Here is a 72,089-nt window from a genome sequence, read left to right as displayed (position 1 = left end):
ACTCCTCCACCGATATACACGAGATTATATTTGCATGTAAATAATTTTTTTTCCTGATCAATTTGTTAGGGGCGGTGACTATCCTCCTCCCTCTCATCCAAATGTTCTTAAAGTTATGCATAAACTCTCCCTCTTAAGGGTTCTTGAGGTATGTGTGAGTTTTTATCCATTTCCCGTACATTGGATTTTTGGTGCCAGAGTTCATTTTCCACAATTAGCTCCAGATTTTGTAACAATTTTCAGTTTCCCTCATGTCCTATTCTTCTTACGATTTTTACAAATCTGCAAACATGTTTGCGTAGCTTGTAATTTCTATTATGTAATTTACGGATATCAAGAACGATACAGGCGCCAGATCTGATCCTTGCGGGACTCCGCTAAACACTATCCATCCTGGTATCTTATCTTTCACTATTGTTTTCATGTACCGAGCCCCCGGGAAATCTTTTACCATTCAAACAGCTTACCTCTAAATCCTTCAATGTGCGCTAATTTCCTCGAAAGTCGATTGTGAGGTACCTTGTCAAACGCCTTCTCTAAATCCAAATATACACAGTCCACCCAACCCTTCTACAGCACTTCAACCAATCTTGAGTAAAAGCTCAGCATTTTTGATAAGCATGATCTTTCAATTCTAGAACGGAATTGGTTATTTTCTTAAAACATTTTCTCTTCAAAATATCTAACCCATCTACCATACAATGTTCTCACTTAGATACTCTGCTGGGCAGGGGTACATGTCTTTAGTCCAGTGGTTTCTTTTTTATTTCCTTTTTTATGAGTTGGCATAGTTCTAGCACTTCTCTAATCCTGTGGTGTATATCTTTCTCCAATTATCACACAATTAGGATACAAATCCTGACCGTCAATTAGTCTCTCCATTCCTTAAGTACCCAATTTGAGATTCAATCAGTCCCCTAAACTTTTCTCAAGTCTACTGTTTCCAATAGATTATGCACCTCGTTTACTTCCATTTTTTATATAATCCAACATTACTTCCTACTAATCTCTCCTCCTCGAAATAGTTATCTTTTGTAAAAACCGACTGGACACTTTGTTCATTATTTCAGTCTGTGTTGGTGCCTTTTCATAAACATTTTCATCTTATGTCAACTTGTAATGCCTTCTGTCTTTCAATTCGCCGCTGACAAAGCTATAGAACAGTTTAGTCTCACCTTGGCATTTATCAGTAATACAGTCCTTTACGGATTCTCGAATTATCATTCCTAGCTCGCCTGTACGCTTCCGTAACTATTTTGTCCACTCTCATCTACTTTCTCCACGCCATATGCCTAGTTTCCTAATTTCATTTCTCATTTTTTGTTTAATCCAACCCCTTAACCGATTTTGCTCTCAATTAAACCTCAGCACACAATTTAAATGAGGTACGTAAAGATTTTCCAATTCTTTCCAGCTTAGTTACTATTTATGGATTCTTCCAAACTTATCTCTATTTAGAAAAAAAAAAAAAAAAAGAGAAAATTGTCTTCCCAAAATTGGATCTGCATTTTCTGTAGGGTTCATATCCCGGGTTTGTACCTCCTGCCAATTGAGATCCCAGTACAATGTAATAGTTCTTACCCATGAAGTTCGTGTACCTCAATGATTCAATAACATCAGGTTCCTTAATTCTTGTCGGGTCCTGCTTTCCTGGAGTGTCTTCCCCTCTTACTCGCGTCAAGTCCTTTACCCACGGGGTCATTGTCTCCCATTGCAATACTTAACAAAGTATTACCCCCAGACATCCTCCCCACTACCTGCCTCCCATTTCTCCCAGTATATTTCTTTGAAATTAAGGTCACCCATCGTGTGTGTGTGTGTGTATGTGTGTGTGTGTGTGTGTGTGTGTGTGTGTGTGTGTGTGTGTGTTTGTATGAGTATGTGTGTGTGTGTGTGTGTGTGTATGTGTGTGTGTATGGGTATGTGTGTGTGTATATGTGTGTGTGTGTATGTGTTTATGTATGTGTGTGTGTGTGTGTGTGTGTGTGTGTGTGTGCGCGCGTGCGTATGTGTATATGTATTTGTGTGTGTGTGTGTGTGTGTGTGTGTGTGTGTGTGTGTGTGTGTGTGTGTGTGTGTGTGTGTGTGTGTGTGTAGGCGCGCACGTAATGGCGAACATGTTTGTATAGATATATGTGCACATACAACTGGATACATCATTCCTACCAAAACATTGTGTGAAAACCAGAGTACCTCAAATGACAACACAACACATATGTTTACTAGCTAATAGCTCCGTGTACTTATGCGTGCGAACATTATTTTAATTTCATATTTTGCGTCCGTCTTTCCTAACATTTCTCCCCGCCTCCGGGCGTCTCACCTGCCCCCTCCCCCACCCACCACCTCCTCCTCCTGTGACCCAGATCACACGTGTGAGAAGGGGGCACCGACACCGATGAGCCTCATGACCTGCGCGCGAGGGCGTACCTGGCGCGCCGTGGCACCGAGAGCGCGCGCGCGGCGGCGGGAGATGAGGTGGCGGCGGCGGCGGCGGGGGACAAACGACTCATCCGGAGGTCGAGCGGTTGGAGGGTGGGAGCGTGGGCATCGGGAGTGCAGGCAGCGGTGGACAGAGAAACCCAGAGGGGGAGTTTGAGGTTGGGAAGAAGAAGAAGAAGAAGAAGATGAAGAAGAAGAGGAAGAAGGAGAAGAAGAAGATTAAGAAGAAGAAGAAGAAGAAGATTAAGAAGAAGAAGAAGAAGAAGAAGAAGAAGAAGAAGAAGAAGAAGAAGAAGAAGAAGAAGAAGAAGAAGAAGAAGAAGAAGAAGAAGAAAAAGAAGAAGAAGAAGAAGAAGAAGAAGAAGAAGAAGAAGAAGAAGAAAAAGAAGAAGAAGAAGAAGAAGAAGAAGAAGAGGAGGAGCGGCCGAAAGAAGAAGAAGAAGAAGAAGAGGAGGAGGAGCGGCCGAAGAAAAGTTGAGAGAATTTCGAAACGATGGGAGAATGAAGAAGCTGCTGAAATACCAGGGAGGGATGAAAGAGTGGGCCATTTCAGAGCAATGGGAAGAAACAGAATGAAGGGGGAGAGGAAGGAGCCAAAGAAGAAAATGGAAAAGAGAAAATTTATCAAGTAAAGGAATGCAGTGGAATAGGATTTCGAAGGGAGAGGGGCTCTGCAGCCACAGCCTCCCCCCCAAGACGAGATGAGGAAAAGCAAAAAGATAAAAAAAAGAGGAAAGAAATAAAGGGAGGGAACAAAAGAAGGAAGGGGCAAGGAACGGCGATCAGAAAAAGACAAAGAAAAGATGGGAGGAGGGGGAATTGTATTTCGTCGCATCCAGTAATTCACCATTGCTTCTTTCCTCGAGGACGACACAGCACCGAGGAGGTGAAGCTGTTGAGTGTGGTGAAGGAGAGATTTCAAGATGGGCAGCACAGAGAAGGAGAGGCAGAATCTGAAATTAATTGGCATTTTTCTATCCAACCATTAAAAAAAAATCCTACTTGACCCCGGTCCGTAGGGGTGTCACTAAAACCACTAAAGTGTTGCTTTTGCAGTCTCGGAGGACGAAAAGGAAGATCAAAGTGAAATGTCAATTGTGGTGGTGGGGGAGGAGGGTGGGGGTGGGGGGGAGCGGTCGAGCTGCTGCTGCTGCTGCTGACGTTAATTAATAATGATGGTGAAGGGTGGGCGGGCAACAAGAGGAGCAGAAACGGAGAGGAGAGGAGAGGAGAGGAGAGGAGAGGAGAGAAGATGGCAAGTGGTAGAAGAGAGGGAGAGGGAGGAGGAGAAGAAGGATGAGGAAGGGGAGGAGGAGGAGGAGAAGGAAGAGGAGGAGGAGGAGGGTTGAAGGAGTTCACAGGAGAAGGAGGAAGGGAAGAAAAGGCGAATCATTCTCAGAGACATGAGACTTGGAGAAGGAAAGGAAGGAGGGAAGGAGGAGGAGGAGGAGGAGGGAGGCTGGGAAGAGTATCAGCATGTGGGAAGGTTACAAGTTACGGGAAGTAGGGCAAGGAGTGGAAAGGAGGGGAAGGGGAGGGGGGGGCGAGTAGGGGGTGGAGGAGGAGGAGGAGGAGGAGGAGGAGGAAGAGGGGCTGCCTCGGGAATGGAGGTGATCGAAGAAGAATGCATTGGCACAGCGAAGAATAACGAAAGTATTATACAACAGATAGATGGGAAAAGAAGGGGAAGCAATGGATTGGAGATGGAGGGAGAGGAGATGCAGATGTATATACAGTATACAGAGAAGTTTGAAATGAAAAAGTGGACTGATGCTGGGGAGAAGCGTGAGGGTTGAAAAGAAGGTTGAGAGGTTGGGGTGGGGGTGGGGTGGGGGTGGGGGGGTTGGCGAGGGTCACTATACCCTCCAGAGGTAAGCAAAGAGTGTCACGAGGAATGTAAGACGAGAAGAAAAAGAAAAAGTTACCGAGGAAGTACACACGAAGACTGGGCAGGGCAAGTAGGCCATCAGGCTTTAAGCTTAGGCCAGATGAGTTTAGGCGCAAAAGGTGGAATAGTGAAGACAGGAAAGAAACAGAGAGGCGAGCATGCGCGCAAACAGGTCGGCACCCTCGTTCGGAGGCATTCCAGGATGCGCGGTCTGGAAAAAGAAAAAGAAGAAGAAGAAAAAATGGACATGAAACCGAGAATCACGGCACTGGGATCATCATGTTCGGAGACAGTTTGGATCTCGGAGGAAACACAAACTTGCCCATTGGCTCTCCGCTCGTACACGAGATACAAGTGTCCATCTGAGGGTGGGAAATCCATCGCTCTTGCTGACGACTGTTGCAGGATGAACATTGTGATGAAAGAGTCATGAACCCTGACAATGAACGTTGTTGCTGGCCGTGCTAGCTTAAAAATGTTAATAGTAAAAAAGATGAACAAATACGGTTATTCCTCCCATCTAAAAAATGAACTGCAACGGGATGCAGTGGGAAGGAGACAGCCACGTTGCCATAAGTGTGGTCGACTCACACCTGCTGCATTGTCAGTCGTTTCTGAAGGAGATATTTTTCGTAGCAGAGAGGAAAGAGACGTGTAAGCACCCTGGCATGCGTGCGGACACTTCGCTAAGGGTGCTTTAGGGTGCGACACACCGCATCCAACTTCGGTATGCAGTGGTGAACCTAGGAGACAGCCACGTTGGCATAAGTGTGGTCGACTCACATCTGCTGCATTGTCAGTCGTTTCTGAAGGAGATATTTTTCGTAGCAGAGAGGAAGGAGACGTGCAAGCACCCTGGCATGCGTGCGGACACTTCGCCAAGGGTGCTTTAGGGTGCGACACACCGCATCCAACTTCGAGTACCATAAAAAAAAAAAAAAAAATCAACCCCGAGGATTCGGTTGGCCACCGGACACCAGACCTATCGCAACGCGCGTCCAACCTTGGTCAACGCTACTTCGGTCGAAACGTCCTAACGGCGCCACTGACAAGGTGACATGCTGACGATAAAACAGCAACACCTGCCTCGGCCCTGCTGCTGCTGTCGTCGACGCGTTCTTCAGGTCCTCGAAGCCCCATGCAGCAGCAGCACCATTTCATTAGTCATGCAAGTGACCGTGAACTCTTGGGCTCTAATAGTGATTAGTAGAAATCTAGAAACTATGAAAATATAGCAGCCACGCATGTTGCTGATTCCTAAGCATGGGAATATGCATTACAACGAAATAGCAAGAAAAGGGCGAGTGAAACTAACAGCATTATTTCTAGTTATCTAATGGAAGCGAATGAATATATTTCACTGTCTCGCTTTAGTCGACTTTACGTCGATCCTTGCTCCCAACCGCCCCCTACGTATTCTCGCAGCATCTGACAGTACTCATCTGCTGTAGTATATACAGTATCTTCTGAGGAGTGGTCTTGTGGTCTTGTACTTCTAAGATTTGTTTAAGAACCATTCATGGCGATTCATCTTCAGTCTGCCAGGGGTGATGTTCCTCAAGGCTGCAGTACAGATGGGGAAGAGTGAGTGCGGCAGTGCGATGTCACGGCGTTTGGCCTCTCCCACCGACTGGGGTTGTTTGACTGGTTACGGCGCTGAACAAAGACAAGCAAAAGGGGGAAGCGGTCACCCAGGTCAAAGGCATGCGTGCTGAAGATATAGCCTCATATACACACACACACACACACACACATGCACATTCACACACACCCAGCTGCCACTACGGTGGTCCGAGTTCGAATCCTGCCCAGGGCTGAAATAATTTCAATATTGCTGCGCTGTGGGTTGTTACTTCAACTTTCGTGGGCGGGGAATTGGGTGTGTGTGTGTGTGCGTGTAAGGTCACAGCATTACCCATAGATCGGAAATAGCTGTCGATCACGAGTCCAACACGTGATCCAAGACCATGGTGAATCACACACACACACACACACACACACAAAAGCTAGGTAAGATAATTGGAGGTGAGGTTATTGACGGATTTTTGAAGACGGATGTCCGGGAGGTGCTTCTATTCGACGGCCGTCTCTCTGGAAGGAGATGAGCAGCCACAACCACCACAACAACAACAATCAAACAAGCAGGCAAGCAGACAAGCAGACACTCATCGTGGGGACCTCACCCCGGTTGTTTCAATTGCATGCGGGTGGAGTGATGAGAGAAGTGAATGGAAGAAGAGTTTGTGTTTTAGGGGAGTGGGACTACAGAAAAGTGGTCGAGAATGCATTCCAACTAACATTGTTTTGATCGTAGAGACAGAAGAGGGCTTGCAGAGGGCGGCGGGTAAATCTGGGAAGAAGAAAACTCAAATTTACTGTATCAAAGAGTAAGGTAATGCTGTGGCATCCAAAAATGAAGGTTTGCAACTTTGATACAGTTCCGTTAGGGGAAGAAGGTACGAAAAGAAAGTTGTAAATATCTGGGAATTGATACAGATGACAATGGAAGAACGGGGGGAAAGATTGAAGAAAAGGGAGGTCCTGAGAGCCAGTGGAAGCGATGACAAAAATGTGTGAAACAGTAGTTGTGTCAACTGCTGTGCATGAGAACTAGACACGGGGTGGTAATGATGCAAGATAATCTTGTGGAGGCAGTGCAAGGTACTGGGTTGCAGGATAGAGAGAGAATAACAGAGAGAGAGAGAGAGAGAGAGAGTGAGAGACAATAGTTTCAGATGAATTTTTTTGGGTCTGGTCTAGAAACTAGGTGCCGGCACCACGGCCTTCTGTCATATTGAGGTAAAGATAGGGAGATGATTCTCTTCGACGTCTATCTCATAGGCCTGCAATGTAGATACTCAATGTTGGTTTTTATCGACTCGGCTATAAATAATAATAATAATAATAATATTGATAATAATAAGATGAATAAATAAATGAATAAAAATAAAATAAAATGTAATAATATTGATAATGAAAATAATAACGTTTTGTTCACGAAAGACAAGAAATAAAACACCTCGCAATTGAGCTCGATGGCTATCCTTTATTTCCATCATAAAAGACTCCCGTCCAGCAACTAGATTTATGCAAGTAATAAATGTACTAGAACCCTATTTCATTTCGTATCTTCACATACTCCACGTCAAAATTAATTTCCGATTCATATCACTGTCTACGATACATATGACATTCACCACAGCAGGTTGGTTGACTAAAAGACTTTCTCCATAATTTGTGGCCTTATTTCCATCTGTTTCGATTCACAAAACACAATTCTAGTCCTTCACCCTGCACAGATAATCAATAAATACTTTATGTCAAATGTTTACGTTTTGCAAGAGATCAGAAAACCCAACCGAATGCACATCATACTTCTGCCAACTCGAACATTCGTCTACAACTATAGGCATTTGTATTCAGGTTACCAGAATTTCTTCAAAATAAATTTTTCCACCGTGCCTTTATCGTAAATTTACTCAAACAGGGACCCCTTCTAAATTATCACACTTACAAATTAGTTTCTGTGGTGAATAAGGCATGTAGATTCATTCCTCCAATTACTTATATATATATATATATATATAATATATATACATATATATATATATATATATATATATACATATTTCTCAACCACAATTCACTTTTATTCTAAGCCATCAACATCGAGAAACTCGAGGAGGCATACATACAGAAATTGAAACGTGGTACAGCCAAGGACTTCGAACCTGACCTAGCACGTGACAAGTGATAGTGACTTAACCACAAGTTCGAGTCCTTGGCTGTACCACGTTTCAATTTCTGCATGTATGCCTCCTTATTCAGATGTGAAGTCCAACGTAAGTAATTGGTACTACAAGGATACCACTGAATCGCGTTAACAGTTACTCAGCAAATGCTCTAAGGGGGAAGGGGATCAATCGCTTTCGGCTCTTCACACTTATAACCCTACTTATACAAACAGAACTGAATTTTTCAACTCAAAAGTGATTGAACATTGTATTAAGGAAAGGTCACTAGCAGTGTTAATGTTAATTCTTCAAACCACAACTTCGCAGTCTTATGGCAACAATGTGGCTGGAAAAGGAGACCCGGTCTTTTCCTTTTCGTAGAGTGAAATATTGCCGATCTGCCTATGAACCGCGAAATCAAAACCAGTGTTGCACCAGACATCGTTCTATTCAGTCCAAGCTGCAAGGACCTCGTATCTGAGTTGTCCTGATTTATTTATTTTATCTAATTTATTTATTCATTCGATATTATTTTTTCAGCCGAGATAAATCTTTTTTTTTATCTATTGTTAATGCCAATTATTCCTCCTTTCTACCTTGTCTGCAAAAATATATATGCACACACACACATATATTCATACTATATATATATATATAACATCCGCTTTGCGTGCGACAATAAATGGCTCGCTTCTCATGCCTATCTACTAGAATGGCCCGCTTCGTATACTATTTCAGGCTGTGCGTGACAATACGTGTGCACCATATTGTTCACACCAAGGCAATTAGCGCTGAGAAAGAATCAGGAATTTTGTCAACCGCATAATTCAAGTCGATGGGAGAAGGTCTTGGCCCAGTAATTACCAAGTAAATCAATCAGTCGCATTTGGACCAAGTTACAAACCTTTCCTGGGCGTAAGCGCATCACCACGCGGATAAAGTACTCGTATGTTTGCTTACTTCATATGAGAACGGTGATGTGGGGTACAATATGGATACACATTCAGCGAGGCGATAGCACTGGCGTACTTTCTAGTAAGGGATGAGTATTCTTGATTCATCTGTTTATTAAGCTGGCACGATGATTTAATTTATCAATCTTTTCTGCCCGCAAGAGTACCCACAAGAGGTGTTTCACGTACTTACTGCGAAAACTACGACGGAAGGGGAAAACAAACTACCCAATTATATATATAACGTGGAGGACCCCAGTTCGATCCAGCAGAGGTGAAAAAGGCTTTCCAATTGTTGCCTGCATTGGGTGTGGTTTATTTGTCCGAACCCCACTAGTACGGAGCTATCCAACCCAACTCTGCACTGGTCAACATCAGATGGTGTCGATTGATATCAGCTACGAATACTGGCACCTGTTCAGAAGGCTCACGCTAATTATACTAATTGCAGAGTACATCCACGGCCACGGCCATTCCAATTTAACATTTCCCGGATACACTACCGTGCCAATCCGGAATAGGCCACAGTGGCCAAGGTACACTAGGGCTGTGATGTACCCTCGTTGATGGGTCATTGGCCCTGCAGAGGACCCACAATATATATATATGTATATATATATACAATATATATATATGTATATACAGTATATATATATATATATATATATATATATATATACACACACGCATCTTAATTTGCGCATGTTTATTTCTTAAAAATTATGAATTTCTGGTCAAAATCAATTACATGCGCAGTTACAGAATTACGTGAAAAAAAAAGGGGTAGTCACGCCATGGTGAAATTTGTTAATAAATACTTCATTCTATTTCCATCTACAGTTGCACGCAACGTCGTTTTCCTGATTTCCAATAATTTACTTTATTTTCTTATGCCTAATATTGGCGAATTTCACTGTGACCTGAATTACCTAGGATTGTTTCAATTTGGATGTTGACATTTATGACGCTAAAATTAAGATTTTCGCTTAAATATAGGTTACGATACGTTCGCTCTGAAACTAACCCATTATTTATCTTGGAAAAATATTTTAATTGAAGTGACCTATTAATTACATGTGGTCTCCAGCAAGGTAAAATTTGCTAGAATATTGATAAATGTTCATTTCATAAGAACGTGTACAGTATGTGTGCGCGCGCGGGTGTACACACATGTAATGATTATTATATATATATATATATATATACGCATATATATATACATTATATACATATATTTATATATATATATATACATATATATATACACGTAACAGTATATGTGTGTGTGTGTGTGTGATTTCTGGTATGACTAGAGGAAATCTTAGCCCCCCCCAATGTTTTTTATATATCATTAATACTATTATTTTACTTGATGCTCAAGACAGACACATTAGTCATAATTCTGACATAAGTGCATTATCAATAAAAAAAAATCCAAAACTTCTATCTTGTCACATGAAAAGTGTTAACATACATAAATCTGACTAGCCCACCTAAATAATCTGTCATAATAACAGCCCTCATACTGTATATGTATGGTTGGAAAAAAAAATACAAAGCATTGAAAGAGATGACTAATGGTAAGGCACCTGGGTTAGATGGTTATGTGGAGTGTGTAATGTATACAGAAGTTTTTTGGGGAATAGCTGATGAGATTTTTTAATGTGTACCCATGTAAAGGAAGTATACTGGTGGACTGGAGCACTCAAAAGTTTTCTACAAGTAATTAAAGTTGAGTGATGGTAGGGATGCTGAAAGTAGTTTGAGAAGTTGGAGCTGTGCCAGGGATGTGCAATGTCACTATGGTTCTTCAGTGTCTATATGGAGGAGTGACACGAGGTAAAATGAGGGTGATTGGCAGGGGTTTGGAGTTGGGAGTGAGAATAGAGAGAAGTGGGAAGCAAGTCAATTGTTGTTTGGATGTTTAATTTCATTGTTAATTTTTTTTTATTCAAGGTTGTCTGGGGTGAGCAATGTTACTGATTTCTAGGGTGAGGTTTCCATTCTATTATTTCTAAGCCACTGTTCTTGTTTGTCTAAGTTACCTTGGGTGTTCTTAGCTGATATTTTTGTAGTTGCTTTGCTGAGTTATCATTAAGTGATCTATGAGAGTGCTTTGGTGTTGAGTTCTAGATTTGGTGTTGGGAGACTACTTGTGAAGAAGTTAAATGGTATAGCCGAGATGCGTGTTATGGACACTGTTCTCTTAGCAGCTGACAATAGGCCTGGAGTCCTATTTATCTCTCAAGACAAGAGACATAACCCTACTGGATAAGATGTCCAAGTGCACTTATCAAATGTGTACTTTTTGTCATTAGCTGTAAGGGAGGGAACAAGAAGAGAGCTATTGCTGGATGTCTACTTTTACATCTATTCTAAGTGTTCCTCAAACTAGTAAATGTTGTGTGATAATGACAAATATCTTAAGATTTGTTCCAAAGAGACTGTCAGTCCTACAGGACTTCACCTCTGGGTGGAGGGATGGGTGATGACAAGTTAGGATTTTGTCAGCGATTGCAAGCCCTTTTTTCCCTGGGTACAACATTGCAATGAAAGGGTGGAGTCAGAGATGGGGAGGGATTTAAGGAGAGTAACAGAATTGAGGGATAATAGAAGATAAAAGTAATCAACATTCTTTTTGAGTGTGAATTATTTTCCAATTTTCAAAGAACTGTGCATGACTGGTCCATAGGGATGTTACTGGTCCCCAAAATGCTGACTGCATAAAACTTGTACAGTCAATACCCATTCTTATGGGACATGGTGATGGATTCTGGAGGTAAGTGGTAAGGAGATTATCTTCTCCAATGCTTATCCCAAAAGACCACCACATAATGGTGCCTAATGGAAGTCCCTATAGAACATGGTATGGTACAAATGAGTACTTTCCCCAGATGAATGATATATGCATCTTCAAGCATTCTGCAAGGAACTGGAAAAGTTGCTACAGTAAAACAGGTTTGATGACATGCAATGGGGAAGAAAGAAAGAAAGAAAGAAAGAAAGAAAAAAAAAGAAAAAAAAGAAAAGGAACGTCAACATCCTATTTATGGATTGTAAAGACATTCTGCATTTCTTTTTTTTTGGGGGGGAGATGGGTTGGGGAAGGTAGGTTAGGGGGAATGTAATAATCTTTTTTCAGTGACAGGGAGACATGATTTATATTCAAAATTTTGTTTTTGTGATCTCTAAATTGAATATGCATTCAATGGAAACATCTACAATTATTTCAAACACCCAGTCTAAAGCCTTAAAAGCTTTGTATATACTGTACTCTTACTTTTGTGGCTTAATTGCCACACACCATTAAGAATTAACATCTGCTTCTGAATGCAAAAGGGCACAAACAATATCACATCAAAATGAAATACCATCAAACCTATCATCAGACAGGGCCACATTGATTCTCTCCATGATATCTTAACAGCAAAAATCTAGTGCTGGCCAAAACATCAAACCATAGATTTTCCATTTAACTATCAGGCTTTGAGCAAGACCATTCCACCAGTACATTGTTCATATATTCAAGTGAACATATCTTCAAAAGGTTTAATGGATAAAAATAGTCAGAACAGTACTAGCAGCCATTGACATGAAGCTTTTGAGACATAAGCATGGTACATAGCCTCCCAAAAGAACCCAAATACAAAACTACATAATACCGTAATCAAAGAAAGAAGCATTCATCTTAAATTGTCCCGTTCTAACCCTACCCAGACAACACATTTCTTCTTCAAGTAATATCTGGGCCCATATTCCTCTTTCTAGTTAAAATTTCAATTACTTCATTTCACATGCAATAATTTACTTTCATTCCATTTCCTCATAATTGTGACAAAATCAAATGCATGCTTATATAAAAGGTCATCAAGAGTGTGGGACCCATAGGGCTTGTAACACTTAGTTACTTTCATTTATATTTTTTGCGAGATACTAACAAACATTTGGAGCTCTTTACACCCCTAACTGCTATTACTGTACTTTTTTTTAAGTCAGTAAATTGGTGAAGAAAATATACTAGTAGTCCCTACTGGATATACAAACATGTGAAAGCAAAGCATGTGCTTTGTTGAATTGTGTTTACTAGATTTTCTAAATCTTCCATTTGACTTTTATTTTGCTAACAATCTTGGCTGTGATATACAAAAAATGGAATCATATCCAATATTGTAGTCATGAAAGCTGAACCCATATTTGTTTACAAGAACATCACACTGGGTATGTGTAGGTCTGTGGAAATCCAATAAAAATGTATTTGTTTATGAATAATTCCTTGAGTAAATTTTACCTTTTATTGTTCTACAATACTCAAAATGTCACTGTGCTTGTTCTGGAGTTCATGAATTTGTATTACATTGTGGCAGGATTGATTGATTGACACTGTGGTAGGAAAGGCTTTTCCTATCTGTCAAGATACATTTTTTGCAGTAAAGGTGTTCTACTGCAATATATTTTTTCTTTAAAGTGCAGCACCTCTTCCCATGAAGGTTACCAGCCAATCCATTTACTAGGTTACACCCCAAAATCCTGGGAAAGGGATTGGGCCTCGATTCCTTGCCTCCTATGCACATAGTAAATACAAGAGTGGAGGAAAAAAAGGGAAGATAAGGATTGTAAGTGGAAATATCATGTGTAAGAAGGGGTGGTGAAACTGGAGGATGATACAAGTGTTTTAGTTTATTTATCCTTCTCATTATTATTTTTTTTTTTTGGGGGGGGGAGCAGGTAAACAAGCCAAAGTATTTTACCCTTTGCTTCCATAGACTGGAGAGACCTGCTGGTGCATTGCCCTTGCCAAAATTGGACTGACAATATACAGGTACCTTGCCCTGGTTTTGTGCCACCACAATGTGGTAGGATGGGAATGTGCCTAAAATTGTAAACCCCACCCCCCCAAAAAAAAAAAATATATATATTATATATATATATATGTTTAATTAATAATTATCATCTATTGACCCAGATCTCTCTTGCAGGAGATCCATGGCTCCCAGGTATCTGCCACCAGACTGGCCCGTAAGTCAATCAAGGAAGAAATACAGTGTTGTATAGGTATGGCAAGGATGGGGGCAGTGTAAGATAAAGTGTTCTGTCTTTTGTATGATGCATATATCTGTGGTACTTTGTTTCTAAGGCCAAGCATATTCTAAGTTGGCATCATTTTAGCGCTGGATAATGACCTGACAGTAGTAATGCTAGTGTGGTTCTTGCTTCTCTGGGGTGGGATTTTTCTGTAGGGACTTCTGAATGTTATATTTTAGTGCTCTTTTCCTGCAAATTTCACACATAGATTTGAATTTATTTATAGATTTAACCAGGGCTTGATATCCAATTCCATGACCTTGTGACTCTCATCCCAGACCTTGAGAGCTCTCAATTTCATCTATTCCTTTTAATGACTTACTCTATCAACTTACACCTTTTTCCTTCAGTGATGGCATACCCAATGCTTTCAATTTTTCTTCATACATTTTATCTGCAAGGCTGGGAATTCATTTGGTTGCTACCCTTTGTATTATCTCAATCTTTCATTTTATAAAGAGACCTTGTGCAAAGTATCAATCTTACCCAGGGCTTCTTCCCCCTTGTAAGGGGGGTAGCAAAGTCAAAGGGACACCCATTTCCATTCATTCCAATCCCATCCACCATCCTTGTTACCCTCTCATCTTAGCTCCTCTTGGATGAAGGGGCATCCCTGTCTCCTGCCCACTGCCCAGGCCAGAGGCAATGAAGCAAGACACAGTGCATCCACAGCAAGGGCACTTCATTTAATCAGTGACCGCCTTCTCTGTCCCCTCATGTGGAAAATGGAGAAATCTCTTTGGACTGCGTCGACATATAAAGTATACAAACACAAAATACACGTTATACAAACAACTCATAAGAACTACACTTGACTATGCCTACACAGCAATCAAGAAAACAAGACATCTTCTAAACACACAACTTTAAGAATATTAACTAGATTACATACCAAAAACACACCAATAGAGCAAGTGCACAAAAACAAAAATCCTCCCAATAAAACTACACCCAAAAATGATGGCCATAAAGTTCCTTGCAAAAGCCCTCAAACGCATTCAGCCTCCTTATCATATTACACAAATACAACTAACAGAAAAAAAGGCAACCCAAGCACCATACTGCTCAAATTTCCGTACCTGGTACTTTACTGTGCAATACATCCACACAAACACACACAACCACAAAATAAGCACTCCAAGATACCAGCCCATCAGAGAAATCCCTCCCATGACAAGTAAGCATCAAAGTAGACTGTGTTAAGGCCATCACCTAGCAATGAAACAGCAACATAACATAGGACTAGTCAAGGACTCAAATTGCCCCAGATGTAAATTCCACACAGAAGACTGAGAACACCACATCTTACACTGCCTGACTCTTCCCTGATTTTGGAGGACCATCCATGAATTGCCCCAGCCATGCAACTTTCTGTGACCTTTTCCTGGTACTTTCACTGAGGGTTTTACATACGAGTTTGTATTCTTCATCTTTGTATTGTAGTTTAAAAAACTTCAATAAATGAAACATTGTATAATCAATAAAGGTTTTGTCCTCAAATGGTGTTTATTCTGCCAAAAAAATGAACAAAAAAGAATGGTCATGGTAACAAGACATTAACAAGACATTTGATAAAGTTCCTACACATATTACCAAAAATAATCATTGACAAATATTCGCAACAATGAATAGAAATGACCAACAAATTTCTTAATTGGCAGACACTGAAGAGTAACCCAAAATAACTAAATATTTGGAACTAAAGTCTGTGCACTGGAGTCTCCCTAGGTGCCATATTCTCACATATATGACTCAACCTCTTTACAAGTGATATTCAAACCCCTGACCCAAAACATAACACCAAAGCACTCACCTACACAGATGACCTGATGATAACCCTGGATGAATCAGTGGCTAAGAACACCCAAGCTTACACAAACTAGAACAATGGCTTAGAAATAATAGAACAGACCACCCCAGAAATCATCTATAGTATTACTTGCTCCATACAACCATAACTGAATCAAAGAAACTTTCAATAGCAACATCAAATGGCCAAACCCTTCCACTGGAAAAGAACCCAATTCTAAACCTCGGTTTAGATAATCACATGACCTTTGGCTTGCAGATAAAATATCTGACAGTGAAAATTGACAAAATATACTAAAATCAATTGCAAGAACAGGCACTGGACAGTCAAGGAATCTCTAATCACAGTCTACAAACAGTTCTTAAGAACCGCACTTGACTTATGCTTCCATAGCATGGATCCCAACAATACAAAATAAAAGCATTGAGATTAATAACAGGATGCACCAAAACCACTCAAACAGTACACCTGATCATAGAAACCAAAATCCTCCCCATACAATGCCACATGAATATCATAGGAACACAGTTACATGCAAGAACCCTCAACCCTACTCACCATTACAAGCACAACCAACTGAACACAACAAAAAACTACTCCAGCAATATACTACTCAAACATCTGCAACCTGTACCACTCAAAAACACATTCTTGTTAACCTCTTCAATACAAGTAAAATTCTCGTGCACAGCATTGGATGCCTGAGGTATGATGATTGATGCATCACAATACTCATATTATAAAATATAAAGTCACTGCTGTATCACTCATTCTCTTTCACTGAGTAATAATAAACACAGAAAATGTGATCAAGCCAGTTCACAGAATTCTGGGGGCACTCAGCTACAAAATAAATATAATCAAGACACCGACACCGTCATCCTCATATCCCACTTACACCTCATGACGCCTACGTAGCCATCATCGTATGGAAGAGGTTAAGATCACAAAAGCAGCTCTTCAAAAATGACCACCAAAATCCTCACATCAAACACCCCTGGGTATCAGCCCTACAGGAAAATACATACAGTACATACATATACCAAAGGCTTTCCCCCCCCCCCTTATAAGGGAGGTAGCCAAAAAATAAAGGCATAAAAACCACTCCCACCCATTCCATCCCTATCACACTCCACTCCCCTCCACCCTCTCATCTTGGCACCTCCTGAATGACGGGTCATCCCAGCATCTTGTCCACTGCCCTGCGTCAGAAGCAGTGTCACAAGACACAGCACATCCACAGCAAGGTCGCTTCATTAAATCAGCGACCTCCCTTCCAAATAAAGTAAGAACTACACTAGCTCACTTGTGTTCGTGTTAACATCCGGCACTAAACCCACCCTAGACATACCCAGACAACACAGTACTTCTTCTTATAGTGAAACATGGGCCAATCCAATGGCTGTTGCTGGTTACCTAAGAGCTATGGGTCTACTGCAAGGGAGACCTGGGGCAAAGGATTGATCAATGATTAAATGTCTATGGTTCACTTTCAGCTTTCGTGATATGTTTCTCAGGTCACAAAGATATCCATGAGCAACACACTCAAAATTTTCTTTTCTTTTCCTTTTGCAATCAATTTTCCATCAAGTAATTTGTTAATAAGATTTTTAATCTATTGACCATTTCCAATATTTTGCATTTTTGACAATTCTATTTTCCAATATTGACAATAATTTATAGTCTTTATCTCTTATTCTTTTCATGATCTTAGCATCATATGCAAACACATTAGTATTGCTAGTCATATATTTCATACAAAAATATTGCAGTTGCAAGAATTGATCACTGTGGGACTGAACTAGTCACCCTCCATCCCATCATCCTTTCAATACTGTCCTGTGCCAGTCCTTCAAGGAATTCTATTTGCAGCTTACCTCCAAGTCTTCCAATACGCTTGTTTCCATAAAAGTCTATTGTAAGGTACTTTGTCAAACGCCTTTTGTAGATCCAGGTATATATAGTCCACCCAACCCACTTTCTTGGGTATCTGCTCAAGCGTGTTTTTACCCCATTGTAATACACAGACAATGAATGTTAAAGCAAGTTTGATATCAATCAATCCATTGCTTTAGGTCTCTCTTTGTTGGAGACCCCAACTTCCAGGTAACCAGCTACGATTTGACAAATGGAGAGACCAGACTCCACAAGTATATTTTCCAGTACATAATTATCATATAAACACATACATAATCAATTGTTCCTCTACCCCAAGCAGTCCTTTACATCTTTTGGTTATTGTTTATCAATCTTTTAAAGGATACCTAGCATGTTTTTTACCTCCTCCTCCTACTCTTCAACAACTTTCCCAATTTCTCTCTCACTCCCTCCTTACTTTGTTGAGTAAAAATATTTTTTTTTCCTTAAATGGTTCCTACACATCTTCCTATTTTTCAACTGCTCCACATACAACTTTACTTCTTACATGGGACCAATGAAAGGTGCCTGCAAGATGGGCATCAAAGAATCATTTCCTTGCCACTCGTCTCTAAATCCTGTTAACATCTTCACCTTCTTCTGGAGGTGAAGCCCCGAGGGAACGATATCCTCTCTCTGAACCAAGCCCAAGATCTCCATAAATTTCAAATGCATTTTCTCCACTTTTACAAGTGAGAACAGTGGACAGCTGATAACTGCTCTCTTCCTCCTGGTACAAGCTGACAACACACTTAAAAATCCAAAGTCTCTTTCCAGTGTGACCGATGGGAGGGCCTGAGAACCATTGCTAAAGACTGTGGGGCACAGCTTTCCAGTGAAACTTGTTCCTTTACTTTATCCTTTTGCTTTCATTTCATGAGTGATGGGGGTGAAGGGGGCAAAGGAATTTCCTCCCCATGCCCAGTCCACACAATTCTGTGGATGGTCTTAACTTTGGAGAATATCCCACTTGGCAGAAGTTTCCTGTCCATACTCTTTGGGAAGGCAGATAATTTTTTTCTTAATTCATGAAGATTGCCAAAGGGGAAAAGGAATTGGACCATGGCAGAAGTTTTGCCAATTTGATACAAAATCCATGTATGTATGTGTTCACTGTGTGTGTGCATGTGTGTGTGTGTACACATATACATATATATATCATATATATATATATATATATATATATTACATGCACACTAAAAGGCCCTTTCCCCTTTATATGGGGGGGGGGTTGAGACAAAGCACATACCCACCCCTCATCCATCTATTTGTTGTCACTCTTAGCTCCTCATACATGAAGCTTTGTCCTTGAGAGAGAGAGAGAGAGAAAGAGAGAGAGAGAGAGAGAGGGAGAGAGTGCATGGGGAGGAGAGGAAAGAGATAGAGATGGAGGGGAGAAGGAGAGAGAAGAGAGATGGAGAGGGAGAAAAAGAGAGAAGGGGAGAGAGGAGGGAAGGGGAGAGGGACAGGGGAGAGAGAGAGAGAAATAGAGAGGGAGAGAGAGGGAGAGAGGGGGATGGAGGGAGAGAGAGGGGGATGGAGGGAGAGAGAGGGGGATGGAGGGAGAGAGAGGGGGATGGAGGGAGAGAGAGAGGGGGATGGAGGGAGAGAGAGAGGGGGATGGAGGGAGAGAGAGAGGGGGATGGAGGGAGAGAGAGAGGGGGATGGAGGGAGAGAGAGAGGGGGATGGAGGGAGGGAGAGAGGGGGATGGAGGGAGAGAGAGGGGGATGGAGGGAGAGAGAGGGGGATGGAGGGAGAGAGAGGGGGATGGAGGGAGAGAGAGGGGGATGGAGGGAGAGAGAGGGGGATGGAGGGCGAGAGAGGGGGAAGGAGGGAGAAAGGGAGGGAGATGGAGGAAAGGAGAGAAAGAGAGGGAGAGGGAGGAAAGGAGAGAGAGGGATTAAAGGAGAGAGAGGGAGGGAGGGAGGGAGAGAGAGGGAGGAAGGGAGAGGGATAGGGAGGAAGGGAGAGGGATAGGGAGGAAAGGAGAGGGATAGGGAGGAAGGGAGAGAGAAAGGGAGGAAGGGAGAGAGAGAGGGAGGAAGGTAGAGAGAGAGGGAGGAAGGTAGAGAGAGTGGGAGGAAGGGAGAGAGAGAGAGAGGAAGGGAGAGAGAGAGGAAGGGAGAGAGGGAGGAAGGGAAAGAGGGAGGGAGAGAGGCAGGAAGGGAGAAAGAGGGAGAAAGGGAGAAATGGAGAGAGAGAGAGGAAGGGAGAAAGAAGGAGAAAGGGAGAAATGGAGAGAGAGAGAGGAAGGGAGAAAGAGGGACGAAGATAGAGGGAGGGAAGCAGGGGAGGGAGGGAGGGAGGTAGGAAGGGAGGGAGGGAGGGAGGTAGGAAGGGAGGGAGGTAGGAAGGGAGGTAGGAAGGGAGGGAGGTAGGAAGGGAGGGAGGGAGAGAGAGAGGGAGGGAGGAAGGGAGAGAGAGGGAAGGAGAAAGGGAGAGAGAAGGAAGGAGAAAGGGAGAGAGAGGGAAGGAGAAAGGGAGAGAGAGGGAAGGAGAAAGGGAGAGGCTGGGAGGAAGGGAGAGGGAGGGAGAAAGGGGGAGAGAGGGAGAAGAGAGAGGAAGGGAAGGAGAACAGGAGGGAGAAAGGGAGAAAGGAAGAAAAAGAGGGAGAAACTGAAAATGAAAGAGCTGTTGTTAAGGTATTTGTTTAGCACAGGGATGGTTTGTCGTCCTCATGGATGCTCCATATTTCATGGATATGTGAAACAAGAAGCTGATAAGCACTTTAAGCAAAATGAAAGGGAAAATGGGATCAATTACATACTTTTTACACTTGATAAAGTTAAAACTGAAGATTGGCACCTGCGAATGGTAGTTCTACACAACTGAAATTGAAGAGGACCTTTCTACTGCCTGTCTCAACACCCTCACTTCTACTTGCAAGTGCCGCCCCAAGGAGTAGGCACACATCCTCTGGACAAGCCTACAGTCTAACAACAACTTCTATATTTCCGCCCTCTTTTTTAAAAAGAGCCAACCGCTGGCAACCACGCCTCTCCTCCTCCTACTAGCAATCATAGTGACAGCTCTACACTTGCATGATATAGTGGTCCCATGTTTCTTCCTGGTGAGATCTATGGGTGGCCATGAGGACTGCTGTGGGCTGGGCTGGCTGCTAGGGGGCTCTGGATTTACGGTACAAAAAACTAGAGTTAACAACCATTTCACGTGATGGGCTAATGGATGCTGGTGCAGAGGAATAACAAGAAATGATAATCACCTCTGCCAAGGGATACAAAGGGAAACTGGAAGCTAATGTCAACGGGATTAAGGCAATGAAAATTGGTTAGAAGAGTTAGCCTTTATTGAAAATCAGATTGAAATAAAGCTGGTTGGAAGTTTACAGTGTTCATATGCTTCCGAGTGAATGTGGCCATATATCAAGAACTGAACCAGGAAACGCAGCAGACTGCTGGATGCAAGAAAGGACGGAATACTAAAGAAAGTCTGAGGGAAGGGCGGTACAAAAATACCAACTGAAATGAGGGTAGGCATGACAGTCTAGTGGAGACCATGCTGCTGCTTACCGGAAGAAAGGAGCAGGATATGAACTGCCTGAGGAGTGTGTGTGTGTGTGTTAGGCAAGTGGGCAGGATACCAATCTAAGTGATTTGAGAAGGGAGTAGGTGAGTGTAGATCAGAAGATGAAAAGGGCACTGTTGATAGGGTATGGACGTGTGAAAAGAATGGTAGGGATAGACTCGTTAAGAAAGTGCATGAAGCTAAGTTCATAGGAATGACCGAGGAAAGGAGGAAGAAAGGAAGGAAGGAGGGAAGGAGGGAAGGAGGGAAGGAGGGATGAGAATATACAAATGAAATATGTAAAAAGAGCACTTGCAGAGTTAAGCAGTAATAATGGAAGAAGCAACCTTGTTGGTTCATGACACCGGAGTGAAGATGCTACATGGGAGGGGATGAGGACGAGGACCAGGAGGATAAACGAGGCAACATGGGAATTTTAAAGGGAAAGGAAAATATTCTTATGTTTAATTTCTCATTATTTGAGGGGCAAGGAAATCATTCCCACTCTCCCCATCCCTTTTGGTTCTGGGGGCTAGTTGACCCACCAATATGTGGGTTGGCATCCCCCACCCTGGGAGATAACGCTGTAAATATATATGTACATATACATGTATATTCATATACATATATACAATATATATATCATATATGTATATCTATATATATTTGATATATGTAGATGTATATATATGTTACGTGTGTATATTTATATACATATATGTATATATATATATACACATACACACACACACACGATGTATATGTCTATATACACACACAACTTTTGTAGTTCCAAACACATTTATACACATTTTCAATATGTGATAGGTATATACACAAACATACAAATGTATGTACAATTATATAATGGCTACTTTTTTGGAATACAAAATTATCATATTTGCAAATTCCTCCAATTTCAAGTTTGCTGGCATGACCACAGATGTGCATAAGATGCAATCAATCAATAATGAGTGACAGTTTTTGGCAGGTGCTTAAATCACATATATTTCAATAACCAGAAATCCGAGTTGTCCATTATATTCTCTATATAATAATAGAAAGCATGAAAATTTCCCTCTTTCCAGCATCTTACACGTTGCTATCTGCTAAGACATGCTGGCACTTCAATCAACTAACACTAATCCAGCTTATACAGGACCCAAAGCCCAATACAATATTGGCAAACAATGACCAAATGGTAGGAGCTTTATTTTACTTGCTTTAAAAGTTGGCTTCATAATCATGCAGGCTAACTGAGAGTAGCCCAAGTAAAAAATAACAATAACAAAAGAAAAAAAAAAAAATAATAATAATAATAAAGAGGAGAAAAAGACACAGACTCAGTTCAGGGAGGAGCTTTTAGATGGTATGTTATGGCTGATGACAGTCCAATGAGGGGAATACAGGTCAGAAAAAGAAATGTGACAAATACATGTCATTGTACAACTGGTATCAAGTGTGTAGGTGCCCTTAGCGCACACAGCAGTTGCTGGAGGAAGGGTTGGGGGAAGGTTCAGTGGGGTCGAGGGGAAAGCTTGGGCCAGCTGGAGGGTCATTATGTCCACTGTCAGGAATCTGCTGTCGAGACACAATGCGGTAGATTTCTGGAAGTAAAAGAGTATTGTATTAAGATTTTGAAACTTTGGTCTACAGTGGAAGAACACTAACAATTTCAATGTTTAGAAGAAAAAAAAAAAAACCTCTTCAACCTTGACATGTGAAGGAAGGACAGATGGAAAGAACAAAGGAAGAGGCAGATGTGGGAGAAGAATAGGAGGAACAAAAAGTAGAAAACAGGAGCTTTCACATACTCCATTCATTCTATATTAACTCCTTCCCTACTGAGGGCATGCCACAAAGATGAATGTTGCACAGCCCAATGACAGATGACAGAATAGCAGAGGTGCCACCCAATATGGAAAGGTTTGTTAAGCATGAAACATTTGATGGAAACCATGCAAATAAAGTCTTGTCAAAATCATAAAAAAAGTACATGTAGAATGACACATGAACATATGTAGGCTTTTGACCAGGGTACAAGATTGTACATCAATCATTTTTCTCTCTCCATTACCTCCTTCCCTATTTCTTATTGTGTGTACACGTAAAACTGAACAAAATAGATGTTACTAACTCAACTATAGTCAACTTGCCCTGGACAAGTTTTCAGCAATCCATAAACAACACAATTTCAATCTTGAAATAAAAAAACATCACCAGCAGTCAGTATCTAAAATGCCAATTTCACTTTTTTACCATAAACAGGATCAAACCATGTAAACAGATACGTCTCTATACTTCGATTCTCTACAATTTGGTCACCTCCGATACCGAGAACATAACTGCCTTTTGGGAAATTAATACCCACAGAATCAGCTAAAGTTCTGATTTTCAGATTCCATACAGCTGATAAAAATAATCAATATATAGCCTCAAATCTCTTGTATGGGACTTTTATCATCCAGAAAACTAACCAAGGGCACTGGGTTGACCCATAGGTCACTTAAGGTAAAATTTTTAATGTTGTCTGAAATGGGCAAGTATTAACCACTGTAAGACCGAGTTTTGTGTGTCTTCTGTGCTCTGGACAGAGAACTGCAATATTTGCCCAAATATGGCTTCAGAAGGGCCACTCCTTTAGTAAACTGCTCACAAGTGTAAACCGTAAAAAACGTAGAGATGCACATCACACTCTTTATATATATACAATTTGTGTAAGAAAAAGTACAACTTGCTCGACTTTTTTATGTACATATACAAAGGCCTTAATCCAATTTATAACTGTAGTGGCCAAGCCAAAGAATAGTGTTTGCCCTCATTCAACTTGGAGAAAAACAAGGAGGGGTCATCGGCCCCCATACATATTTTTAGCCTTTTTAACATGCATGGGAACATAGATGTAGTATTCTCTCTCGTTCATTATGGTTTCCATTTCCCTACAGCAATTATCTGAAGGTAGACTCTTCCTTCTAAAAGAGTAAAAGAGAGAGGGAGAGAGGGAGAGAGAGAGAGGAGAAAGAGGAGAGAGAGGTGAGAGAGAGAGGAGAGAGAAGAGAGGAAAGAGGAGAAAGGGAGAGAGAAGGGGAGTAAGAGAGAAAGAGAGAGAGAAGAGAGAGGCAAGAGAGAGGGGGAGAGAGAAAGGTGAGAGATGGAGAGAGAGAGGAAAGTGGGAGAGGAGGAGAGAGGAAAGTGGGAGAGGAGGAGAGAGGAAAGAGGGAGGGAGAGAGAGGGGAGAGAGGAGAGAAGGAGAAAGAGAAGGAGAAAGAGAAGAGAGAAAGAAGGGGAAAGAGAGGGGAGGTGAGAGGGAAAAAGGAGATACGGGACACACACACACAGAGGGAGTGAAGGAGTGAGGGAGGAGAGACAGGGGGAGTGAAGGAGTGAGGGAGGGGGAGGGAAAAGAGAGAGAGAGAGAGAGAGAGAGAGAGAGAGAGAGAGAGAGAGAGAGAGAGAGAGAGGAGAGAGAGAGAGAGAGAGAGAGAGAGAGAGAGAGAGAGAGAGAGAGAGAGAGTGAGGGAGAGAGAGAGAGAGAGAGAGTGAGGGAGAGAGAGAGGACAGAGTGAGGGAGAGACTGGGGACAGAGAGAGAAGGGAGGAGGAGGGTAGGGAGAGAAAGGGGGGAGGAGAGGGAAGGGAGAGAATGAGAGTGAAGGAGTGGGGGTTAGAGGGAGCAAGAGAGGGAGAGAGAGGAGAGGCAAGGGGGAGAGGAGAGAGAGGTAAGGGAGAGTGGGGAGAGAAAGAGGGGAGATAAAGAGGGGAGAGTGAGAGGAGGGGAGAGTGAGAGGAGTGAGAGAGGGAGGGGAGAGTGAGAGGAGTGAGAGAGGGAGGGGAGAGTGAGAGTGAGAGGAGTGAGAGAGGGAGGGGAGAGTGAGAGGAGTGAGAGAGGGAGGGGAGAGAGGAAGAGAGACAAGAGACAAAAGAGAGGAGAGAGAGGCAAGGGGGAGAGGAGAGAGAGGTAAGGGGGAGAGGAGAGAGAGGTAAGGGAGAGTGGGGAGAGAAAGAGGGGAGAGTGAGAGTGAGAGGAGTGAGAGAGGGAGGGGAGAGTGAGAGGAGTGAGAGAGGGAGGGGAGAGAGGAAGAGAGACAAGAGACAAAAGAGAGGAGAGAGAGAGAGAGAGAGAGAGAGAGAGAGAGAGAGAGAGAGAGAGAGAGAGAGAGAGAGAAAGTGAGACCTAAGTCATACAAACATTCAATTATGTTTAAGAAATAAATCTTTTCTTATACAGAAATGCTATGCCACTTTTTACAATCTCCTGACTCTTCTTCTCAAATCTCCACTGTAACATCCCTCTTTTCTCTTATACCTGTGGTGCAAGATAAAAATCCTGCCGCTGTGTTTCTCCATGCGTCATCAAATGTGAATAAATTTGGGGAGTATTGAGGGGCTGGGGACCTAACATTTTGTGCACATGTACAGCAAAGAGCAAATGCACACATTGGCTTGGCCAGCCCCCTTGCAAGGGGGATAAAAGGCCACTGGTATATACATACACAACATCTGAAAATGCACATCACATTAAAAGCAAATGTGTAAATACAAATAAACACATACCAAAATAAGATATCTTTTTTTTTAACTTATGTATGTATCCACTTACAATAATGAAACAGTACCCCCTCCATGTTTTCAAGCATAAAAAACACGCCTTACACTAACATAAAACGGTAAGAATCCCCAAACTAATTTTAAGACATTTGAAAGCAGTGATCACATAGAAGGGTAGTGGCTATTAAGTCCTAGGTCTAAAAGGCTTTGGAATACACAGATAAGTTAGCAGTAATGTGTAAGTAAGAGTACGCAGTGGAAAGCAAAAGCAAAGTACAGTATTCCCCACTAACGAGACCGCTAATGCCTTAGGAGTGGTGTGCCAACCAAAGAAATACTGGAATGATTAGGTTCTTCATGCACTTCCTCATCAAGTTTTACAGCCACCAGTGCTTGAGCTTGGAGCCCAACCATCCAATCCAATGCTGATGGGCGCAGAATGTGCAAAACAAAATTCAACATTCAACATGGGCCTAACATACTCTTTAGATGAGGCAGGGTTTCGCCTGTTTAGAGCTGATGGATGCTGCCACTACTGCTGACAACATTGTTTCCGCACACTATCAGCATTTACAGTTGGCTCGACGTGAATGGCTTTAACATCAGCAGTTGGACTGTCGTCGTGATCACGGGGATCTCGAATTTGCTTCTGAGAGACAATCCTGTATATTTCTGCAGTGACATGAGCCGCATGCAAAGAAACAGAATGGCCTTGTTAATCATTCACAACAAAGAAATTGTTTTCTGAAACCTCTTGGATAACTATGACTACTTGGTTAACGGGTAAATACACTTGCATAAAAAGGTAACGAGGAATCACCCTATGGAGTATTTGGGAGGAATGTATATGGAAAAATGTTAGAATATGGTTAATCACTGAAAAAGGAAGGGAAAGAAGTTTTAGGAAAGACACAGGACCTGTGGACCAAGTGTTCATCTTTCAACAAATGGTAAGAATGGATGGGGATTAAGAATGATGTATGGCTTTCCTTGACCTAAAGCATTGTATGTGACAGGAGACAAAATGTGGAATTTTGGATATGTACAAAGTGAAGGAAAAACCAGAGAAGGAAGTTAAAACTGAGTCTTAGAATAGACAAGGCATGTGTGAGGATACTTATTGAGATGACAAGAGATGAGGAAGATGCTGATTCCAGGTCAGGGTGATGTCCCATAGATGTTCAATAACTACACACATCAAAAATCCTTTCCCCTTTATAAAGGGGTGGCTGATCTTAAGAATACATTCACTGTTCACCCATCCCACATTTATCCAAAAACTCATTTGTTGTCCTTTCAATCTTAGCTCCTTGTGAATGGAGGGTCATCCACTCTCTGCCCACTGCTTAGGTCATCAGCAATCAGAAAGAAAGCATCTTTAGAGCAGGGCCCTAAACAGATACTCCTCTTACATACAAAGCTCATTTAACCCTGTCATTCCATCTCATTCTCAGTCTTCCATTAAAGATGACTCCATCCCGCTCTACTTTCCACATTTTTTGCTACTTGTTAATTTTTTACCCACTTCATTTTTCACTATTCATCCTTATAACCCCAACAATATTTCCTGAATGTTTCATCTCAAACAGGTTTAGTTTTTTTCCTATTTATATACCTGTCTTCTCTTTTTATGTGCAAGGGAAAGTAGGGGAGGGGGGGGGGGTTGTCAATTAAATGAAGTGGCCTTGCTGTATTGCTTCAGACTTGGGGCAATGGGTGAGATGCAGGGATAACTCATCATCCAGGAAGAGCCAAGAAAAGTGGAAGGGGAGGGAAGGGTGGTGAATGGGAGGGGAGTGGGTGGGGATGAAATGGGTGGGAGTGGAATTATGCCTTTAGACTTGGCTACCTCCCTTGTAAGAGGGAAAAAGCCATTGGTATATGTACATATATATAGAGATTTCCCCCCCTTACCGGGTAGGCAGCCAGGCCAAGACATGTACCCACTCCCACCCATTCCATTCTCATCAAAAAACTCTTGACTGCCCTTAACAGCTTTCCCCCAATCCCCATTGTCCTGGATCACAAGCAATACAGCAGGACACAGTACATCCACAGCAAGGCTGCTTTACTTATTGACAACACCCTTCTCTCTGTCCCCTTATGCATAAAAAGAGAAAACAGGGACAAATTCCTTCGGGCTGTGTCAAAATATTCACAAAAAAACACTCCCTAACTTCCCACCCCTATCCTCCCTTGCATCACAGTACCACAAATATACAGCCATTCTCCACTCAACCCTATTTCCTGCCTTCTCACTTCCTTGTTCAACAAACATTCCCCTCTTGCTCAATGCCCTTTTCACCCCATCCATCCATCTCATCCTTAGTTGTCCCCTTATCCACCTCTGCCTTCCACACCACCTTTACTAATATTTCTTCACTTATTCTTTCCATGTGTCACAGTATCATCACAGTACTCTTTCATCAACCCTGTCTGCCATCTCTTTTTCCACCCTAACTCTCCTTCTCACCTCATTTCTCATTCTATCCAACCTTGTAACTCATACCATATTTCTCATTATTTCATCTCAAACACTTTCAAACTTTCCCCCCCTCTCTCTCTCTCTCTCTCTTAAATTCCATGTCTCTGCCCCATACAGTGCTGTTGGCACAATCACCCCTTCATATAATCTCCTCTTTCCATACATTCCCAAATGCCTATTTCTCATTACACTTTTTGATTCCCCCAAGACATTTACTTGCTTCTCTAAATCTACAATTTACCTCCACTCCTCCCTTCCCTGCCACATGTGACACCAAATACCTAAAGCTATCCACTTCCTCTAACCTCTCTCCTTTTAGACTTACTTCCAGCATGGTGCCATCCTCTTCCCTAGTACATATCTTCACCTTACTTTTTCCCACATTTACCTTCAACTTTCTCCTATCACATACCTTCCCAAACTGTCACTAACTCCTTTAATTCCCCCTCTGACCCTGCTACAAGCACAGTGCTGTCAACAAACAATTGCCTCGCCTCCCATTTTTCTCCATTTTCTTTAACCATCTACAATCACCTGCCCATTACCCTCTCATTTACCTCCCATACCACCCTATCCATGTACACATTGAACAGCACACCAACATGACGCATCCCTGATGCAGTCCCACCTTTACCTCAAACCACTTGCCCTCTCCATTTCTAATTCTAACACAGGCTCTACACTTGTAAAAACTCTTGACTGCCCTAAACAGCTTTCCCCTAATCCCATATATCTGCAAAACCTCCCACAGTGGCTTCCTGTCTACCATCATAAGTATTTTCTAAAGCTTTCTCACATATCCGTCTTACCACAAATATCTGATCCATTCATCCCCTACCTTTCTAAAACCAACACTGATTCCTGTCAATTACTCCCTCTGTTCCTCTCCTAATCTTCTCAATTAAAACACTTCCATAAGCCTTCCCAACTACACTCAACAAACTGATCCCCCTGAAACTACTACACTCACATTTGTACCCTTTTTCCCTGTAAAACAGAAATATACAGACTCTCCTCCAGTCCTCAGGCACTGTACCCTCCCTTAGACAGCACTAGCCAGTTCACTATTACTGTACCTCCCTTTTTTGGACACTATACGACAACCATCTAACCCAGGTACCTTACCTGCTGTCATCATTTTAATAACTACTTGCACCTCATCTTTCCTTATTTCTCCTCCATTTTCTTCACCCATTACTACCTCTTCTTCCAACATTTCTCCATCTGCATCTTTCACCTTTTCTTCTCTACTTGATTCTCCTCCCCTTCCTCTCTTAACTTCCAAAACATCTTTTCATTACTTTCAAAATTTCTGTAATATTCCCCTCCCATTTTACATCTACTGTAATTTTTGCCTCCTTTCTGCCTTTTTTGGACTTTGTAGTGGAATTCAATTAAATATACCCTTAGTTTAAATTGCTGGTGGCAGGGTTTGAAACGCCATCACCTTGACCTTTGTTGCAAGTACAGTAAACCCTCGATATAACGGAAAAAAAATCTGACCAGACAATCCCTTGCTATAACAGATTTTCATCCCTTATAGCGAGGGCTCCTTGGTTACAATGGATCTTCAGATATAACAACAGACCTGTCCCCATATCATCTGTTATATTGAGGGTTTACTGTAATTTCTAATACTGGACAATTTCAGGATATAATGGATCTGTCCAGTATTTCCATAGAATATAATGGATCCTCAGTTATAACAGGTCTTTGGATATAACAACAGACCCCTGTCCCCATATCATCTGTTATATCGAGGGTTTACTGTAGTGATGCCCAAACCTGCCGTCCAGTGAGCATCCCTTTGTGAAATACTTTATTATCTATATACCAAGAGCTTTTCCCCCCCTTATAAGGGAGGTAGCCATGTCAAAGGCATGTACCTACTCCCACCCACCACCCTTTCCTCCCTCTCATCTATCCTGGGTCAGAAGCAATGTGGCAAGACGGTACATCCACAGTAAGGCCACTTCACTTCATCAGATTCCATTCTCTGTTCTGTCATGCAAAAGAGAATATGGGGAGAAATCTATTCGGGCTGCATTAAAATATCATTCACACATAAGCACCCCCTACCTCCCATTCCCTGCCCTTCCTTTCTTTCCATACCAGTATCATCTGTACACAGCCACTCTCCACTCATCCCTATCTCCTGCCTTCACCCTTCCTTGTTCAACAGACATTTCTTTCTTGCTCAACTCCCCCTTCAACCCATCCACCCATATCATTCTCGGTCATCTCTTCAGGTTCACTCCCTCTACCTTTGCCTTCCACACCTCTTTTACTTATCTTTCATCACTTTCTTTCCATGTGCCCAATAAAATCTTAATCTTCAAATAGTGTTTTCTCAGCCAAAACTGTCAGTAGCAGCCATCTTTAAACATATACAAATACCTCTTTTGTCTCCACCATCCTTTAAATCATTCACCATGTCCCTCCATTCACCCCTGATCTTTTGCAGTTTTGCTTCTCTGCTCAACATAAATCTTTTCAGAATACTATTGAGTAGAAAGAATCAATTTCAACAATTGAACTACCTCTGCTTCTTACAATGATACTTTGGTTCCTGCTAACAAGGTTTTAGTAACAATATTGGAAATCAAGAATTACATCAAGCTTGAGGACAGTATGGGGAATACAAGAAAAAGACTAGAACTTATCACATGGAACTTAAAACAATCATCTATTCTGGAATACTAGAAAAGAATAAACAGAAGCCCTATTTTGAAAAAAATTTGGGGTAATTTTCTGTGAAATCTCCTTTGGATTGACAATAGAGAATACCATTAACTCAAGCCCAATTCAACAAAGGAAATAACACATTATCAGTCCACCTGCTGTCTTTTGGATAAATTCACAAAGAAAAGGAAAAATATTATTGTTCTTCAAACGAATAACCACCACATCCTGACAATGCAATCTAAAGCTTAACTTATCACTTCAGTAATCCACCATTTTGGTAGAGCCTGTCCAAATTCTTGATCACATGCATACAAAAAAAATCTTACCTGTGAGGATGTTTTGGAATGCTGTCTCTACATTGGTTGAATCCAGAGCAGAAGTTTCTATAAAAGATAAACCTTCCCTCTCAGCAAAAGCCTTTGATTCCTCTGTGGGTACTGATCGCAAGTGGCGCAAGTCAGACTTATTACCTGTAACCAGATCATATGTCAAAATTTTCAAAGTTCAATGCTTACAATTCATATACATATATACATATACCAAAGGCTCTTTCCCCCTAACAACAGAGGTAGCCAAAAAACAAAGGCATAAAATCCACTCCCACCCATTCAATCCCCATATACTCTACTCCTTCCCTCTTATCTTGGCTCCTCCTGGATAATGGGTTATATGCATCTTGCCCAATGCCCTGGGTCAGGAGCAGTATTGCAAGACACAGCACATCCACAGTAAGGCCGCTTCATTAAATCAGTGACCCCTCCCCCTCCATCTCCTCATGCAGAAAAAGAGGAGAAGATGGGGAGAAATCCCTTCGGGCTACGTCAAATTATTTTTATTTCATACATACTCCCTCACCCCCCATCCTCCACCCAACCACAATTCATATAAGGTATGAAAAAAGTTAATTACTTAATGGATGAAACATTTTCTAATGGGTGAGTGCACAAGGATAGTACATACATATACATGTCCCAACAGGTTTTTTGCCCCCTTACAAGGGGGGTAGCCAAAAACAAAGGTATAAAATGAGTTACAAGGCTGGATAAAGTAAGAAATGAGGTGGTGAGGAGGAGAGTTAGGGTGGATAATATATCACGGTGGAAGGTAGTGAACACTGGAGACCCACTAAAGTCCTGTGACAGCACTTGTAAAGTTTCCTCTTCATAACATGATAGAAGGTACAAAAACCAAAGGTAACACGTTTCTATATGATTAAAAAATCACAAAAGTGGAAAACATAAAGGGCTGTCTACTGTTAACACATATATACATACACCAAGGGCTTTTTCCCCCTTACAAGGGAGGTAGCCAAATTCAAAAGCATAAATCCACTCCCACCCATTTCATTTTCACATACTCCACTCCCATTCACCACCCTTCCCTCAATCTTTTCTTGGCTCCTTCAGGATGACAGGTCATCCCTGCATCTCGCCTACTGCCCTTGGTCAGCAGCAATGCAGCAAGACACAGCACATCGACAGTAAGGCTGCTTCGTTTAATCAGTGACCCCTCCCTCTCTCCATCTCCTCATGCAGAAAAGAGAAGACAGGGAGAAATCCCTTTGGGCTGCATCAAAATATCATTCATATATACTCTATAATCCCCTCATCTCCCACCCACTCCCTTCCATGTATCACAGCATCATCCATACACAACCATTCTCCACTCCCCCCTATCTTCTGTCTTCTCCCTTCCTTCCTCAACATGCATCCCCCTCTTTCCCAACACCCCCACCCAGTTTGTTCACCTCATCCACTTCTACCTTCCACACCTCTCTTACTATTCTTTCTTCACTCATTCTTTCAATGTGTCCAAACCATTCCAATACTCTTTCATCAACCCTATCTCCCAACTCTGTTTCCACCACTGGCATCCTTCCCACTTCCCACTCCATCCAGCCCAGAAACACCTACCATACATCTCAGGCATTTGATCTCAAAACACATTTAAACTCTCTCTAATGATCCATGTTTCTGCCCCATACAAAGCTGTTGGCAAAATCACCCCTTCATACAATCTCCTCTTAGCAACCACTCCCAAATGTCCATTTCTCATTACACTTATCAATCCACCATGGCATTTACTTCCTTCTCTCAATCTACATTCCACCTCTGCCTCTATTCCTCTCTTTCCCACCACATTCACCCTCAAGTATCTTAAAACTATCCACTTCCTCCAACCTCTCTCCCTTAATACTCACTTCCAATTTGCTGCCATCCCCCACCCCTGTACATCTCATCCCCCTACTCCCTCCCACATTTATCTTTATCTTCCTTCTTTTGCACACTTTCCCAAACTCTGTCACTAACTTCCTCAATACCTCCTCTGATCATGCTACAAGAGCAGTGTTGTCAGCAAACAACAATTGGTTTATCATCCACTTTTCTCCATCCTCTCTAACCTTTTCCAATCCCCAGCCCATCATCCCTGCACCACCCCATCCATGTATAAATTGAAAAGCCACAGCGACATGACACATCCCTGGCAAAGTCCCATCCTTACCTCAAACCACTCGCTCTCTCTACCTCCAATTCCAACACAGGCTTCACCACTCACAAAAATTTCTGACTGCTCTCAACAGCTCTCCTATCCATATATATATCTGCAATACCTCCCAGAGCACTGTCATAAGCCTTTTTGAAATCCATATAGGCCCAAAAAACATTCCCTCCCCCTCCTAAAGACCTTTCACACATCTGCCTTACCACAAAAATCTGATCAATGCAACCCCTACCTTTTCTAAACCCACACTATTCCTCACTAATTACTAAAAAATCATACAAGTGAAAAACATGGAGGGCTGTCTACTGTTAATAAATTACCTAAATACTATATTCGCATGGAGCCATGAATGGAAAATGGATTTCATACATAAATATATCAAAAGACCCTTTCTCCCCTACATGAATGAAAACTTAGTTGAAGCATAAGTACAAAAGAACAGAGGAGACTGCAAAAGACCATAAGACCTACACTATGCAGTTTCATGTATGTTATCACCAATCATCACCATCCATAAGGTTATCTTACCTAACAACCAATCATTTCAACACTCGATACAAAGTTACTAAGTCTATTCCATTTGTTAACCATTACAGGTAAACCAGTTTTTGCCCATTTCCTTCTTAAATCTAAATTTGTCCAATTTAAACCCATATATGGGGAAAGAGCATTATGATGGAGTGAACTTCAGGGGGAAGACTAAAAATGATCGGACACATTGAGACTTACCTACAAGCATAATTACAATGTTTTGGTCAGCATGATCTCTAAGTTCCTTAAGCCATCGTTCTACATTAGTGTAGGTGAGAAGCTTGGCAATGTCATACACAAGAAGTGCACCCACTGCACCACGATAGTATGCTGACGTGATGGCTCGGTACCGTTCTTGTCCTGCTGTATCCCATATCTGTGCCTTGATTGTTTTGCCATCAACCTGATCAAGAATAAAATTTCAGATAAAATCTTTGTACAACTTACACAAACAATGGTTGCATGTTTGCTGCTTTTCCAGTTCTGATGGTCACGATTCATTGAACACCTCATTTCTTGAGATTCCTCTTCTGATGAAAATTTTTGAATCCCTCAACATTAAACTCTTCATAAATTCCTTATCCATCAACCATTTCTCAGTTATTCCAATTATTTTTTATGTGCCATTCCAATTTCTCTCAAACATTATGTGTTTTCACATTGTATACAATTCTGCAGCTATCTGACTGACTTATGGTTTGCTAAGTTTGAATAAAAAAAAATTGATATAAAGATTCAGGACAAATTCAAATTTAACTAATGTAGCAATGGCACATCTGGTTAAGTATGAAATCACTTGAAAAGACTACACAATAAATTTTATGAAACAAACAGGCAACTTTTTCAAAATATAAAAATTTCAATCAATGTAATACATATCTGATTCAGCAGAAAAAAAATTACTCGTACAGGAAATTATGTGCATTCAGAAACAATGCCATACTTCATTCACTTCAAATCACTTACTTCTATACTCCTGGTAGCAAACTCTACTCCAATGGTTGATTTTGATTCAAGGTTGAATTCATTCCTGGTGAATCGTGAGAGAAGATTGCTTTTGCCAACTCCCGAGTCACCAATCAGCACCACTGGAAAACAGTAACAATAAAAATCTCATTATTAATGCAATAACACAGACTTCCTTGTTTAAGAGCAATAAAAATCATTGGACTTCAAATAAGTGGGAAAATATACTAGACTGAACTTGCTGGATGACTCAGGCATAGTGCTCTGGTTTCATGCATGAATGACCCAAGTTTGAGTCCTTAGGGGATATACAAAAATACACACATATCAAAGGTCCTTTCCCTCTTGTAGGTGGGGTGGCCAAATCAAAGCACACACATACAATATATGCACTAAAACATGTTCAATATCCCTTCCATCTCAGCACCTTGTGGACAAAGGATCATTTGTCCCTTCCTGCTCTCTTTGGATTGATAGCGATGCAGTGAGACATGGTACTTCCACGACAAAACCCAATGGTCAGAGCTTCATTGTATGGTTACCCTCTCTCCTCATCCACTCAAAAATTTGTCTTAGCAATTTAGAAGAAAATACTTTCAGGTCATGGCATCCTTTCAATCAAACTCATACACTCTTCTCTATCCTGTTCTATTGACATTCATTATGCTATCTAACCCCCTTCACTTCATCCATCCACTGCATTCTTGGTCTTCATCTCATGTTCCCTCTGTCCTCGTCTGCTTTCCAAACTTTTTATTTTAAGTCTTTGCTCGTTCATTCTTTCAATACACTTAAGCCACTTCAAAACCCATTGATCTACCTTATTTAACAACTCTTTCCAGCTCTGCTCTTTGCCTCATCTCCACATTACTCAATCTGTCCATTTTTGTAAAACCTATAATTTCTCGAATATTTTATCTAAAAATATATCTAATTCTTCTTTCCTGCCTCCTTTAAATTCCAATCTGTTATCAATGTGTATTTATATGTTATAATTGTCCACACTGTAATAAAACACCAAACACACACAATGGCAATGAATTGTGAGCATGACTTGGGGTTTTCAGTGTAAAAAGACAAAAGGCAGTAATGCTACAGAGCCACACAACAACAATAATCAAATGTTTGTCACCATCATAAATAATTTTGTTTCTTTCATAAATTAAATGATTCAATGTAAAAGTATTACCTGTGGCAGTTACAACATCAAAAGACAGTAACAACCTTACGAGTTTTGATATGGCTACTGCCGAAACATTTTTAAAGTTGGGTGGTGAACTGTATGGAAAGTGTATGGAAAGAATGAACGAGCAAAGACATCTAGCATTGATGCTTATGGTAATTTATTTTTTTTAATATTTATAATTTTATCTATATCTATATATCAAGAGCTTTTCCCTCCTATAAGGGAGGTCTCCAAGTCAATGGCACATATCTTCTCAGACCTATGGGGCATTGTCTGTCAGATCAACAAGTGCCTAACACCCTCATCTCTCCAATTTTGCTGAAATTTAGTTTATAGGTAGTTTTAGGGTTCTAAACACATTTTTTTTTAAATTTAAGGTCAATCCGAACAATAGTTCTGGAGATATGACTTCAAATTATATGAGGTCACTATCATTTGGCGACCAATAACTAGGGTAATAAAAGTCAGTTATATAAATGTATATATATCTAGAATCAGAAAAAGACAACTCTAAGTTGGAAAAAAAAACAACAACAAAAAAAAAAACACATTAACAAATATTTGAATTTGAAAACTTTGATATTTGGATTTATTGTCTTTTTTAATTCTAAATATATATACTTTTATATAACTACGACTTTTATCATCCTAGTTATTGGTCACCAAATGTTAGTGACCTCTTATTATGACCTCAAAACATCTGAAGTCGCATCTCCTAAACAGTTGTTTGGATTGACCTTCAAATTTCAGAAATGTGTTTAGGGGCCTAAAACTACCTATTAACAAAGTTTCAGCAAAATCGCAGAGATGAGGATGTTCATTTGAATTTTTTGTCGATCTCGTACAGAATGCCCCCTATTCCACTCCCCTCTACCACCCTTTCCTTCCTCTCATCATAGCTCCTCATGGATGATGGGTCATCCCTGTATCCCACCCACTGCCCTGGATCAGAAGCAATGCAGCAAGATGCAACATATCCACAGCAAGGCCGTTTCACTTAATAGGCAGCCCCCCCACCCCTCCATCCCCTCATGCAAAAAAAGAGAAGATGGGGGAGAAATCCCTTTGGGCTTCATCAAAATATCATTCACACATAAGCAACCCCTACCCCTCCCCGTAGCACATGCCACTCTCCATTTATCCCTATCTCCTGCTTTCTCCCTTCCTTGCTTAACACCCCTTTCACAATGTCTATCCATTTCATCCTCGGTTGTCCCCTCAAATTCACTCCCCCCACCTTTGCCTTCCACACCTCTTTTCATAATTTTTCTTCACTAATTCTTTCCATGTGTCCAAACCATCCTAATACTCTTTCATCAACATTATTTCACATCTAATTTTCCATTTCTGCTCTCCTCCTCACTTCCTTGTTTCTCACTCTATCCAACTTTGTAATCCCTACCATACTTCTCAGACATTTTATCTCAAACACATTCAAACTTTACCTCTATGCCTCTCTTAACTTCCAAGCCTCTGCCCCGTACAAAGCCATTGGCACAATCACCCCTTCATATAATCTATTTGCATCCATTTCCAGATGCCTATTTCTCATGACACTTTAATCCCCCAAAGCATTTACTTGCTTCTCTTAATCTACAATTTACATCACCTCCACTCCTCCCCTTCCTGCCACATGCAACCCCAAATACCTAAAGCTATCCACTTCCTCCAGTCTCTCTCCTTTTAAGACTTATTTCCAGTTCACTGCCATCCTCTCCCCTTGTAGATTTCATCATCTTGCTTTTACCCACACTTATCTTCAACTTTCTCCTATCACATACCTTCCCAAACTCTGTCACTAACTCCTTTAGTCCCTGGTCTGACCCTGCCACAGTGTCATCAGCAAACAACTTATCATAATAACAATATTAAAATTAAATAAATCACTGCCTAAGTTTCACAAAGTGGAAACCCTGCAGCCCTACAGTAGCTGGCAATGGTCCTTGGGCCCTCCCAAAGATCTTTCCAGGAAGAAACACTGGACAATTATATTAGTATGGGACTTTCTATATCACTGGCTGAAGGTGGTAGGGGGAGGGAAGCAGCTGTCAATTGTCAACTCTCCATGAAGGTAAAAGTAGAAGAAAGTTAAGGTGAGAGATCTATCTTGGGGCTAGTATGGAGACCAAGTGATGAGTGTTGCACCTCCTGATGGAGGTCTGGAGTTGAACTTCGTAAATAAACTACTTCACTGTCATCTTACAAGACTATCACATCCAGGTAGCTAGCCACTCCATCCCCCTCCCACCAATCATCACCATCATTAACTCTGTTGCCTCAAATTTAACTACAAAAAATCCCACGGTCCAACAGTGACTGTCAACAGTCACTGGGCCCACCTACAGGTCTCTCTGGAAAGAAACTTTGGACTGCTCTTTGTATTATATTGATGTGGGACAGTTTACATTTCAACATCTGAAAATAGTGGGTGGATAGGAGCTGTCACTAGCTGTCAGCTCTTCATTTGTGAAAGGTGTAAAAAATTAAGTTGAGAGATGGACATTGGGCCCTGTACAGAGACCAAGTGTTGGCTCTTCTCGGTACACCTGTTGAAGTGAGTGGGGCGAGTTGTGAAAATAGCTCCACTGTCCATCTCATAGGGCATTACACCACGGGCAGGAACCACCTGTCATTGGAGCCACTTGTAATAATAGTAATATTTATGACATTCCATTACTATGGAGTTGGTCTAGATTCAAGTATTGTCTACGGCAACTGGGAAAACATTAACCCATTGTATAATCTAACTTTGCATCCAAGATACTTTTTTCTTAAATTCATGATACTTTTTCACCAGGAGGGAGAGTAATATGCATCACTAAATATATAGTAGAACCTTGGTTCTTGACGATAAACTGTTGTAGAAAACTGTTCCACATCTGATCTGGATGAGTACTGAAAAGGTTAACCGATCTGCTGAATACAACTTTCAGTTTATCTGGGTGACATTTTTCCATAACACTAAATTTTGCCCTCGGGTCTGTTCTGGTTGGTCAAGAACTTATTTTTGGTCAATTGCTGGAGTAATCAAGAATCAATTTGATTGACTTGCGAAATGTTTGAGAACTGAGGTTCTAATGTACATTCTCTTCCAAAACTCTTACCGGTAATAAGAAATTAGGTAAAGTTTTAGATTAAAGCTAGCCAAGAGAACAGGCAGAATTTATGTCAATACTCTACTGCTGATTATCTGTGGGGCATTATAATTCCATACGAGATATTTACAACTTATTTTGATGGGATTTTCAGTGAACTAAGTTGGGGGAGAAAGGTCTGAATATTAATGTTTCAATTGCCTGACATTTTCTCACTCCAGAAAGTCAGGACTTTCAAAATATATTCAATGATCTTAAGAAGTTTCATAACAGGTTTAAATATGAAAATTATCAGTTAACCTGTTGCCCCAGCTCTCTCATATAGGACTTATGCCTCCCAAACGATGATCACTGGACTGGCTTACAATTCATTCAAGGAAGACATATCGTGTTGTCTGGGTAAGACAAGAACAACAACAAGAGGAAATACAAGGAAAAGAAGTTGGCAACTCTTTTCTCCTAATTCAGTGAGACAACAAGCTAAGAAAGTCCATTTCTGCATCCACTATCTGCTGATGCACAACTTAATTGCTTTCAAGTGTATAGGAAATGTAAATTTAAGTATTGGGCTGCAGTGTTGAATGTGCCCATTATTGCCCTGTGGATTACTAGTGACCACCCGAGAACTGAACCTGCTCTTAAACTGGCACAAAATCCCCACCTTCACAAAGAGGTGCAGCCCTGAGGGGCTGTAGCCATTTACTTGGGAGGCATGGGTCTCCTACAAGAGACCTGGGGCAATGAATTGATAGACTGAAAATCCATGCAGTATATTGTTACCACATATGAAAATTGGACAGTATGAATAAATCATCTTTGCATTCCATGCCTAGTCATGTATAAACCAAACCTATGTCAATATGCTGGGAATAAATACATTTTGGTATTTTGTTGAGGCCCACTTCCTGCCTCATGTGGTGCTTAGTTTAACCCATACAGAGTCAACGATGTTAATTAATGCTACAACATTCAACGCAGCCCGAAGGGATTTCTCCCCATCTTCTTTTATGCGTGGGGGGTCGCCGATTTAATGAAGCGGCCTTGCTATGGATGTGCTGTGTCTTGTGACACTGCTTCTGACCCAGGGCAGTGGACAAGGTACATGGATGACCCGTCATCCAGGAGGTGCTAAGATAAGAGGGAGGGTGGAGGGGTGTGGAGTGTATTCAGGGATGGAATGGGTGGGAATGGTTTTATGCCTTTTCCTTTTTGGCTACCTCCCTTGTAAGGGAGAAAAAGCCTTGGTATATGTATGTACAACATTTAACTAGATCGAGTATCAACAATATTAATTTAATGCTTTGATAAAGGCTGTAGCAGCTGCTTTTGGAGTGTGAGCAAAAAGCACCCGAAGTACATAGATATATAACTGATAAATCATAACCATACTGATAATTCACCACATTGTTTTTCATATCTAAGTTCTAAACAGAAAGTAATGTGAACCATTAAAAATAATGTAACCAATATTTTTATACACACACACACACACACACACGTGCGGCTCGGTGGTGGATTGGTAAAGCACTGGCCTCACAAGCCAGAGAACCGGGGTTCGATTCCCCGGCCGGGCGGAGATAAGTTGGGTTTGTCTCCTTTCACGTGTAACCCCTGTTCACCTAGCAGTGAGTAGGTACGGGACGTTAGTCAAGGAGTTGTGACCTTGCTGTCCCGGTGTGTGGTGTGTGTGTGGTCTCAGACCTACCCAGAGATCGGCAAATAATGAGCTCTGAGCTCACTGCCGTAGGGTGGTGTCTGGCTGTCTCGACAGAGACTGCAGCAGATCCGAGGTGAATACACACACACAATATATATATTACACAAAAGTATATTGCACTTGGAAAATTATGGAATGCAGTAGAAACTAACTTCAGATAGCAGTACATTGTCAAAAATATATACCTTCTTGAAAACCTTCATGTGAAAGATTCTACTGCCTCATCCTACCAGAGACTGACGAGTGGTCACAGATTCAGACACATTCAACTGCGAGTACCTTTTTATATACATAGATGTGGTGGTGCAGGAGGTAAATGTGAGGGTAATGGGCAATGGATTGGAGATAGTTAAAGAAAATGGAGAAAACTGGGAGGTAAGATATTTGTCGTTTGCTGACGTAACTGCACTTGTGATATGATCAGAGGGGGGATTAAGGAAGTTCATGACAGAAGCTGGGAAGGTATGCAGGAGGAAAAAGTTGAAGGTAAATGTGGGTAAAAGTAAGGTGCTGAGATGTACAAGGGGAGAGAATGGCAGCATTTTAAAAGGAGAGAGTTTGGAGGAAATGGATAGCTTAAGGTATTTGGGTCGCATGTGGCAGGAAAGGGAGGGGTGGAGGTGGAGGCAGATTGTAGATTGAGAGAAGCAAATAAACATCTTGGGGGATTAAAAAGTGTAATGAGAAATTGACATTTGTGAATGGATGCTAAGAGGAGACTGTATGAAAGGGTGATTGTGCTGACAGCACAGGGCATACACACGGAACATAAGTGAGGAAGAGTTTAAATGTGTTTGAGATGAAATGTCTGAGAAGTTTAGTAGGAGTTACAATGTTGGATAGAATAAGAAATGAGGAGGTGAAGAGGAGAGCAGGGGTGGAAAAGGAGATGGGAGATAGGGTTGATGAGAGTTTTGAGATGGTTTGGACACATGGAAAGAATAAGTGAAGAAATATCAGTTAAATAAGTATGGAAGACAGGGGTGGATGGAGTGAACATGAGGGGACAACTGAGTAAGAGATGGATGGATGGGGTGAAAGGGGCTTTGAGCAAGAGAGGTATATCTGTTGAGGAAGGAAGGAAGGGAGAAGGCAGAAAACAGGGATGAGTCAAGAATAGCTTTGTATGGATGATACCGTTATGAATGGAAGGGAGCAAGTAAGTGCAAGTGATATTTTGACACAGTCAGAAGGGATTTCACCCTGTCTTCAATGTTTCTGCAAAAGGGAACAGATCAAATGAAGCAGCCTTAATTACAAAGATTACAAAGGATTACAAAGGCGGAGCATGCCGACAGGAGACCTTTTGATCCATATCTAGGTCGGATGAAAAAAACAAAACAAAAAAAAAAAAAAAAACCATATTAATAATAAAATAATAAATAAAAAACTATAATAATGTAAATAACAAATAAAATACATAAATAAATGCATAGGTATAGTTAAAATAATAAACAAACAGGTAAATAGTAAATAATAATAAATTGACATATAACTAATAATAAATGAAAATCAGACAGACAAATGATAACAAAACAAAAACAAATAATATAAGATAAATTATAATCATTACAGCATCTTACTTAAGTATTTATCTAAATGATTCTTAAAGCTTCGAACTGAACTACATTGCACTACCTGTGCAGGAAGTTTATTCCATTCATTAACTACACGGTTGGCAAAGTTGTTTCTACCTACTTCCAAATTGAATCTATTTCCGGACAGTTTGAGACCATTGTTTCTTGTCTGATTCTCATTCAATGTGAAAATTTGGTCACTTTTGATGTTGTCAATTCCCTTTAAAATCTTAAAGACCTGTATCAAGTCACCTCTGAGTCTACGCTTTTTTAGGGAAAACAGATTCATGTGCTTTAGTCGATTTTCGTATGATTTATTTTTGATATTTGGAATCAGTTTTGTGGCTCGTCGTTGTACTTTTTCCAGTCTGTCAATGTCTTTAATGAGATTCGGTGACCATACAGAAACAGCATATTCCAAATGTGGACGAACTTACGATTTATATAGCTTGTTAATGAGTGATGGACTTTTGAAATCAAAAGATCGCACAATCAGTCCCAGAATCTTATTTGCTTTCTCATAGGCTGAAATACATTGCTTGGATGATTTGAGGTCGTTACTGATAATTACGCCAAGATCTTTTTCACTATCCACTTTTGTTAACGAATTTCCAAATAACTTGTAATCGTACTTACTGTTATTTTTACCTATGTGTATTACCTTGCATTTACTTGTGTTAAATTTCATTAGCCACTTTTCAGACCATTGCTGTAATTGATCTAGATCTTCTTGAATATCTAATTGGTTTGAGTGATCATTTGCCACTCCGCACAGTTTTGTATCATCAGCAAATTTGGAAACAGTAGATTTTAGTCCATGGTCTATATCATTTATATATACTATGAATAGACGTGGCCCAAGAACGGAACCCTGAGGAACTCCACTTGCAACACTTTTCCATCCAGAAGTTTTTCCATTTAAAACAACTCTGTTTTCGACCATTCAACCAATGTGGTGTGTCTTGCTGCATTGCTTCTGACCCAGGGTAATGGGCAAGATACAGGGATGACCCGTCATATATGAGGAGCCAAGATGAGAGGGAGGGACAGGTTGTGGATGGGAGTGGAATGGGTGGGGAGTGGAATTATGCCTTTTGATTCTTGGCTACCTCCCTAGTAAGGGGGAAAGAGCCCTTGGTATACATATGATTACATTTTTCTTGCTCTATCTTCATCTGATCTCAAGTCAAATTATGCAAAGAACAAAAAACTGAAAATTGGCTGATGCTAGCATGTATTTGAGCAATAAATTAGGCTGACTATGTATGGGTTAACCTATGCCATATAAGATGTAATCCTTTTCAAACAGAGGAAATTAAAATCCACTAAGTATATGGTTCTAAAATCTGCAAAATGACTAATTAGATTTAATGAACTTTACTTCCCATGCAGGGTCATGCATGAGGCAATCCCATTTCAATGTAGAGTGAACAAAAATAATTCTGTGCATTACCAAATTCATGCTTCCCATTTCACTTGGTGCTTAATATCATGCATGATGCAATCCTTTTCAAATGTGTAGGAAATGAAAAACCAACAGGATGAACCAAAACCACCTCATATTGGACACCTGCACACAGGAACCAAAATCCCATCCATAAAACACCACATGAAAGTGACAGGAACACAATTCTATACCAGAACCCTTAACACCACATATCAATCAAATTACATCTCGCAAGCACCACCAACACATTGCAACAAAAATACTACAACAGCAGCTAACAACCCACCACCACACAAAACATCAACACTGATAATAAAACATGCCCTTCATGACAGACAAACAAACTCAATACTCCAACAACCCCCAGACATAAGCCTCACAGAAAAGAAACAACCACATCTGATAAATACCACATTAGCATGTCTGTGCTCAGGATATCACCCATTAAAACAATACAGACACAGAAGAGGCCTGGGTACTATTCCAAACTGCTCCAGGTGCATCCACCACACAGTGGACACAGAGTAGCTTGTACTACAATGACTCACACTGACAAACCTGAGACAACAAAACAATATATTTTCCCTGAGTGACTGTTGCCAGTTACCTGGAGGCTGTGTATTTTATGCAAGAGAGATCAAGGCCCACCAACTGACTGACTGGAAACCTATTTAACTTATTGTTTTAAAATCTGCAAAATGGTCAAGCAGAATACATCTTATACCACATGCCAGATTGTGCAAGATGAAATCCTCTAGTGAAGGTAACAAAAACACTTTGGCATATTTTGTTCTGAAGTTGGCAATTTATAGTTGCCATGTTTTAACGTGTAGTTCTAGAGATAATGTGTGGGGACTTAGTTTGAGCACTTCAAAACTTAAAGGATAAGCACCTCACAATTTTCAAACCCAAATTTTCCTAAATGACTTTTAGATTATATCTAAACAGATCATATTCGTTTTTCCTTCACCCTACAGTTTTCTCACATTTTAGTGCATTAACAGTACATAGGACATACAGAACTGTGCTGTGAATCTTTCGCTATTGTTTGTAATTTTAACTGAAACTGTAATTGGCATTGTTATTAACCACTTCAGTACAATGACACCTAAGTAGGTGTCCTGAGGTGCGAGTGGGTACACAAGGATGCCAGTATTGGCGTTTTGATTATATTCTTTATAGTTGTATATGAGTTACCCCCAAATTCTGTGAACGGTTTGATCACATTTTCTGTGTTTATTATTACTTAGAATAAAAGAGAATGAGTAATACAGCAGTGACTTTATATTTTATAATGCGAGAAGTGTGATACATCATTCATATGGCGGCCCATACTATGCAAGAGAATGTGACTTATACTAAAATTGTTAATGGCAAGTACTTGACATAAAACAAAATTCCTGTCATAGATTCATAAAGCACAAAATTAATTTTTGTTTATACTGTATACATTGATGACCACACTTAAAAAGTGGGATTCAATTTATAGAAAAGGAAATGGATTTTTTTTATCTTTATCTTAGCACATCACTGCTTTTATCACTGAATTATAAAACAAGAATATGTACTTTATAACTTGAACAAGTAATATTCCCTAAGCTGGAAATGCGACTATCTATATACTTCTCATATCAGTAATAAAACTAAATTTGATGCAGAATGCATAGGTAAATATCAGGGCATTAAATCTTGTCCCGTTCTATATTAATAATATACCCAGTAGTTTTTTAACTACAAATAACAAATGCATTAACCAATGGTATCATAAGTTCACTAGAATCTATATACAGTATATAACTTTTGATTAAAAACAATGCACTTGTTTGTTCTAGAATGTGCTCAGTATATTTTAAGTACTTTGAGTCCAAGTACAAATCAGCCTAAAAGTACCATTAAAAAATACTTGTACTTGGAGTACCTGAACTCTAAGTACAAGTACATGAACTTAACTACTTCAGTATGAGTCAAATTCTTGAGCGCAGCATTGGCTGCCATATATATATGATGCATCACACTAATCGCATAAAATATAAAGTCATTCCTGTATTACTCAGTATCTTTTACTCTGAGTAATAATAAACACAGAAAACATGATCAAACAAGTTCACTGAATCTAGGGGTATATATAAATATATATATATATATGTAATCATGATGCCGACACCAGGATCCTCATTTACACTTGCACCTCATGATGCCTACATAGGCACTATCATACTGAAGTGGTTATGTACAAGTACAAGTGCCAAGATAGGAGGGAGGGAGGAGGGTGGAGGGGAGTGGAATAAATGGGAAATGAAATGGGTGGGAGTGATTTCTATGCCTTTTTCTTTTTGGCTACCCCCCGTGTAAGGGGGAAAAAGCCTTTGGTATATGTATGTATGTACAAGTACATATACTTGGACCCAACCCTGATGCCATAGCTTCATTATGTTCATGGCTGTGCACATGTATGTTGTTAGGCCTAGGCCTACTACATGATGTACATGTAGGCTAGGGCTACATGATGTATATATCACTATCAGAGGAATGTAAACAAACATGGCTGCCAGTCACAGTTATCCAAGTTTTACTGAATCATGAGGTTCTGCCAGATTGAATGAAGATCCTTGGACATTATAAAAATAATAAAATGTATGAACCACTAAGTTATGTTTATCCTGTGCATCCATTTGACCAACAACACATTGTTTTTCCATTTGTTTTGGTCACTGTCCTCACCATGTTCAGTCTGAACCAGAGTAATTCTCGTCCTTAATGTCCTTGTATGTGGGCTCAAACACATACACTCATAACCCTCCTGATCCTCAAGTCTCCTGTGACATCAACCAATTCTGACCACTCGAAGTGGATGAATTTTCATTATCACTCTACAAGAAATATTTTGATGTATTGAGTCCACCATGGTCAACATTACATTGCACTATGCAATCAACATAAGATGGCACTGGCAATTTTTTTTTTTTTTTTCAGACAATGGATGTTGGGGCAGAGTACGGATTAAACACAGATTGGTATCTTCAATTAATGGAGCAAATAGGAGAGAAGAAGAAGAAGAAGAAAAAAATAAGGTTTCAAGATGTGATTTACCATACATATATGCAAAGTAGTACATATGCTTTGTGTTTATCTTTTAATTACTCCACTAAGCTGTATTGTTTTGGTCAAGTTGGAAGTAGAAGCATGACCAAAGTATCGAATCACGCAATATATATGCACTACAATATTGATAAAAAACATGGCATTACTGTAACTAGTTCCTGAGTATGCCATGGGAGTGGAAACATGATGAAAATATGCTTTTTTTATTTTTGTAGTCAACTTCCTCCATTATTACTAATTGTCACATACAAAGTCATAAAACCTCTTCTATCTGGAGTGTTATACATTATCATATCTATCAAATTTAAATTTTATGATTCCTGGTGATACCTTTTATGGAATTTCTTTGATTCATTGAACTTGCATCATTATTTTGCCACAAATCATTTATAAACCCCCCCCCTTACCTGCATACAAAGTTGAGGGTTGTTTGGGAAATTGGGATTCTTGTTTTAAACATACATTACTACAGAGCCACATTTATAATGAAACTATGTTTAGGAGGTCTTGTTCACTTCTTGGACTACATTACTAAATAGTTCTTTTAATTCTGGCAAGCTGGGCTTCCTCACCCTCTGTTCTAGCACTGTAAGCTCTTCACTTCACCCTTGGTATCAATCAATCTATTGCCCCCATTTTCTTTTACAGGAGACCTGTGGGCTAAACAAAGCTGGGTACAAACACTAGTTGCTGTTGTCCTTCCCTAGACTATCTGGTTCTATCTCCCTGGGGAATCCCATGGCTGGAATGGGGTTTTCCCCCAAATCCCTTTTAGTGTGTATTGTGTTGTTGGTGTGTGTGATTGTGTACAATGCAGTCTTCCATGTTGTAAAGTACGAGGTGAAATGTTACATCCTGGACTGTTATCTGTGATATGGTCATCCTCCCTCTTCTGGTTCCACCCACTGATTACTTTGTTCTTGCCATAAACAGTGGGGCTCTCATTTTTCATTTGTGGTAATTCTTGATTGAAAATAGATTCCTCAGAAAAACTGGACAACAAAATGTTTCTCAACAGACTTGTGGGCAATCCACTGGCTGTTGTTGGTTATTAGGGAGCTGCGAGTCTCTTCCAAAAGATCCTGGTCAACAGACTGACTTCTAAAAGAAATCGGACAACAATTCATAATATTTTTGAGTGACTTGTGGGCTAACCTGGTGTCTATTGTCAGTTAAATGGAGCCATGAATTTTCAGCAATCAGTCTGTGGCCCTGGGGTCAAACTGATTGAAAAGGATTGCATGTGGTCAAGTAAAATTTTGCAGGCAAAAGACCATAACATCATTAAATTTTGTCATTCACATGAACTAAGCATCTGCAATGAATAAGTTCTGGAGAAAACCCTCATTAGTTCATTCCTAAATAATCTATGATTCACCATCTAAAATAAGGATCATGATTATATCAACATTTATACAATAATTTCAACAGAAGCAAGAACATTCACCTTAATTCCACACTAGCCCTAACACTGCAATTACCAAGTTGGAATGATTGTTTGTATATAATTATGACTTCCCTGCGGCAGTTGTCTTGCTTGTTGATCTGGCCCTGTGTGTGCGAGCATGTCAACAATTTCTCAACCTTAACTCGCTGATAATGGTGATAGTTACTGTATAATTTTTCGGGTGCCACCTGGCAATAACTTGTTCAAGTGATCTCTCCACACCAAATCTAACAACAGCAAACTCAATGCATACACTCAGTGATGAATTATGCAAGTCCTGCATGGGCTCCTAATCTCAGTGAGACACCACAACACCCTTCAAATCATACAAAACAAAGCCCTAAAAACAATTACAGGCTGCACAAATACAACACCTACAGACCATTTACACCATGAAATAAAAGTCCTCAAAGTCAAGGACCACCTCGACATGAGAGGCACACAAACACTTGCTGCAGCCACCACAAACACATCACACCCGCTACACTACATAGCAGAACACCCACACACACCAAGAAACAGTAAAACAACACCCAAAGACCTGTATCACACACAGATACTCTTCTCTTCCTCCACAACCACCAAATACCAGCCTCCGGAAACGTATTCATAATCATATCACTCACCGCTCCATTAACACACTGAAAGACAACACACTGCTGCATGCCAGACCCCCTGATATCCACCCTTCTGAATCCTCTCTCCCACGAAAGGACAGATTCCACCTGGCCAGACTGCGGTGTGGCCACCACCCAGCACTTCTAAGCTACCAGAAGAGGCTGGATGACCGCATTGTGAACAGCTGCCCAGGATGTAACACTTCACCCCCATACCATACAACACATAATGGAAGACTGCATTATACACAATAATGCACGCAAACAACACAACATACACTCTATGAAGGATTTGTGGGAAAACCCAGTTTTGGCTGTGGCATTCCTTGGGGAGACGGGACTGCTCGGACAGACAGTCTAGGGAACGACAACAACAACAACAGCAAACTCTTCACCTATGCGGATGACCAATAGCCAGATCATAGCCAAACAAAACAAATAAACAGCTGCTAAACACAAAAACAATTTTATGTTGGCAAACTGGAAGTGTAGCTAAAACAAAGAATGGCTGCTGCTCCTCAGGAATAACCAATAACATTGGTTGCCCCAACAACCACGAGTCAAAGAAAAAAATATTTAACTGTCAACTGAATGGCCAACTTCAACTACAAGATAAAACCCCTCAACATGCTTGGCTTCATTTTTGACATGTCTCTTTCCGTCCATACAGTACATACCTGACAGTTAAAAAAAAACAAAAAAACATACATACTAAGGTCAGTAACAAATAAGTTTTGCTCAAAATAAAACATTCACAAATTTATACAAACAATTCATAAGAGCCATACTTGACTATGTCTCCACAGCATGGTTCCCAGCAATCTAATACATCCTATAAACACAAAACAAGGAATGAACAATGGCCAGATGTACTTAAAACTTTCCCAACAGAATATCACTTGGAAGCCCAAATCCTCCTTATACAATAGCACATGAAATTGACTGGCCCACAATTCTATGCAAAGCTCTCAAATCCACCTTGACTGACTTTAGGGCTAATCCCATAACTGTTGCCAGTTACCCGAGTGATGTGGATCCCCTACGTGACACATCTGGGGGAACCGAGATCAGTTTGATCATCATGATGGTACCTTGAATATTCTATCCATTTTTCGGCAATACCTACCCGATCCTAACCTAATTAAATATCTACACAATATCAGGATATCATGGTAAGTTATAATATCTTTATAATTTACCAGAACAAGAATGGCCAGTTCCTAGATTGCATGCAGTGGAGCAAGCTCGACTGTACAAAAACTATCAAGCAAAATATCTTCAAATTTGCAAACATTTATCTACACTATTTATGGCAAATTATGACTGCATCGCTGATCTGCCAACATTTCTTGAATTTTCTGAGGTCTGGCAGCAGCGGTAGATCACTATGGCTGTGAGGACTGACCTTGGAACTTCAACAAGTAAACCAGGTAAGTAAGTCTTTGATTAGATTTGGTTGTGATGGATAAGACAAGGTAAGGATAGGACATTAACACCATCAAACAGGGGGTGGATTATTAAAATATTACCAGGACAGGAGTAAAACTGATAAAATTATAAAACTGATATCATTTGCATGGTTATATCATCTAATATGACAACACTCATCTTCAGTTATAGGATTTTCTTTCATTAACAAAACTTTTTGAAGTAACATACTGATAAAATGTGACATCAATGCAGATAACAAATTAACTTCAACAATATGCCATGTTTGATTGGTACAACCATCAATGTGGGAGTATTTTGAAAATCCTAACCAATATCTAGTAATATTTATCTTAACATATCTTAAATTAACCAAACCTAACCAAAAGCCTCAGAAAACTCGGATAATAATGGCAAAATCGGTGATATAACTGTCTTAATCAACCAAATGATCACCATATTGAGACTATAGCATAATATGCTATTTTTTACTGAAGAATGACCTGGGTTGGGAGAGGCTATTTGGAGGATATTGCTTGGTCAGTTGAAAGACTGGAAGAACATGAAACAATAGCCAAGTTAAGATTTCAACCTACAACAATTACTTCTATCAACACAAGACGGCATGCACCAAGGTAAAAATTTAGAACTATATCTTGTGCAATTCTTAGTAAACCTTATTTTCCCTACAGTTTGAATGTAAACATAGCTACAATTGGTGATTCATCCAATAAGGATGTGAAATTCCACAACTTATGAAAGACAGTGGGCTCTTTTTATCATAATTAAAAATCTGCTTGTATTTACCTGTACTATGAAAACACCATTTCATCCTAAAGTTCCTATACTGTGAATATAGCATTCTGGTCTACAATCACTGTACTGTGACCTTAGCAAGGAAAGTAATTTCCAACAAACCGTCACTTAGAAGCCAGGAGTCGTTCCATGCACATCCATTTATAGTGGAAATAGCCAGTCATGCTGGTTACCAAATACAATGGATATTGTGTATCCGTTTGCAAGCAGTGTATGGTGAAAAAAGTAATGCCTTGGTTAGCCACCTCCCTTATAAGATGGATGAAGCCTTTAAGGTATATGTTATGTGTGTACTTTTCAGAATTTAAATTGTAAAAATTTTAATCTTTTCCTTGGAACCTTAATATTTGGACTGGGGGTACACAATCCACAAGTTTCTAGCATTCCTGGGGGCATCTGGGGAAAACTAGGACTACTCCTGGGAGCCCACTGTCCTTGGCCTGGGTCCTGTGACTCCCACCCAGAAAATGTTGATGATGATAGTAATAATAACAACCCAACTCGCCGGACACTAAACAAAGCCAGCTGGCCATTTAAGTTAACGAGCATCTAATAAACACAGCGAACTTCCTGTCCCATTACTTTCTACATGATGGTGTGGTCCACCTTTACCTTAACAATTGAAAGTTGAACACGAACTTAAACCACTCCAGAAAAACTTGCAACAAGAAGATGGAAGAGGCATAATAAATCATCTTTACCATTTAATATAAAACTTAAATCATGTATTAATTTGGGTAATAACTCCCCGGCAGTGAAAATACGACAGATTTCGAAGAATCCTTGTTGGGACAAGGTGACGTGTAACTTCTAACAACCCACTGCGGGCGACATCGCCGATCAGCTGATTTGTGTCAAAGGATATGTTATGGTTTTCATCTCATAAATATACCATCAATACTACTCCTTCCCATATTAACATGACGTACTTAACACTTACCTTTGAACAAATAATCGTACTCGTCGTCTCTATTTCCCATCTTTGCAGGTAAAATATGAAATAGTAAACAAAACTACTTCGTCGATGAAAAACACTGAAACAAAATAATGAGAGCCCGATTCACAAAATTATCACTTCTTTCATGCAACTGACGTCTTCTAACTATGAAATGTAAGACTTTCAGAGTCATTCACACATAGATGTTCAGCAAATAACACGATAAAGTGGAGGGCCTTCCTCCCTAAATACCAAGATGGCGAGCCGTTACGCCTCTCTTACTGCGCATATACTAATTTCAGTTTGCGCAGAATGTCGATACTCCATATACAAGATCCGAACGCCTTGTGCAACTTACAATATATGTTGGATTTACTTTGATCAGGTTTCCTATTTTTCTCTTGTCGATAGCAACCAAAGAAAACGGTATTGGTTTATCAGTATATGAGAGAGAATGGATTGAAATTTCAAATACTGATGTCATATTCTAGGAATGTAAAAAGAAGTAGAGTGGTAACATTGTGTTTCATAACATATTGAAAGTTATGACTGTTTCTTATTTTGAAATATTAGTAAATGATTCAGGTGATTACAGAATGCTTATTTCTCATATAGCACAGGTAGGACAGTTTTTCTAAAATACTTATAATATTCCTATATTGAGGGTTATCTGAGTGTAGGATGTGATTGCACAATTGGAATTTTTCCTACATCTTATGTTACCTCCTCCAATTTATCTTTATAATTCCTCGACACTTCCTTTAAATCATAATGCATAATTATTTATATAATTCTACTATGGCTAATTATCTTGGTCATTCGCAATTATATATATATAGCAGCTCATAATTGTTAGGTGACCAGAAACTGAAGGAGTGCAAAATCATACATTGTTCTTTTATTTTCGTGTTTCCTCCCCCCTTTGATGGCCAACTCACCTTACGTAATCATAAGTATCTAATTTAGGTTACAGTACGGGGAGATAAGAAAGAAAGAATGCATAGATTGTGTGCATGAACCTGCCGCGTTGAGCTTCACAATCCCTCCCTTGCATAAATGTGAGACCTTCTTTCCATTGCATAGTTTACCGATGAGTGTTGTTTGTTCTCGCCATCCGAACATGCAGAGCAAGGGTTATTACGGCTTCAGCAGCAACCGGACATTTTTTTATAGTAATCCCTCTAAAAAGCACGTCAGCCCGATGTTGACCCCGACCGCCATTACAACGAGTATCACTTGCCCTAGTTGTCTGGGGGCGGTTTTTATCTTTCCATTATGGCTGCCGCTAGGCGGCTTTACTTAGTCGTGTGTGGCCCCTTTGGTAGCGTCCACTAGTTTCTATCTATATACAATGATAATGGGAGGCACTGCCAATCTCGGATGCCTGATAACTTCAGGTCACATTTGCTAAACACTATCATAATCGGCGATATCGGAGATCGCTCGGGTATGATTTCGGCCGTATAGTATTGTTTCCTTTCTAATAAATACCGAGGAAATTATTTCAGCCATTTTTGCGAAGTAATAGCTCACAATGGACGAAACACATGCAAACTACTGGTAAAATATGTTTGAATGCGGCCGTATCTAAAGACATTTTCTGAGCTAAAAAAACAAGGGATATTCTTTTAGTTTAAATTAAAAGAAAAAACTTATTGATAAGAAAAATTTTGTTATTTTTACGTAAAAACAAAAATTAATCTCGCTTGGAATTTTTACATTTTCACTTGTACTGTACTGTACTGTAGGCTACTTGTATCAAATAACAAGAATTCAAATTATTGTTGCAAATAATCACCAAACAATGTTGTTAAGTTTTGCAGAAAAACTTAGACTGTTATTTTTCATATCTGAACATAGTTGTATAAGTTAGGAAGACTGCGAATTTCTTGTTATTGTGGTTATCGTTGTCGCCATTGTCAGCAGACCGTGTGTCTCGCACACATTCCGATGTCATGGCTTCGTTACGATGGAGACAAGTTTTCGCAGGACAAGTATCATCCAAAAGAAGCATATTTTGGGCCAACGGGATAATTTGGGCAAATATTAAAGAAATGATGCTGAAACGAACATAAACAAGATAGCACGGTGTGAAATGTGAATAAAGTTTACTTTCCGGTTCAGTGGACCCCCATAATAAATATGAAGTTTTTGTCTTGCCAGGTTCGGAAAATTGTTCAGCATAGAATAAGGAATAACAGGTGAGCATTCCTATGGTAAAAAAGTTAATACGCTATTTTATATTAATTGATTTTCATACAATTCCTGTTCACCAGTCTTCTTTTGCATAACTTGCCTTCTTCCGGTCTTACAACTTTGCCTCCAACACTGAACAGTCCACGAGACTATAAAAATAACCGAGCAAGTGGGCTTGCCCCACATCTATCATAACTCTAAATTACTTCCATTTCATTCTTTCCTTCCACTACACCCCCATATCCCCCCTTCCCTCCCTCTCCCCCATCTTATCTATCCTGGCTGCCCAACACTGATTTCCTCATTCTCTATTTCCTCCTTTGTGTTATCATCACATTCGAAACATTTTAAGTCCCACATTTGTAGATTATAGCTGGTAATGCAATATTTGAATATACACTTGTGACACCTTTTTTTTATTCCATGCCCATGATATATTGTTAATTTCATCATTTGGCCTAAATTATTACATTCTATGATTCTTCAAATCCCTGAGAACTATCACTACTGAATATATTTGTTTTACTTCGAACTTTCAAGTTAGATATTGCTTTGGTTTTACTCAGTATATTTCTGGAATGAGAATGTCATTTGCAAAGCTAAGTTGATTTAAATGTTTCCCCAGTTTTCTGCCATCTCGCCTTTCTGAAAATCGGTTCAATTCAAACTTTATATAGCTTGGGTGATATTGCATCGCATTGTCGTACGCATTTCTCGATCTGTGTATTTCCTGTATCTTTATGTATTCGAATACATTTACCTGTTCTAATAGATGTTCTGTAGAACCGTTTAAATGTTTTCGCTTTCACCCTGTTCGCGTTTAGTGCTTGCTATTGAATCTCTACGGAATCAAATGCTTTTATTGTATTCTGTTGATCAGATGATTCATTGGATGTATATGGACTGTATCTATCATTGTTCTCGTGCTGGTTCATAAAAACAGAAGAAATAGTCCGTTTTAGTCTATCTTGACAAAATACTTTGAATATATTCGATAAGTTAATTACGGTGGTATTCTTAAAATATATTTCCTTATATAAATGTTATATAAATCATTGGAAGGGAAATATTTATATAAGGAAATAATTTTAGAATACCACCGTAAGATTCTCAAGGTAGTATTCTTAAAAAATCTTTCCTTATATAAATCTTTCCCTTCCAAGAATTTATATAAGGAAATATATATATTTTTAAAGAATACCACTGTAAGTTGTTATTTACTAATGTCTTTCTGGACTTTCTTTTATGAAATACAATCGCAAAAAAATTTAATCATGTTTCAGGGACGCAATAAACTTCTTTACCTTAGTCTCCCAGATCTATCGATATAACATCTTCTCCAGGTGCTTTTCCTCGTTTGATATTTTTAGAGAAAATGCTACATCTTCAACTGTCATTTCTAGTATACTACTAAAATTACTGAATCATCCACTGTGACGAGTAAAACTCCTAGCAAAAATCTTCTACATTTTTTACCATGTTTCTACATTTAATTTCTAAATTTCTGTTTCAAAGATATTTACTGCTTTCACAAAGATATTGTCTGCGCTCGGCTTGTTTAATACTTTTACCTTTCTGAATAGTTTCTTCTATATTGGTAGTTTCTAACGTGGGCAGTACGCCACACAGGGGGGCAGTTTCACTTTTAAAGTGGTCAAATTGAGAATGAGTTGTAAACAGTGATTTGTTCCCTAGTCAGACTGTGAGTATGAGTATGTGTACGAGTTAACATGCACGGTGCATATACAGTATGCACATGTGAAAATATTTGCGTATTTACTCGTACATGTGTAATAACATATGTATATATGTATGTATCTGTGTTTTTATGTTTTTTATTAAAATTGATAAACACTGTGTGTCTGAATGATGTGATAATTATTGTGACTTGCGTGAATTAATTATATAGTGTCAGGGGGAGTTATACCGAACAGTGTTACTTTTTACGAACAAAGTTTACAACTGTATGACCATAATCACAACCATGAAATGGCTTTCATACTGAAATTTACTAAATGACATGAAGAAAATAACGAATTAATTCGTCCTAAACATGTAAGAAAATCGTGCCAAGCCGCACTGATGCTGCTGGAGTAGCCTAGGTTCTTGATGTTGTGAGGATGTGTATATCTTATATGGTTTATCTGTCCCTGTCCTCGCTGACAATTTATCGAAGCCGACAAAAAACTGGTAAAACCCACCAGGATCTTCCATTTAATATTATATCTTGCTGTGCATATGTATCTGACTTGTCCTTTTTAATGGTGAGGATTCGTTAGGTTATGGATAGGTTATCAATGAGTATAACCTGAAACTTGCTGTGTATGTGTATCTGACTTGTTCTTTTTATGGTGAGGTTTGGTTAGGTCATGGATAGGTTATCGTCGATGAGTATAGCATTTGTGAGTTATTTAGTAGATATATTTGAAAAAGCCTTGGTATGATGAATAAAAAACCTCAAGGAAAAATACAACTTGTTGATGCAAAAGTGGAAATATTTGGGTTTATTACATTTATAGAGTTGTGTCAAAAACACATTTCTGACCTGTTCCAAAGGTATATAAATAAAATAGAACAAAATTATTTTCCAACATGGGTCATGCAGCGCTAGTGGATCTGTCTGATGTTTCAGTGCATTACCAAGAACTCTCGCAAATGCAAAATACTTAGTTAAAAGTTTATTCAATATAAAAGAAGTGACGGGGATTTGTGAATTATTTGATACTGAAGAAAGATATCGGCTTGATATGACTAAACGAGGAGGCTTGAGACTGAAGCTGACTAAATTGGTGCCTGGTATAAAACTTCTCTTCAACATGCAAGGAATATAATGATCTCACAGACTTTAGTCTACTTTATATTGAAGTGAGCTCAATTGTATTTTGCATTTGATAGATACTTTTATTCTATCTATAGTAATCAAAATGATCAAAGTATTACAGAAAAAATATCTTATTCAAAGTGTTTTATATCTATACACTTCGGTTCTCTATTGTTTTGAAACTTTATTTGCTGGTTTTTACGGAACAATCCACTGACATTTCAATATTTTTTCTCTCTTTCTCTCTCTTTCTCTCTCTCTCTCTCTTACCAGCTAATACTCTTTTATTACTTTATTTTTTAACAATTTCTCAGTAAATTCTTGCTCAGTACTTCAACTATCCTTTCGTTTTTTTTCTCACTGTCATGGGTGCCATGTTTTTTGCAAACTTGTTTAGACCATTCAGTGGCCATTTAGGCCTCCTCCACGTAAATAGGAGTTCACGTTTTGAATAATGAGATTTCACAGCGGGGGGAGGGGGTCAGGATTTTAAATATGCTTAGGTGGGGCATGGCAAAAAAAAAAAAAAAAGTTAGGAATCTCGTTTCTCTTTCTTTTCTCCGATCTCTGCCTGAGCTTCTGTACAGCTCTTACTATTTCGCCCCTCCAAGTTTGTCTACATGTCCTTTTGATTAGGTAATATGTACTGTAGAACTGGAGTATTTGATTCCTTATTTTTAACGCCCTCTCTTTCTGTCGATTAATGTACAGTGTTCACTAAATTAAACTTTGTACCCTCGTTAGCATGCTTGTTATTTCTTAAATCTTATTTTTTTCCCAACTGAAATTCCTTCATGACTAGTTTCTTTATATCAGTTTTGATGTTGAATTTAGTTTTGCAGTCTACGTGACGTCTCCAGGGGTTACTAACGAGTCCAGGGGTCTTAGAATTATGCAATATTCTAACTGCTAGTATTCAGATCAGCAAACGAAAATTTATACCTTATAGGATCGGGAATACACCTAAATGGATGACGGACAAGTTGAAGAAAAAAAACCGAGATCGGAATGAAAAACTGTTTTATGTGAAAATGAAAAAGGTAGAAGTACACCTTAAGACAAGGTATAGTGAAATGGCTAGATTGGTTATAAAGAAGACGCACAGAGCGAAACGTAACTGAAGTTCAGGTTGCCAAAGACGCGGGATTTAACACCAAGGGATTCTTTCATCTCTACAGAACTAAAAATAAGGAAAAAATAGGTCTAATTATAGCTGAAAAGGATGTCTTGACAGATACAGAGGAAAACACGAGCGAGGCGTTTATTAGAAACAATTCTCTTAGTATTTACAGGAGAAATATTGGATATTGCATCCCCGATCTTCAGTGGAGGAGAGAGAGATAGACTTACTGACACCAGCTTTAGCAAGGAAGATGTAGTCGAACAGATAGCTACAAAATCACCGGGTCCAAACGGAAAATTTCCGAGAGTTCTAAAAGAGTGTAAACTCTAATTCTGTGAGCAGTTAACGGAAGCGTTTAGTAAGACAGTGACACTGGAATCGTGGCCGTTTTTTGGAGGGCAGGTAAAAGTTGTTCTTGTATTTAAAAAGGGTAATATATCTTCTATGCGCAACTTCAGACCAACCAGTTTGACGTCGGTTGTAGGTAAAATGCTGGAATCAATAACATCAAATGATATCATGGAGGCATAATCAGGCGCAGTTGGTAGAGTTCCCGGCTGCCACTAAGGCGGTCCGGGTTCGAATCCCACCCAGGGCTGAAATAATTTCAGTATTGCTGGGCTGCAGGTTGTTACTCCAACTATTGTGGGAGGGGAGTTGGGTGTGTGTGTGTGTGCCTGTAAGGTCACATCATTACCCATAGATCGATCATATGAGATCTGAGCTCTCTTCCGGAAGGAAAATAGCTGTCGATCACAGCATGGGTTCAAGGGTAAGTCACGTGTAACCAATATTTTATCTTTTATTCTAATGCAATGGGGTACGAGACCTTAAACCTAGGGGTACGAAATGATAGCCAGTGCAATGGTACTGTATATTTACCATGAGAAAGCATAATGTGCATTCATTGTATCCTACTAGTTGACATTTCTAATTTGAAATAAAAAAGTACCTTTGTTCAGTAATTTATCTAATCATTTGTCAGCAAGGTTTGTATCACTAATTCTTTTCATATTGTTGCATTGTACTTATACTGGATGGGGATACGAGGAATTTTTCTGAGACAGCAAGGGGCACGAACTCTGAAAAAGGTTAAAAACCAATGCTCTAATCAAGGCTGCAGATAATAATGATAATTACGATGTTATGTACTTTGACTTAAGCAAAATATTCGACAAGGTGCCCCACCAGATTCTCACCAAACTCCTGTTAGGCGTACCGCCTGTCAATGGTTTGGTGAGAAGCCTGAGTATTTCGAGTAGAATAATTTTTACGTCCACCGGCTTGCTAGGCCTGTCGTATACAACCCTCCTCTTTTATCCGGGCTTGGGACCGGCATGGGGTTAGATTACTAAGTAAAATTAAGGTCCATGACATAGGAGGAAATGTGCTTAGATGATTTAGTAGCAGAAAACAATGGGTCACCATTACCGGAGTAAAATGCAAATGGCGTATTGTTACTAATGGAGTTTCTCAGGGCTCAGTTTTGGGTCCCTTATTGTTCACTCTTTGTATAAACGACTTAGGCAATGGGTTTAATAGCGAGTTAATTAAGTTTGCTGATGACACTAAAATAGGACGCCATATTAGGTCGGGGGATGACGCTGTGATACTACAGGTGAATCTTAATAAGTTGATTACATGGTTGGGGAAATGGCAAATGGACTTCAACATCTCAAATAGAATGTGAAAATGACTTAGGAATGTTAGTGAGTCCTGACCTTAAATCCAGGAAACAGTACATTGGTGCCAGGAATAGGGCTAACAGGGCATTATGATGTATTGGTAGGACAGTTTAAAAAATGGAAAGGTAATCATTAAACTATCTGGCGATAGGACCCATCCTTGACTATATGGTACATTTTTTTTTCTCCATCCTTTAGAATGATTACCAATTCAGTATAATTAGTACACAGGTGAATGACCAAAATTATACAAAGGATTGAAATTTACCATATGAAGACAGGCTTAGGGACCTTAACTTACACTATCTGGAAAGACGAAGAATGCGAGGCGATCTAATAGAAGTATTCAAATGGGTCAGGGCCTACAGCAAGAATCATTTAGATAAACACCCAAGCAAGATGCTGTAATGATTATCATTTATTTTATATTACTTGTTTTTGTTTTGTTATCATTTGTTTGTTTGATTCTCACTTATTATTAGTTTCATGTCAATTTATTATTATTTACTATTTACCTGTTTGTTTATTATTTAACTATACCTATGCATTTATTTACATCATTATATTTTTTATTTAATCATTTATTATTGTTATGATTTTTTTCGCATCCGACCTAGATATGGACCAAAAAGTCTCCTGTCGGCATGCTCCGCCTTTGTGATACGAACAAGGCCATCATATTAAGACAGCAGGGCAGGACACGTAGTAGTGTATATAGATTGGAAAAAATTATGTTTAAGAAGGAAATAGGCAAGATCTAGTTTACCAACAGAGTGGTTAATGAATGGAATAGACTTAGTAACCATGTAGTGAGCGCTGAGTCAGTTGGAGAAGATTAGATAACTTTACGAATAGGAATGGTAGATGGACATGGACATAGAACTGCCAAGTGTAGGCCTTGTGGTCTCTTGCATCCCTCCCCCGTTTCTCATGTTCTTATGTCCACCTAAGGTCTAAATCCTCGCCTCCCTCAGCCTCAAAGACTTTTAATAAGCGTTCTTGTGGACAACATTTTTGAATGTATTCTAGCTCGTATTTACTGTTGTGGTGATATCAAGTCCCTCGACATCCCGAGAAAGGCCCACAGGATTGTCACGTATTTCTGTGCAAAAGAAGCCTCTTTCACGTACCCATGCGGCCTGATATACTATCGCATGAACTGTTACAGCCGAGTCGCCTCGCCAAACCCGGCTCGGACAAGTTATGTCCTTCTTGCCTTGAAAGTTGACCCAAACGAAGTAACTGACGCCGGCGGTGGGTGGACTCGCTACTGAGGTCACTCATTTGTAATGAATTACAATCCAACTTGTTTAATGTGTGAATATGCATATTGAATATTACCCCTACAATAACTGTAATGTAAAATTAAACTGTATTGTTACACGTACAAAACATTAAATGCATCTAATTGCATTGTTCACCGTGCTCAAAATAAAGATTGGCAAGTAAGCGAACTAAGCGATGAAATAAATAGAAATCTGAATGTGATATTCATAAAATTCTTCTTAGCATAGAATGAAAAGAAATGTAAATTCGACGTTTTTGTCACCTAAAACTACATTTACGAAAACTAGACATTTTATAACAACTATACGAACATAACTGTTTTATTGCGGGTGCAGATAACTAATACATCTGTTTACTATGGATACCGTCGTCTCATTCCTGAAAAGTAACTTCGCCGAACGTCTACAAAAACCCGGTATACAAGTTGCTCTCTGGCGGGCACAAGTATTAAAGATGACGTTTGAGGAATTTTTATTTATCAATTTAAACGTTTGGTAGTTCATTTGACGCTCATTTAAATAATACTTTTAGATGTCCATACACACAGCTAATAAATGAGAAAGTGGGAGATAGGGGGAAGAGAGAGAGAGAGAGGAGCGGAGGGGGGGCAGTAGACAGAGAGATATGACTGGTGACAGAGAAAGAGAGTGAAAGAGGGATATGGCGGATGAGGGAAAGAGAGAAGGGGGAGGGATAGAAAGAGAGAAATATGACGGGGGAAGAATAGAGAAAGAGAGATGTAGCGGTGCGGCAAGGGAGAGAAGGAAGGGGAGGAATAGAGAAAGAGAAATGTGTCGGGGAAAGGATAATGTAGATATACATAATAGGGGAGAGAGAGAGGGGAGGGAGATAATGAAAGAAATATGGCGGGGTGAAGGGTAGAAAGACAAAGAGAGAGGGGGAATATATGGGGGCAAGGACAGAGATATGGCAGGGAAGAGAGAGGGTGGGAGAAGGACAGACAGAAAATAAGAGATATGGCGCGGGGAGGGGAGAGGGGGAGAGATAGATATATAGATATGACAGGGGGTGGGGATATATATATATATATATATACACATACATATATATATATATATATATATATATATATATATATATATATATATATATATATATATACACACATATGTCATAAAAATTATCGGATATATATATATATATATATATATATATATAATATATATATATACACATATATGTCATAAAAATTATCGGATATATATATATATATATACATTAACAAATGCAGAATGGTCCCTAGTACGCATATATTCATCTTATCAACCACATTAACTTATTTTCAGTTTAATTACATGCAAACACGATCGAGACTAACAGGAGTATATCTCAAAGGAAGCATATTCGGAAACTCAGACGCTGTCAGGCTGAGGACTCGAACCTAGCCGGTACGTAACAAATGGACAGTGACTTAACAAACCCAGCCATCAAGAAATATATAAGTTAAACACAATTTCTTAAATATGCATGCTCGACTTACATATGTATACACAAAGCTTTATACTGAACCCATCCCCGCCATGAGTAGCCATTGGTAGTATGTACACAAGTGGGATTTTATTAACATATACTGAATGGTCCCCAGTACACATCAAGCTACATACTCCTGTTAGTCTCGATCGTACTTGCAAGGAATTAATAAGGAAAGAAGATAATTATGTTGATAAGATGAATATATGTGTACTGGGGACCATTCAGTATCTGTTGATAAAATCCCACTTGTGTACATACTACCACTGGTTAATCATGTCGGGGATGCGTTGAGTATAAAATTCGTGTATACGTATGTAAATCGAGCATACATATATACTATATATATATATATATATATATATATATATATATATATATATATATATCCGAGAGTTGACACCTTGACGTGGTGGATAGGCTTGAGAATCTTAATGATTACAAAAGTTATTTACCTTGAATTTACCTTGAAGCGCTTCTGCCTCAAGGGGGTGTTGCTCCCCCGATGGAACTTGAGGTAAGGCCACGGCGTAGCCGCCACCTTTTAGTTTGTAGTCCAGCTGTTCAGTAATGGAGTTGGAATTCGCTGGTCGTGATGCTGTATAACCTGGGATGCCCGGCTGATCGGGTAGGGTTGACAAGAATTTGTCAAGTTCCCGTTTGAAAACTTCCATTTTAACACCTGTAATGTTCCGTAGGTGTTTAGATAAGTGATTGAATAGTCGGGCCCCCTTTCTTGAGATGCTGTTGTGTTGGAGCGTCTTGACTTTTAGTGGGCACTGATGTCAGGGCCCATTGGGTGCATTTTCTTCTGGGGTGATATGGGTCTTTACTGGTTTTATAGGTTCTGTTTTGGGTGGAGTGATCTGCCTTCTAGGATTTTCCATGTATATACTATCAGATATCTCTCTAGTCTCCTCTCTATGGAGTAGAGTTCATTTTCAGCCAGTCTTTCCCAGTGATTGTGTTTGTCCACATCTTGGTGAGCTGGGGTTCTTTTGACTGTTGAGGTAAAGGTTCTCTACAGAGCCTCCAGCTTCATGATGTGGCCTTGTTTGTATGTAGCCCAAAGTTGTGAGCAGTAGTCCATGATAGGGATGACTAGGGCTTTCCATAAGGTTAGCAAGGTTTCTGGTTCTCTGGTGTGGAAGGTTCTAAGTATGTATCCCATTCGTTGTCTGCATTTTGATACTGTTTTTTCTACGTGTTGATCAAATGTAGCATCATCCGAAAGTATAACTCCTAGATCTCTTACCGATGTTTGTTGTGTGATATGGTTTCCTTTTGGATCTTTATATGAAGTATCGTGCCCGTTCTTACCGAACTTTATAAAATCAAATTTGTCCTCATTAAATTTCATGTTATTCATATCTGCCCATTTGTATATTTTATTTAGGTCTTTCTGTATTTGGGAGATGAAAATCTCTGCAGAGTCACCCAAATCGAACAGGTTTTGTACGAAAGATGAGACAAAGAGCAGCTCACATACATAGTCGCAGGACTCACTGCTAACTGGCACGTCCCTGATGGCGAACAAGGAAATTCTTCATTGGAATATGGGGTACCGTCATAATGACGGCGTGGACCATTGGGTACCCTGTAGATGCACGAGTATAGGGTTCCACCAAATATACTGAATAAGGTGACACCAAGGGAATATCTCACCAGAAACCGGTTGTCAGGGAGGTAAGATTACTGTCAAAATTCCTTCATAGCAAACATGAATTGCATAACCAAAAGCAAACCGGCCGTTACTGTTGAATCATCGTCTTACGGGCAGTGTGCCAACGAATGTGAGGAAACACTGTCCAAGCAGATCCATGTCTTGGACATTAAATAGAATAAAATGAAGATCTATACTTAAATTTTAATAATCCTCTCGGAAGATCACAGGCTGGATAGTTTAATGGAAGAACTAGACAACATCAAGTGAGACATCGTGGGACTGAGCGAAATCCAAAGAGCGGAAGAAAAGCTGATACAGTTACAAGATAGTCACCACCTGTTCTACTATAGAGGTAAGGAAAAAGAAATATCTAGTGGAGTAGGATTCTTGATAAACCGAGAGGTTGCTGGTAACGTAGTCAAGTTCAGTAGTTTATCGGACAGGGTAGCTTGGGTTGTGATTAGGCTATGTAAAATGTACATTAAAATTATTCAGGTTTATGCACCAATTTCATAGAGTTCAAACGATGAAATTGAGTCCTATGATAATTTAAGTCAGGTAATGAATCGAGAAAAAAGTTAATGCATGTTGGTAATAGTCGATTTTGATACTAAAGTAGGAAAAAAGATGGGAGATGTGTCATGCGCTGAGAAGTTTGGGCTAGGTGAGAGAACTGACAGAGGCGAGATCTTGGTCAGTTTTGCAGAGAGGTACAACATTAGAATAATGAACACTTTCTCCCAGAAGCGTGTAAGTCGCATATGCACGTGGAGAAGACCAAATGGAACAACAAAGAACGAAGTAGACTTCATATTAGGAGATGAGAGCAAGAGCGTTAGCAGTGTTACGGTCAAATATAGTGACCATGGAATGATAGGTTGCACAGCAAAATTGAATTTCAGAGCCGAGAGAAAGAAACTAATAATAATAATAATGATAATAAAAAAGAAAAGAAAAATAAGATTTGCAAAGGTTAAGCACAATAAGAAATTTCAGTTAGAAATTAAAAATATATTCAAAGCTCTTAAGAATTAAGGACACCGTCGAAAGTATAAATCTGAATTTACTGAATGTCATTAGGGAATCGGCAGAGAAAGTAGGAAGTACAAAAAGTATCAGAGAAAACAAATACACCAAAGCTACAAATGACCTAAAAAAAAAAAACGACTAAATTAAACGCAGGAGAGACGAAATATCAACAAAAGGCAGAGAACCGAGGAAAGAAAAAGAAACATGGATGTAATGGAGGAAACTATTCGGAAAGGTAAAAGTGTTAAAGGGGCCTAGCGCAGACATGCTTTAAGAAAGCAGCAAATGATATGTTTGAAAAATAGAAATAGAGATCATTAAATGCAGAGACAGAATGGTAGAAAGAATAGAAGAGTTTTGCCAAGAGGCTTACTCATCAAAGACCGTAGTTGAGTCAGAAAATTCATCTGTAGGCGTTAGTGGTGTACCAGAAGTTACAAAGGAAGAAATACGGTTTGCTCTAAAAATATGAAACTAGGGAAAGCACTTGGAGAAGATGGTATATCAATAAATCTTTTGAAAGACGCAGGGAAAGAAGTTCGTTGTAAATTAGCTCAGTTGTACACCCAGTATTGACGTCAAGAAAGCGTTCCTGATGCGTGGTGCAATGCTATAGTGATTTTGCTGCATGGAAAAGGAGACCAGAAAGACCTTAGTAACTACCGACCGATTAGTTTGCTATCAAATGTATATAAAGTATTCTTCAAGATCCTTACAAGCAGATTAAGTTTTAGGTGGAAACCAAGATAACAGGCAGGCTTTAGAAGCGGATATTCGACTCTAGACCATTTGCAAGCAATGAATCAAATAATCGAAAAAACGACACAACACAAAATACCTCTTTGATTAGCTTTTGTTGATACGAGAAGGCCTTTGACTTGGTTGAACAAATAACGATACTGAACTCGCTACGCAAGCAGGGTACAAACGAATAGATCTTAAGGGTGCTAGAAAAGATTTATGCGGAAGGTACAGCTAAAATTCGACTACATAACGATACAGAAAAGATAAAGATGAAGAAAAGAGTGCGGCAAGGCTATACAATATCACCCAAATTATTTACAGCTTGATTGGAAGAGATTTTCAGAAGGTTGAGTTGGGAAGAGAAAGGTTTGAAAATTAATTGGAAATATCTTAACCGTCTAAAATTTGCGGATGACATTATTCTTATTTCAGAAAGAGCAGAAGACTTGCAAGATATGCTGAGTGATCTAAACAAGGAAAGTGTCAACGTAGGGTTGAAAATGAATAAGTAAAACCAAAGTAATGTTCAACACGAAAGTTGAAATTAAAGAGATTATAATCAATAGTGAGAGTCTTGAAGAAGTTGAAGAGAATAATTTTTTAGGCCAGATGGTGAAAGTGACTCAAGATCTTGGTAAAATAAAAAGGCGTATTGCAATTGGTTGGAAAAACTTTGATATAACAAAATCATGAAAGGCTCTCTACCTTTATGTTTGAAACCTAAAGTTAACAATCAATGCATTCTGCCAACAATTATTAATCTACGGGGGAGACTTGGAAAGTGACGAAGGCGATGGAGACAAAGCTATGGAATGCACAGAAGATAATGGAGGGATTAATGTTGGGAAAAACGAAAAGAGGAAAGAGAGCAAGTTGGGTGAGAGAGCAGACTGGAGTGAAAGATATTGTGGAGGCGGTAAAAGAGAGGAAGTGGGATTGGGCAGGTAAGTTAGTGCGACCGACTGAGGAGCGATAGAGCAAGTGTGATTGAGTGGACGCCGTGGGATGGTAGGCGTGGAAGAGGGAGACCAGACAGAAGGTGGAGGGACGAGATAGAGAAATTTGCAGGAATGACGTTGCAGAGGATGGCGCGGTCGTGAGTCATGGAATGCTATGAAAGAGGCCTTTGTTCAGCAGCATTGGACTCAGGATGACTGATTGATTGATTTATCTCTCTTTCCCCATCCCGTCATATCTCTCTCTCTATATATAAATATCTATCCCTCTCCCCGCCATATTTCCCTTTCTCTATCCCTTCTCCTCTCTCTTTCCCCCGCCACATCTCTCATCATTTCTCTCTCCCTTCCCCCCTCTCTCTCTCCCCGGCATATCTCTCTCCTTCACCCAATATATCTCCCTCTCTCTCTCTCTTTGTCTTTCTACCCTTCACCTTGCCATATTTCTCTCTTTCTCTACCTCCCCGCCTCTCTCTCTCCTCTGTTATCCATCTCTATTTTTACCCCCGCCATATTTCTCTCTGTTTCTCTAATCCACCACTTCTCTCTTGCCGCCCCGCCATATCTCTCTCACTCTATTCTTCCCTCTTCATATTTCTCTCTCTATCCCTCCCCCTTCTCTCTCTCTCTCTCTCTCTCTCTCTCTCTCTCTCTCTCTCTCTCTCTCTCTCTCTCTCTCTCTCTCCCTCTCCCTCTCCCCTATTTCCCACTCTCTCATTCATTAACTGTGTGTGTGAACATCTCAAAGAATTATTTCAATGAGCGCCAAATGAGCTACCAAAAGTTTAAATTAGTAAATGAAAAATCCTCAAACGTCATCTATAATATTTGTGCCCGCAGGAGAGAGCAACTTGTATACCGGGTTTCGTTGAAGTTGCTTTTCAGGAATGAGGCGACGGTATCCATAGTACACAGGGTCCTCACATGAGGGGGATGGGCAGGGGGGGCATTTGCTCTGGGGCGGCACATTTAGGGGGACGGCAATTCTAGTGTGGACGTGCCGCCCACAAGGCTGACAAAATAATTATAACAAAACAAGATCAAAGAAACCCTGAATATTTTACTGTAATATACGAATTTTGCGTTAGAACCAACAGAATATGAAATATTTTTCCCCTTATCCTTTCTGCAGTAGGGACATTTAGATAAAATTTTTAAAATCTGTTTTAATCATTTCGCAAGCCAACAGCTATAATAGGTAGTAAGGGATGGTGGAGATGGTAATGGTGATGGGGGATTGGGGGGCGTCACTTAGGCATGTAAGGGCTCTGAGAGTACACAGATGTATTAGTTATCTGTATCAGCAGTAATACAGTTATGTTCTTGCAGTTGTCATACAATGTCTAGTTCTCATAACTGCGGCTTTTATGTGGCACAGAAACGTTGAATTTGCATTTTTTTCATCCTATGCTAAGAAGAATTTTATGAATATCATATTCAAATTTTTAATTATTTCATCGCTTAGTTCGCTTACTTACCAACCTTTATTTTGAGCACGGTGAACAATGCAATTAGATGCATTTAATGTTTAGTGCATGTAACAATACAGTTTAATTTTACATTATAGCTACAGCAGGAGTAATATTTAATATGCATATTCACACATTGAACAAGTTGGATTGTAATTCTGCATTACAAATGAGTGACCTCAGTAGCGAGTCCAACCATTGCCAGCGTTAATTACCTCATTTGTGCTGCTACTGCATTTGGACCAACTTTCAAGACAAGAAGGACATAACCTGTCCGAGCCGGGTCTGGCGAGGCGACTCAGCTGTAGCAGTCATAAGTTCAGGCGATAGTACCAATAGATCGATGGGGGTACATCTTAGGAAGGTAAACTCGTAGCTGCTAACCTCCCCTCCCTATATTGCCGCAATGTCGACATTTCTTTACGATTTAAAGTCGTCTGCCATGAACTGCACTACATCAAACAGCGCTTTACCACCGTTTTTGAGCTTTTCACTTTCAAAGAAGTTACAATCGGATACTTCTCCCTTCCCTGATGTACTCGTCTTCCATACAACTCAGGATTCAAGTCAACACTATCCCAAACTCACGAGCAAACGATTTTGCCTTAGTGGTAAAAGTGAATACTCTAGTCGTTACTTGAACTTCATCAGTTTTCGAGTACTAAATACTGGAATCGCGCCACTACTGCTACTTTTTCTTTTGTTCTGCCTGTCTGCTGCCGCCACCCACCCTATCTCATTTTTCGCCTTCGTGCCACCCTCCCCTCCCCCCTGCATCCAATCCTTCTTGAAGGAAGCGAAACCAGAGGCGGTGTATGTTTGCATGTTTGAAGTTATTCCGGCCATTATTAACGTATATGAGGTGGATCTACTCTGAGGCCCCCTGAGGAACGATGGAGCCTCTGTACCTCAGCAGAGTGGCTTAATCCACCTTGGTAAGGTTGTATGTATGGTGAGAAGTGCATGTAAAGTTGTCGTTGGTGTGTTGAAATGGCTGTGGTTCTGAATGAAGTCTGAAATTAGTGTAATCAGCTCGATCATACTGATTAGGTGCTAGTGTATTGAGCTATACTGTATTTTCTTTTACCCCTGTGATGGGGAGAAGAAAATCGCCACCGTATTGCGTGTTTTCGAAGGAAACTAAGTGGGACGGAGTAAAAGGACTGGTGATCCCTCACTCAATATTTTTCTCTTACGAAACATCAAGGCAAAAGAAAATCTTGAGGAAGATTCCAACAAGAACCAGTTAGGTTACTGAATGTGCATGGATATAGTACGGGTGATGTTAGATGGGAAGAACTGGGTAGTATGTGAAGAGATGGATGTGTTAGTGTTGAGTCAAATGAAAATGAAAGAGAAGGGTTTTGGCAGTGGCAAAAGGGCGAGGAAGGCAAGGAGTGATAATGTTGGGAAGTAATGATGTAGGCAAGTGCGTAATGAAGTGTCATTGAGGATAATGTAGAAGGTGAGAATGGGTTGGAAGATATTGACATTAGTGTGTGTGAAAAGAGGAAGATGAAAATTTATTCTTGGATTGATTTAAATGTGTACAGATTTTTGAAAAAATATAAATGTAGTGTTCAGATATTTCAGTAGAGAAGCTGATAGATGAAGTGGTAGCAGGATATGGGGTGTCAAGAAAGGGATATAGTGGAGAGATGTTGAAGGTGTGCATTGAAAGGGAAATTATTACAGCGGGCACAATTATCTTAAACAAAAAAATAAGCATAAGTACACCTGGGCTAGGGTGGAGGATAGGAGAGAAGTCGAGAGGGCATTAATGGACTATGTAGTGGTGCCCAGAAAAGAGGATTGGAAGAAATTTTGGTGTATATATGTTGAGGGAGAGGGGAGTGGACTGTTAGATCTGGCGAATGAGAAAATAAAAGTAGAGGTTAGGTGGAAAAGAAAGAAAATGGTGGGATGCAGAGGGGTGTTAAAGGTGAGCAAATCAAATGAGAAAGAGAAAGAATATCAATCAAAGTTGAGAGAAGTATGAGCTGTAGTGAATGATATAGGGAAAACAAGAGTCGAGGAAGAATGGGTATGTTTGAAGAAGGAAGTAACAAATTGCTCAAATAAAAGACAGAATTTGGAATGAGGAAGATGAGAAGGAATGAAAGGAGAGGCAGTGAATGGTAAGATGATGAGGCGAAGGCGGTGGTGGTAGAAAATAAGCGAGTATATGATGAATAATTAGAAGGAATGAGAAAATAAATATACATAATTAAAGGGGAGGAAACAAAATGAAAGGTGAGGGAAGCTAAGAGGAAAGTGAATGTAAGGTGGGCTAGGTGTCTGTCAGAGAGTTTTGAAAACTATAGAAATGTCTTGGAAGGGTGTGAAAAGAGTGAGGGTGCGATTCAGATAATGAGAATGTAAAAAATGTAGATGGACAGATGCTAATGTAAGTGAAGGCAGTAAGGGAAATATGTGTAGTGTTCTGGGGAATTGTTGAATGTAGGGTAAGGAAAGGGAACTTTGGTTATGACAACGGGAGATGCCAGGGAAGTAACTATAATTCGAGAGGAGAATGATAAGGTTACAGAAAAATGAGGAGATAAAAAGAACATCGGAAAAGGGGAATCCTTGTCAGGCACTTGGGTTAGATGTTTTTCATATGGAGAGTCTTACAAAGGGAGTTATAGTGGAATGTCTGATGAGATTGTTTAATCTGTGCCTAAAAGAAGGAAGTGTACGAGGGAAAAGGAGACATATATGAATATGGTAGTTTTAGAGGGATCAGTCTGTTAAGTGTAAGATTTCCTGTATGGGAAGGGCCAAGAGTATTAGGAGGGGAACATATGTAATAATTAGAGAAGAAAACAATGGTTTTAGGAAGGATGTGTGCAGATTGATTTTTTTTGTAGTAAGACATATATGCGAATTTTTTAGCAAAAGGTAAGGACCTCTTTTGGTCTTTTATGGATTTGGAAAAGGCGTGTGACAAGGTTAACAGGAAAACGTTATGGAAGGTGGTGCAAATATATGGGATCGGGGGAAGTCTGCTAAGGTCGGTAATTTTTTTCACGTGAGTAGCAGAACTTGTGTTGGGAAGGAGGAAAGTGAACATTTTGAGGTGAAGGGTGGGGAGGAGGGGGCTGCATCAGGGATGTGTAGTGTCACCATGGTTGTTCAAGGTTGATGCAGTTGGGGTGGTGCAGTAAGTAAATATGGCAGTGGTA

At 39.9% G+C, this 72,089-nt stretch overlaps 2 protein-coding genes across 5 annotated transcripts; both read right to left on the bottom strand.

Annotated features, from left to right (window-relative positions):
* Positions 1–21,116: 21,116 nt before the first annotated feature.
* Rab11 (RAS oncogene family member Rab11) lies at positions 21,117–52,754 on the bottom strand. 4 transcript variants are annotated; one of them, XR_012966853.1, is made up of 7 exons: positions 52,690–52,754; positions 52,441–52,534; positions 35,069–35,190; positions 34,301–34,505; positions 31,396–31,539; positions 26,382–26,571; positions 21,117–22,959 (listed from the first exon to the last, which is right to left on the bottom strand). XR_012966853.1 is itself a non-coding variant. In XM_076192432.1 (5 exons), exons 1-5 carry the CDS (start codon positions 52,478–52,480, stop codon positions 22,826–22,828), a joined length of 645 nt encoding a protein of 214 aa, XP_076048547.1. In that variant the 5' UTR covers positions 52,481–52,732; the 3' UTR covers positions 21,117–22,825. The 4 variants fall into 4 exon arrangements, 1 of the variants encoding a protein (XP_076048547.1); XR_012966854.1 differs by lacking the exon at positions 52,441–52,534 and having other exon boundaries at positions 52,690–52,741; XR_012966852.1 differs by having other exon boundaries at positions 52,441–52,734.
* Positions 52,755–64,061: 11,307 nt separating this feature from the next.
* On the bottom strand, positions 64,062–64,409 carry LOC143029985 (uncharacterized). Its single transcript, XM_076193195.1, has one exon. The coding sequence runs from the start codon at positions 64,407–64,409 to the stop codon at positions 64,062–64,064; it is 348 nt and encodes a 115-aa protein (XP_076049310.1).
* Positions 64,410–72,089: the final 7,680 nt, after the last annotated feature.

The sequence above is a fragment of the Oratosquilla oratoria genome, chromosome 11, assembly GCF_046742065.1.
Source record: "Oratosquilla oratoria isolate Oo_2021 chromosome 11, ASM4674206v1, whole genome shotgun sequence".
NCBI classification, from domain to species: domain Eukaryota; kingdom Metazoa; phylum Arthropoda; class Malacostraca; order Stomatopoda; family Squillidae; genus Oratosquilla; species Oratosquilla oratoria.
This window is presented reverse-complemented; position numbering and strand designations above follow the sequence as displayed.

Bases quoted from the DNA above. Each gene is read 5' to 3' on its own strand.
- LOC143029985 (XM_076193195.1), bottom strand. From the start codon at position 64,409: ATGAATAACATGAAATTTAATGAGGACAAATTTGATTTTATAAAGTTC.
- Rab11 (XM_076192432.1), bottom strand. From the start codon at position 52,480: ATGGGAAATAGAGACGACGAGTACGATTATTTGTTCAAAG. The intron at 34,506-35,068 runs GTAAGTGATTTG...ATTCTTGATCAG, and splicing joins TTGCTACCAGGAGTATAGAA to GTTGATGGCAAAACAATCAA. The intron at 22,960-31,395 runs GTAAGATTTTTT...TTTTACTTCCAG, and splicing joins ATTCCAAAACATCCTCACAG to AAATCTACCGCATTGTGTCT.